Below are 72,089 nucleotides of genomic sequence, written 5' to 3' on the forward strand. Positions count from 1 at the left end.
CTGGCACTATAAAGGAAATCTTTCTGGCATTTTTATGATGCATGTCGATGATTTTTTGTGGGGTGGGACTAGTGATTTTGAAGCTATTGTAATCTCTGGTTTGAGGAAAGAATTCAGGGTTGGAAGTCAGGCTTCCGGTGCATTTAAATATATTGGACTGGAAATTGGACAGACTAAGTTAGGGGCAACTTTACGTCAGCAATCTTATTTGGAAAGCATCAGCCCAATAGCAATTAGTCATGTCCGAGTTTCACAAAAAGACGCAATGGTTTCAAAGATAAAAAAAGAGCAACTGCAAAGTTTAATTGGGCAACTGAGCTGGCTAGGTAGACAGACTAGACCGGACGTGAGTTTTGATGTTTTAGAGTTGAGCACAAATATGAATGATCCCAAAGTGGAAGACATAATAAGAGCAAATAAAGCACTGGCCAAACTAAAAATGCAGGAGTGTGTTTTGACGTTCCCAGTTTTAGGTGACCTTAGGCACTTGAAACTCATAGTTTATTGCGATGCGTCCTACGCAAATTTATGTGATGGGGTTTCAAGCGCAGGAGGTTTTATAATTTTCCTTTTGGGGAACAATGATAAATGTTTCCCGCTTGTGTGGGAAACAAAGAAAATAAGGAGAGTGGAAAAAGCACTTTGGCTGCTGAGACGTTAAGCCTTGTAGAGGCGGTGGATATAGCCTTTTATATAAGTATAATATTGACAGAAATTTGGGGATTTGGGTAATATACCTATTGACTGTCACATTGACAATAAATCCCTGTGGGAAAATGTGCACTCTACAAAAAGTGTCAATGAAAATACGTTACGGGTAGACATCGCAAGTTTGAAGCAGATGTTGGACAGAGGAGAAATAACAAAAATTAAATGGGTCGACAGGAGTTATCAACTGTCAGACTGTTTTACGAAAAGGGGGGCGAGTTCACAGAAACCTTTGGATATTGTTAATGAAGGGCGCTTGTTTCTGTGATTTTGTTTTCTTTCTCGTCCAAACAAAAATAGAAAGGGGGGAAATCATGTGTGTGTTTTTAAGTTTCTTGAAATTTTGTTTTCACCTAATTTTTTTTTTCCGAGAAAGGGGAGACTGTTAAGTAATGGGTTAAGAGACATTGCAATTAGTTGTCTCATTTATGTTAAGTATCCATTAATTAACACTGATATGTAAAGGGGCTTCAGGTGCCCTCTGTCAGGTGATCTATAGCGAGAGTTTTGTGCAAAGGCTGTTGGAATGAAATAAATGGGTGTTTGTGAAAAAGGAACAGAACTTGAGACTCTTCATATCACAGCAACTAAAACGTCTAACACCCGATGACCCCCAGGCCTCTACATGGGTCGGGGATGCGAATGGACCGAGCACCCGACGCCCCCCCCCGACACCTGGTGCTGCCAGTCCTGGAGGCCGACCTGGTATCAACAAAGGTCAGCAAGTTTGCAGCCATGGAGCTCAGGGAGTTGGCCATCCCAGTCTGTGTCTGTGAGAGGCCAGCCATGTCCTGGGCCACGAAAGCCACACAACCTGCACACTGCGACCCATGTCTGCCACCGTTGCACCCATTGCCTCCACCGCGGATGCTACCCGTGCGATGTCAGCCTCGGTGGCACGCATGACCGGCATCACTACATGCTCCTGCACGCGGGTGGACTCCTCCACCTTTGTCTGCAGCTGCCGCAAGTTGGCCGTCACCCCCTTTGGTCGTCCCTTGGTCCGTGCCTGCATCGGGTCTCTGGGTGATTGTGGTAACTCCAGGAAACTGGGACCCACCTGGGCAGCATATGGTTGCCTGCACCGGGCTGCCCTCCGACCGCCTGGCCCCTCAGCTGTTCCTGCCTCCATCTGCTGCACCGGGACGGCTGTGTTGTGCGCACCAGTTAGTGTCCCAGATGCCTCATCGCTAAAGTGCCCAACCGAGGCGAGTGTCGTGTGCGTCAGTGTCCTGTGAGTTAGGGTCCTGTGTGTCGGTGGCCTGTGTGTCGGTGTCCTGTGTGTCAGTGTCCTGTGTGTCAGTGTCCGGGGCATCAGTGTCCTGTGCGTCAGTGTCTGGGGCGTCAGTATCCTGTGCGTCAGTGTCCTGGGTCGGCTGCGATGGAGGCCTGTTGCTGTGGCTGCCCTCCTCCTCGCTGGGTGTGTCCCGCCGGCGTCGCCACACTCACTAGAAGTGTGCGGCCTGCGGCTGGTGCTCCGGGTCTGTCCCTGGCCGCCCTGGAACGTCCTGGGGGCGGCGTCCGCCTGATGTGCCTGGTGTGTCCCCCCATTCCCCCATATCCCCCTCCCCCATATCCCCCTTTCCCCATAACCCCATATCCCCCTTCCCCATATCCCCCTTCCCCTATATCCCCCCTTCTCCCATATACCCCTTCCCCTATATCCCCCATATCCCCCCTTCCCCATATCCCCCCTTCACCTATATCACCCTTCCCCATATCCCCCTTCCCCCATATCCAACCCTTACCCCATATCCCCCCTTCCCACACATACCCCCATATCCCCTTTCCCCATATCCCCCCTTCCCGCATATCCCCATCTCCCCATATCCCCCCTTCACCCATATCCCCACTTCCCCATATCCCCCCATTTCACCCTTCCCCCATATCCCCCCTTCCCCCATATCTCCCTTCCCTCACTTCCCCATTCCCCTATATCCCCATCCCCATTCCCCCATATCCCAGCTTCCCCCTACATCTCCCATATCCCGCTTCCCCATATCCCCTTCACCATTTTCCCCCTTCCCCATATCCCCCCTTCTCCATATCCCCCTTCTCCCATATACCCCCTCCCTCATATCCCCCATTCCCCATATCCCCCCTTCCCCATATCTCCTTCGCCCATAGCCCCCATATCCCCCTTCCCCATATCCTCCTTTCCCCATATCCCCCTTCTCCCATATCTCCCTTCCCCCATATCCCCCCTTCCACTATATCCCCTTCCACATATCCCACCTTCCCCCTATATCCCCCCTTCCCCATATCACCTTTCCCTGATATCGCCCCTTCCTCTATATCCCGCTTCCCCCACAAGACCCCCTTCCTCCTATATCCCCCATATCCCCCTTCCCCCATATCCACCCTTTCCCGTCTCCCCCTTCCCCCATATCCTCGCTCCATATACCGCCTCCCCTATATCCCCTTCCCCATATAACACATATCCCCCTTCCCCCTTATCCCCCCTTCCCCCATATCCCCCTTTCCCCATATTCCCCTTCCCCATATCCCCCTTCCCCCATGTCACGCATATCCCCCTTCCCCATGTCTCCCTTCCCCAATATCCACCCTCCCCATATCCCCTACCCCATATTCCCCATCCCCATATCCCCCATCCCCATATCCCACCATATTCCCCCATCCACCATATTCCCCCTGCCCAATATACCCCTTTCTCTCATATCCCACCTTCTCCCAAATCCCCCTTCCCCCATATCCTCCATATTCCCGCTTCCCCATATCCCCCTTCCCCCATAACCCCCTTCCCCATAATAACCCTTCCCCCATATCCCCCCTTCCCCCATATCCCCTTCCCAATATCCCACCATATCCCCTTCCCTCATATCCCCCCTTCCCCCATATCCCCCATTCCCCAGATTCCCCCTTCCCCATATCCCGCCTTCCCCCATATCCCACGTCCCTTTATCCCCCCTTCCCCCACTTCCCCCATTCCCCATGGCCCCATATCCCCTTCTCCCATATCCCCTTCCCCATATCCCCTTTCCCCATATCCTCCCTTCCCCCATATCTCCCAATATCGCCGATCCCCCATATCACCCTTCCTCCATATCCATCATTCCCCCATATCCCCCTTCCCCATGTCCCCTCTTCCCCATATCCCCTTTCCCAATATCCCACCATATCCCCCCTTCCCCCATATTCCCCTTCCCCCATATCCCCTTCCCCCTATTCCCCTTCCCCTATCCCCTTCCCCATATCCCTGTCCCCATATCCCCCTAGCCCATTATCCCCTTCCCCGATTGACCCCTTCCCCACATTCCCCCTTCCCCATAGTCACAATACCCCACCTTCCCCATATCCCCCTTCCCCCATATCCCCTTCCCCCATATCCCCCTTCCCCATATCCCCTTTCCCTATATCCCCTTCGCCCATTTCCCCCTTCCCCCATATCCTCCCTTCCCCAATATCCACCCATATTCCCCCATATCCCTCATTCCCCCATTTCCCCTTCCCCCATATCCCCTTTCCCAATATCCCACCATATCCCCCCTTCCCCCATATTCCCCTTCCCCCATATCCCCTTCCCCCTATTCCCCTTCCCCTATCCCCTTCCCCATATCCCTGTCCCCATATCCCCCTAGCCCATTATCCCCTTCCCCGATTGACCCCTTCCCCACATTCCCCCTTCCCCATAGTCACAATACCCCACCTTCCCCATATCCCCCTTCCCCCATATCCCCTTCCCCCATATACCCCTTCCCCATATCCCCTTTCCCTATATCCCCTTCGCCCATTTCCCCCTTCCCCCATATCCTCCCTTCCCCAATATCCACCCATATTCCCCCATATCCCTCATTCCCCCATTTCCCCTTCCCCCATATCCCCCATATCCCCTCTTCCCCATATCCCCCTTCCCCATATACCCCATATCCCCACTTCCCCATATCCCCCTCCCCATATCTCCCATATCCCCCTTCCCCGATATCCCCGCAAATCCCCCTTCCCCATTTCTCCTCCCCCATATCCCCCTACCCCCATATCCCCCCTTCCCCCACATCACTCATATCCCCCCTTCCCCCATATCTCCCTTCCCCTATACCCTCTTCCCCATATCCCCCCTTCCCCCATATCCCCCTTCCCCATAACCCCCTTCCCCCATATCCCTTGCCCCATATCCCTCCATAACAACCCTTCCCCATATCCCCTCTTCCCCATATCCCTCCTTCCCCAATATCCCACCATATCCCCTTCCCCCATACCCCTGTTTCCCCCAGATCACCCCTTCCCCCAGATCACCCCTTCCCCCATATTTCCCTTTCCCCATATCTCCCATCCCTCTATCCCTCTTCCCCAATCCTGTTCCCCGTATCCCCCTTCCGCATATCCCCTCTTCCCCAAATCCCACTTCCCCCATATACCCCATATCCCCCTTCCCCCATATACCCCCTCCCCCATATCCCCCTTCCCCCATATCCCCTCTTCCCCCATATCCCCCTTCTCCACTATCCCACCATATCCCCCTTCCCCATATCCTTCCTTCCCCATATCCCCCTTTCCCTCATATCCCCCTTCCCCCATAAACCCTATATCCCCGCGTGCCCTATATTTCCCCTTCCCCATATCCCCCTTCCCCATATCCTCCCTTCCTCAATATCCATCCATATCCCTCATTCCCCCATATCCCCCTTATCTCCCATATCCCCTCTTCCCCCATATCCCCCTTCCCCATAGACCCCATATCCCCCTCCCCATATCCCCCTTCCCCCATTTCCCCTTCTGCATATCCCCTTCCCCTAACCCCCTTACCCCATATGCCCCCTTCCCCCCATATCCCCCCTTCCTGCATATCCCTCATATCACCTCTTCCCCATATCTCCACCTTCCCCAATATCCCCCTTCCCCCATATCCCCCCTTCGCCCATATTCCCACGTACCCCCTTCCCCATATCCCCCTCCCCCCATATCCCCCTTCCCCCATATCCCCCCTTCCCCCTTATCACCCCATATCAGGGATATGGGGGAAGGGGGGTATGGGGGAAGGGGGATATGAGGAAATGGCATTATGGGGGAAGGGGAATGTGGGGGGACATGGGGGAAGGAGATATGGGGGAAGGGGGATATGGGGTGATATGGGGAAGGGGGGATATTGGAGAACAGGGATATGGGGGAAGGGGGATATGGGAGGAAGGGGGAATAGCGAGGAAGAGGGGTATGGGGGAAGGGGGGATATGGTGGAATATGGGGAAGGGGGATATGGCGGATATGTGGGAGGGGGGATATGGGGGAAGGGGGGTATGGGGGAAGGCGGTATGGTGATATGGGGGAAGGGGGATATGGGTGAAGAGGGATATGGGGGATGGGGGGATATGGGGGAATATGGGAGGAAGGGGGATTTGGCGGAAGGGGATATGGGGGAAGTGGGGATATGGGGGAAGGTGGATATAGGGGATATGGGGCAAGTGGAGATAACCGGAAGGGGGATTTGGGGGAAGAGGGGATATGGGGGAAGAGAGGTTGGGGGAATGGGGAATGTGGGGCAGGCAATGGGGGGTCTGGCGCTGCGTGGCAGGCGGCCATTTTGCGAGGTCTCCGGGGGTGGGGGGGCATATTTTATGCAGTGACACCACATGGCGTCACTGACGGCACGCGCTTCCGTGATGGGTGATGCCGTCACAAATGGCGTCACGCCGCTAGTTGCCCATTCCGGGCCACAGAATTCGCGACCTTTCGGGGGGCCCAATGGCGGAGTGATTTGCCCTGTTTTTGGCGCCAGTTTCGGGCCATTGTGCCAATTCACAGAGAATCCTGCCCCATTTCTATAAATTTTAATGGATTACAATATCATTATATGGCTTAATGTTATTATTTGCCGGCATGTGAGATGTTATCCCAGTTGGAAACCAGTTGTGATGACCACGTTACGGGTCCAGCGGTTCCTGGAAGCTCCCTGATACCCCAGCACTGCCCCAAGGTCACAGAGAGGGGGCACTGAGAAGGGGCAAACCTTCCTCCATTAGGGAGGGGCTCCTGCCCTTGTGTGTGGTGGGAGGGGGAGAGGGGTGCATGCCAGAGAATGCGCAGGGCGGGGGGGGGGGAAGAGGGGGAAGAATACTTCCATGGTGGGGGGTCAGCTGAGCCTGTGGGGGGGGGCGGGGCGGGGGGGGGAGATCCTCCATTGCCGTGGGGCAGTCAGGGAAACATATTTTTAGTGCAGATCGGGCATCCTTCAAAGATGGTTCCCCGATCTCTGTGTAGTCTGGCATGTTGCTGCAGCTGTCTGTTGCTGGTCATATTTCTTACCAGCCCAAGGTCCAATCACAGTTAGTCAAATGTGACCCTGATATGATTCAGGAAATCCTCACAATGTCGAAAGTTAGTTCTTCGTAAAAGCACTGTGAACACCACAAGGACTGCAGTAGTTCAAGAAGACAGCTCACAATAAATTAGGGATGGGCAATAAACGCTGTCCTAGGCAGCAATCTTTACACCCCATTAGGGGATTGAAAGGTTAGGAGGGGTTATTGGGTTACGGGGATAGGGTGCAAGTGAGGGCTTAAGTGGATCGGTGCAGACTCGATGGGCCGAATGGCCTCCTTCTGTACTGTATGTTCTAAGTTATATGTTCTATGTTCTAAAACCCTTTCAACTAAGTCTGTAATAGCATTTCTGTGAGGATTGAGTCAATAAGGCAGTACTTTCATCAGTTTTAATCCACCCAGATGTTGGGCGGGATTCTCCATTGCCTGACGGGAAAATCGAGAACGGCAATCGGGCGGAGAATAGCTCCCGATGCCAAAATTACAGCAGGTGCTAGTTCGGCGCCGAATCGCGATGCTCTGCGCCCTCCAAAATCAACATCATTGCAACGCACACCACGGGCAGTTGCGCTCTGTTCACATCTCATTATTGGGCCCTCCCATGATGCTCCACCTCTGATGGGCCAAGTTGCCGACAGCGAGGGACATGTGTGGTCTCAGCAGTCGTGAGCCTGGTGTGGTGGCCGCGGAAAGAGAGAGACAGTGTTGAGCATCGCCATACATCGCCGACAGCCATGCCGCTGGCCGGGGGCTTTCTGCCAGGGCTGGGGGGAGTATTGGGGGGTGGCCGGGATGTGGGCTGTGGAGTCGGGGTGGACGGTTGCGCAATCCAGCACAACCGGCGCCATCTTTTCGGGTGCGTTGGTGCGTGTGTGGGGGTTGTAAGTGTACGTGCGGCTGAAGCTTGTCAGCCCTGCCCGTGTCCAACAAGGATAATTTTCCGCGTGTTCCGCAGCTGTTTCACATGACGCCGGTGCTAGCCCCTCACTGGTAGCAGAATCTGTGCGGGTGTGGCGTTCCGTTGGCGTCAGTACTTAGCCACAGGGGCTGTTCAGCACAGGGCTAAATCGCTGGCTTTGAAAGCAGACCAAGGCAGGCCAGCAGCACGGTTCAATTCCCGTAACAGCCTCCCCGAACAGGTGCCGGAATGTGGCGACTAGGGGCTTTTCACAGTAACTTCATTTGAAGCCTACTTGTGACAATAAGCAATTTTCATTTCACAGGAACGGACAATCCAGCCAATATTTTCACCTTTGTTTTCACTGCTGAGTGAGAGATGCCCAGGAAAGCAAGGACATTACCCCCCGTCGTGACTGGAACTGGGACAGAAATAAGGAGCAGTCCAGGAAGGCAAAGCCGAAATTAAGGGCTGAATTTTAAGCTACTGGCTGGGCGCATTCAGGGGGTCAGTAACTCTCTTGTCCCAGCAGGGTCACCGGGAGTTATGTGTTATGTACCAGGGTTTAGAGAAGCCCAAAGTGTATCATGGAGTTCACCTGACCCACAACTTTTAACAGATTGTGGTATGGGGAGCACACGGCCCACTCTACAGGTGTGGTACAGCAGAAATGGAAAAGTAATTTTTGAAGCAAAACAATGTTTATTCCATGAACTCAAGTTAACCTTTTTAAAACATACAGTGAACATCTTAGCAACCATCAATTGAAATACACCCCCCAAAGAATACAACACTAAGTAAACCTTAATAACTTCCCAAACAACATCGAGAAGACAGAAGAAACACCTTTTAACAGAAACACATTAGGTTTACATTCACTACTGAAAACATTTATAATTCTGAATTCACCAAATGATCAAGAGGTAGTCTTTTATGGCAGCGAGATCAGCAGTACACCTGCTCTGTCTGGCATCAGCTCCAACACTGAAAATGAAACTAAAACACACCCTGCAGTAAACAGCCTAAAACGAAAGTAAAAAGCTGACAGACAGCCCAGCTCCACCCACTCTCTGACATCACTGCAGTAGTAAATACCCATTTCTTAAAGGTACTCTCACATGACACCTCCCCCCAAGAAAATGTAATCTATGTATGTAAAACAAAATAAACCATCAACTTCAAGATGGTTTCATTTTTCATCTTTTCACTATCCTTTAAGAAATGCACACAGTAAATATACTTTTTCCTTTTAAAAAAAACAACACGTGCAAACAGGTATAACAATATTGTCCATTTTTTCCCCGTTCTTCTTCCAACTGAAATCTTTCTCGATTGATAGTCTCTTTGAACAAGAAGGTCTCTGCACGATCCGTCCATTTCTCTATGCCTCGGCATTTCTCTTTAAAGTCAGATACGTTAGTTCATTCTGATCACAGAGTCCCTTGTAAGTCTCCAACACAGGAGCATTGGTTATCACAGCTTTCAGGCAGTCAAATGCCTGTTGAAAGTTCGCTGTCCATTGAAATTTTCGACGTTTCTTCAGCAAGTCCATCAGTGGAGCAATCACGCTACAAAATGTTTGCACTAATGTTCGATCAAATCCACTCATGCCAAGAAATCACATTATTTCCCTTCGTCTTGAGGGTATTGAAAACTCCTCAATAACTGTTGGTTTCACATCCCATGTGACCATTTGACCCTGTCCTATTGTATGGCCAAGAAAAGTGACTTGGGCTTTTCCAAATTCACTTTTGGCTCGATTTATCACCAGGCCCACCTCTTGAAGTTGTTTGAATGACTCCATCAGATGTTTTAAATGTTCTTTCCATGTCAGGCTGAAAATTACCAGATCGTCGATGTATACCGCACAATTGGGTAATCCTGAAACAACTTTGTTAGTTAACCTATAAAATGTGGCTGGTACGTTTTTCATGCCAAATGGCATAACTTTGAATTGGTATATACCATCTGGAGTCACAAAAGCTGAAATCTCCTTCGCTCTTTCGGATAAAGGTACCTGCCAGTAACCTTTAAGTAAATCCAGTTTGGAAATAAAAGCTGATTATCCCACATTCTCAATGCAATCCTCCAAATGTGGGATAGGATAAAAGTCCATTCTTGTAACTGCATTACCATTTCTATAGTCCACACACAACCGTTGGGTACTCTCTGGTTTTGGTACCATCACTATGCGTGAGCTCCATTGACTGCAACCCACTTCAATTATGCCATTTTTAAGCATACTCTCAATCTCTTTGTTAACCTGTGCCAATTTTGAACGGTTAAGTTTGTATGGATGTTGTTCGATTGGAACAGCCTTTCCCATATCTACATCATGAATAGCCATTTTAGTACTTCCCAATTTATCCCTACAAACCTGCCCATGGGATATCAATAACTCTTTCAGGTCAGTCCGTTTTTCCTCTGGAAGGTAACTCAACAAATTATCCCAATTTTTAAAAACATCCTCATTTTCCAATTTAATTTGAGGTATGTCATCTGGATTTGGTTCGTCACTTTGAGTTAGAATCATTAAAACCTCCTCCTTTTTCTCTCCTTCCCTTTCAAAGTACCTTATAAGCATATTCACATGACACACTCGGTGAGTCTTCCTTCTATCTGGTGTTTTTGCCACATAATTCACCTCATTTAATTTCCGTTCAATCTGATAAGGTCCACAAACTCTCGCTTTTAAAGACTCACCTACCATTGGTAATAACACTAAAACTTTATCTCCACTGGCAAAACTACGAAATTTGGATTTCTTGTCCGCGACCCGTTACATCACATTTTGTGCAACTTTTAAATGTTGTCTAGCCAATTCAACTGCTCTATTTAATCGTTCCCAAAAATTTGACATGTAATCCAATATTGCAAGTACCGATTTCCCACTCACCAATTTTTTCTTAATCGATTTAAGTGGTCCTCTTACCTCATGACCAAAAATTAGTTCAAAAGGACTGAATTTGGTTGACTCATTAGGTGCATCCGTAATTGCAAACAGTACGGATAGAATTCCTTTATCCCAATCCTCTGGATAATCTTGACAATAAGTCCTCAACATTGTCTTTAATGTCTGATGCCATCTTTCTAACGCTCCCTGTGATTCTGGATGGTACGCAGTTGATTTAAATTGTTTTATTCCTGAGCTATCCATAACTACTTTGAATAACCTTGAGGTAAAATTTGATCCTTGATCCGATTACATTTCTGTGGGTAGTCCATATATAGTCAGGAATTTAAGTAACTGCTCCACAATCTTTTTAGCTGTAATATTAGCTGTAATACCTGTGCTGTACATTTCTTTTCCACCCTGCTGGATTTCTTTTTTAATCTGAGATACACTCTCCTTATTATCTCCCATCAGATCACCTTTACCCTTACCACTTGAGTATTTCTCATGTCCCCAGTTTCTATCCCTCACAGGCTGAAACTGATGTCGGAAACCAAGCTTTGATTAATGAACTAATTCAGAATCATCTGCCATTTCTGCTGCTAATCTCGCAGTTTTAACCCTCTGCTCTTCCACATGAGTTCTCACTACATCAGGAATTGAATTTTTAAACTCCTCCAAAAGTATAATTTCTCTGAGAGCTTCATACGTTTGGTCTATTTTCAAAGCCCTTATCCACCTATCAAAATTACTTTGTTTGAGCCTTTCAAACTCCATGTATGTTTGACCAAATTCTTTCCTTAAATTTCTAAACCTTTGTCTGTAAGCCTCAGGCACGAGTTCATATGCTCCAAAGATGGATTTTTTTCACCTCTTCAAACGTCCCAGATACCTCCTCTGGTAGTGATGCAAACACTTCACTAGCCCTACCTACCAACTTTGTTTGAATCAGTAATCCCCACATGTCCTGTGGCCATTTCATTTGTTTAGCTACCTTCTCAAATGAAATGAAAAAGGCTTCTACCTCCTTCTCATCAAACCTTGGCAATGCTTGGACATATTTAAATAGATTCCCTCCAAGCCTTCGACTATTACGCTCTTTCTCACTATCCTCATCACTATCATCCAACTGTCCGTTTCCCTTTACGTCTGCCAATTGTAACTGACTGTCATGTTTCATGGCCATTTTCTGAAGTTCAAACTCTCTCTCTTTATCTTTTTCCCTGATCTGTATCTCACTTTCTCTTTCTTTTTGTTCTGCTCGGGCTATTCTTTCTATTCTTCTTTCTTCTCTCTCTCTTTCTTTTTCCTCTCTCTCTCTTTCGTACTCAAGCTGCTTTAATTCTTTCTCATGTTCCGTTTGTTTAAGTTGTCACTGAATTTTTGCAATTTCCAATGAGTCAAACTGTATCTCAGGCAACTTTAAATGCTTAGGCACCACCATAATTACCTCATCTTTGCGCATTTTGTCAGGTAATGTCAACTGCAATGTTTTTGCCTAATCTTAAAGTCTGCTTTTAGTCTCTGTCCATAAGGTACTGCGTGTGACCGTCTCCACCCCCAAAAACCTCAGAGCCTCTGAAAGAGTCATTGTCCACAACACACTCCCCACTTAAACTAGAATACCACACCTGAAAAGCAACCACAATATGCTCACCCCTCACTGTCTTTAAGTTCACTAAGCCAATCCAATAGATCGACTTTTAACCCCCTCGAGCCCACAATTTGTTATGGCCCAGGGTTTAGAGAACCCCAAAGTGTAACCTGGAGTTCACCTGACCCACAACTTTTAATAGATTGTGGTATGGGGAGCACATGGCCCACTCTACAGGTGTGGTACAGCAGAAATGGAAAAGTAATTTTTAAAGCAAAACAATGTTTATTCCATGAACTCAAGTTAACCTTTTTAAAACATACAGTGAACATCTTAGCAACCATCAATTCAAATACAACCCCCAAAGAATACAACACTAAGTGATCCTTAATAACTTCCCAAACAACATCCAGAAGACAGAAGAAACACCTTTTAACAGAAGCATATCGGGCGAAATTCTCCGGAAACGGCGCGATGTTCACCGACTGGCGCACAAAACGGTGCAAATCAGTCGGGCATCGCGCCGCCCCAAAGGTGCGGAATGCTCCGCATCTTTGGGCGCCGAGCCCCAACCTTAAGGGGCTAGGTCGGTGCCGAACCAATTTCCGCCCCGCCAGCTGGCGGAAAAGGCCTTTGGTGCCACGCCAGCTGGCGCGGAAATGACATCTCCGGACGGCGCATGCGCGGGAGCCATAGCGGCCGCTGATGGCATTCCCGCGCATGCGCTGTGGAGGGATTCTCTTCCGCCTCCGCCATGGTGGAGACCGTGGTGGAGGCGGAAGGGAAAGAGTGCCCCCAAGGCACAGGCCCGCCCGCGGATCGGTGGGCCCCAATCGTGGGCCAGGCCACCGTGGGGGCACCCCCCAGGGCCAGATCGCCCCGCGCCTCCCCCAGGACCCCGGAGCCCGTCCATGCCACCTTGTCCCAACGTTCAAAAGGTGGTTTAATCCACGCCGGCGGGACAGGCAATTTATTGGCGGGACTTCGGCCCATCCGGGCCGGAGAATCGCGGGGGTTGGAGAATTTCGCCCCAGGTTTACATTCACTACTGAAAACATTTATTATTCTGAATTCACCAAATGATCAAGATGGTCTTTTATGGCAGAGAGATCAACAGTACACCCGCTCTGTCTGCTTCAGCTCCAACACTGAAAACAAAATTAAAACACACCCTGCAGCAAACAGCCTAAAACGAAAGTAAAAGGCTGACAGGCAGCTCAGCCCCACCCACTCTCTGGCATCACTGCAGTAGTAAACACCCGTTTCTTAAAGGTACTCTCACTACAGATATTTATATACACACCCATTTCTTAAAGGTACTCTCACATGACAATTGTAACTGCAGCCAGTCTTAGCATGAAACCAACTGCGATGGAGCCAGACGTAATGTCCAGGACTTACTGGTGCCAGCTGGATGTCTGGGATTGTCAGGGTACAGAGGGGAGGAAAAGCCCAAGAGGAACAATTACCTTTGTGGAGAGGGACTCCGATGGGCACAGGAGTTTAACAAAGGAGGCAATCCCTCTTGCCTAACTACCTGGCAGACTGCACACCTGACACCGGCCTCCCCATACCTGATACAAATCCATAGATGGAAGGAGGAGGCCCTTAATTGCCTATTAATTGAGGTGTAAGATGCATAAACTTCTGACCTATAAGCAAGGAAGTATGAAAATAAGCTTGTGATGGTTATCAGGATTACTGCAGATGTTTGAGTAAAAGTTAAACCTAGTATGAAGCCTTGAAAAATCCCTCCAAAAGTGGGGAGCACTTTCTACGCTGAGTATAAAAATGAACGCCTTGTCTGGTGTATGTCAGTATGTCACCTTTCTTGTTTGCCACACAAGGTTTGTTCTGTGTTGCCGTATTTGTTTTTTTAGAAATTTAGAGTACCCAGTTTTCTTTTCTTCAAATTGAGTGGCAATTTAGGGCAGCCAATCCACCTACCCTGCACATCTTTTTTAGGTTATGTGGGATGAGACCCGCGCAGACACGGGGCAAATGTGCAAACTCTACACAGACAGTGTCCCGGGGCCGGGATCGACCCCAGGTCCTCGCGCCGTGAGGACTGTGCCACCATGCTGCCCCTGTGTTGCCATGTCTTAAATTCCCATTCATCTTTACAACACAGTCCAAAACATCTGCTTGATCCGTTACATCCTGTTCTCAGGTACCACAGTTGACAAAACGTACAGTAGTGAAGTGGAAACATGAGCTTGACAACTAATGCGACCAGAGAATTCTGAGCCTGAAAACTGAGGTCATCTTATACACCAGGTTGACTTATCACAATGACCTACAGTAGGAAAAGATGTTTTTCCTCGTACATCAGGACAATAGGGGAGTCAAGGGTTAGGCAGGTCCTCAAATAAGAGGGGCGGAATTCTCCGTTGGCTGATGCCGAAATTAGGAAACACGATTGGGCGGAAAATAGGTTCCGATGCCAAAATCGCGGCGGGCGCCAATTTGACACCAAATCACAATTCTCCGTCACCTCGACTGCGGCGTCAATGCGGTACGCAATGCATGTACAGTAAACACCCTTTGCATAACATTGGCAGGTCTGATCCAGTACTCTCTGGGGCCTCCACGATTCTCTGTCTCCGAAGAGCCGAGTTTCCGACGGCATGGTTCACTTGTGCTGTTTAAAATTGTGCAACCGGCACCGTGGCTGCTGACGGAGAGCGAGGGAGTATGGCAATTTAGTGTGGCCAATACACCGACCCTGCACATATTTTTTGGGTTGTGGGGGTGAGACCCACCCAGGCACGGGGACAATGTGCAAACCCCATTGTCCAACATTGCCATAATTTGCTGGCAGTTGTGCCACTGGCTGTTGGTGCTTCTGACAGGTCCGGGGGGAGCAGCGGGGGGTGGACAGGAGATGGGCTGTGGGGTCAGGAAGACGGTCATGGAACACCATTGCCGCAGCCTGCAAGGCAGCCACGTAGCTGCACATGCTGCTGACAGCCCACTGTGATCTTAGGGCCAAGGGTCATGTTAGTGTCACCCACCCGCACTCCCCCCCCCCCCCCCCCCCCAACCACCCCCCCGCCCAGGTGCTCTCTGGCCCCAGCTGACCCAGCAACTGTATTAGTGCACTTCAGCACAACCAGTGCCATCTTGTTGGCTGGGGATGAGTGTGTGTGTGGGGATTGTGATGTGTATATGCGGCTGCAGTTGGTCGGCCTCCCGAGTGTCAATCACGAGCCCGGCGAATCCCGCACCGTTTTTCATTGGAATCGATTGTGTTCCACTTGGTGCCGGTGTTAGCCCCTCCACTGTCGCTGAATCGGTTCCGGGGCCGGTTTTTGGGCAGTCGTGGGGTTCACGCCACGCCGGTTGGGGGCCGTTTTCAGAGGCCCCCCCCGGCTATTCTCTGGGCCACAATGGGCCGAGCGGCCGTCGGTCTTTGGCCAGTCCCGCGGCCGTCGATTAGACATGGTCCCACATGGCGGGACCTAGCAGGTAAGTCAGCTGGGGCGGTCCTCGGGGGGGCGCGGGGGGATCCGCCCCTGCGGGGAGACCCCCACTGTGCCCTGGCCCGCGATCAGGGCCCACCGATCTGCGGACGGGCCTGTGACTTGGGGGCACTGTTTCCTTCCACGCCGGCCCCTGTAGGGCTCCGCCATGGCCGGCACGGAGAAGACACCCCGCTGCGCATGCGCCAGAATACACCGGCAGTTCCGCGCATGCGCGGATCACGCCGGCCCTTTGGCGCATGCCCGAACTCACGCAGTCCCTTCGGCGCCGGCTGGCGCAGCGCCAACCCCTCCAGTGTCCACCTAGCCCATGGAAGTGCGGACGATTCTGCTACTTCCGGTCGGCCCGACGCCGGAGTGGTTTGCGCCGTTTTAGACATCGGCATCGGTCCATCGCTCCGGAGAATCCCGCCTTTAGTCTTCGAAGCAGAGAATCCAGTCCCAGGAATTTAATATGTAAATCAAAATAAGGATGCTGATAAACATGTTGAATAATTACATAGTTGGACTTGACAGAAGAGAAAGAGATAATTGATATTCTGGAGAAATGTATAATGAATCAAAGACCAGAACTCACTACTGCAAACATCAGCAAGAAAACAATATTGCAAAAAGTAATGGCATTGAAGGCTGACAAATCCCCAAGACCTGATGGGTCCCAATCCAGAGTTTTAAAGAAAGCGAGTGAGGAAATTGCAGATGCTTTTTAGCTGTTATCTCCCAAATCTCTTGCAATTCTGGAATTGTCGCTTTAAATTGGAAAATTACAACTGTAATTCTATTAGTTACGAAGGTGAGAGAAAGCAATTAGGAAATGATAGACCTGTTTCTATAGCATCTGCTGTGGGAAGGTATTGAAATCTATAATTAAGGACAAAGTGACTGAGCACTTCGAGAAATTTGAGTTGGTTAAGGGGAGCCAGCATGTATTTGTAAAGCTGATAAAAAATCAACAACCTGAACTATTGGGCGTGATTCAAGCAAAATTAAATTGAAGTCCTGTTTCGGGTGAATTTAGCGGGGTGCTTCTCGGCCACTATGACACTGCGAAACATTTATATTCAATGGCACTTTGCATTTTTTGTTGGTCCCAGGGGGTTTCTCTCCACTGAAGCCACACTCAGAAGGATTTCCTGAAGCCCGCCGGTCGGAAAGGTTTATCAAAGATCGGGCACCATTTTGTCTGGCTGTCCTGATCTCCTCCCCGCCTCCTCCCTTCAGGCCTTCCCCCAATTTTTGACCCCCCCCCCCCTCGCCTCCCCAACATTGGCGAGGCCCCTGGGAACCCGCTCACCCCTGCTGTACCTGGTAAGGCTCCCAGGGCACGATCCCTGGTATTGCCAACCTGGTACCGAGGCACCCTGGCACCTTGTCAGTGCCAACTTGGCAACCTGGCAGTGCTGAGGTAGCACTACCAGAGGGCCAGGCTGGCAGTACACAGGTGTCCTTGTGCCAGAGGGAGAACCAGGGTGCCACCCTGCCCTCTTCCTGACCACTCGCGGGTCTCCAATGGCCTGGGAGATAATCCCAAGTGCCATTACGCCTGTTGCACTTTGTGTGGGTCAGTACTAAACAGTGCCCCGGGGAGGTCTCCCAGGCACATCAGTTGAGTCCCGGGCGCCAGGTGAATATGGTGAACTTATTTTTAATTTAGCCGTACGGCTCATTTAAATATTCTCTACTGGGACACCCCCAGTGAGGGCGAGATCCAGGGGCGGGATTCTCCCCTACCCGGCGGGGCGGGTGGTCCCGGCGCCGAGGACTGGCGGGATTCACGCCGCCCCCCCCCCCGATGATTCTCGGGCCCGGCGGGGGGGAGGTCAGAGAACCCCGCCCCAGATGGCAACACCTTGCGAGGTTCCGTTGGATCTCGCAAGACGTTTCGAGCATTACAAATCATGCGAGAGGCCTCTCGTGAGATTCAACGTCCTTGTCCCGACATTGCGTCGGGCCGATGGGACCGATGAAGTTAGAAGTTCGGATTCTTTGCTCAGTGGGTGATAGAATGTTAGGACTTTCTCTCTCTCATGAAAAGCAGGATTTGCTGCATCAATTAATAATTTTAAATCTTTTTATAAATTCATTTACAGGATGTGGCCGCCGCTGGTGAGACCAACATTTATTGCCCATCCCTAGTTGCCCTTCAGAAGGTGGTGGTGAATTGCCTTCTTGAACCGTTGCAGTCCTTGAGGTGGAGGTGCACCCACTGTGTTGTTAGGGAGAGAGTTCCAGGATGTAGCCCCAGCGACAGTGAAGGAGCAGCAATATTTTTCCACATCAGGGTGGTCAGTGACTTGGAGGGAACCTCCAGGTGGTGGGGTTCCCAGGTATCTGCTGCTCTTGTCCTTCTAGATGGTAGTGGTCATGGGTTTGGAAGGTGCTGTCTAAGGAGCCTTGATGAGTTACTGCAGTACATCTTGTAGATGGTAAACAAGGCTGCCACAGTTCGTCTGTAGTGGAGGGTTTGAATGTTTGTGGAAGGGGCAGCATCAAGCGGACTGCTTTGTCCTGGATAGTGTTGAGCTTCTTGAGTGTTGTTGGAGCTTCACTCATCCATGCAAGTGGAGAGTATTCCTTCACAGTCCTGACTACGATTGGTAGAATTCTGTTCTTCGGGGCAGCACGGTAGCACAGTTGCTCCAGGGTCCCAGGTTCGATTCCCGGCTTGGGTCACTGTCTGTCAGGAGTCTGCACGTTCTCCCCGTGTCTGCGTGGGTTTCCTCCGGGTGCTCCGGTTTCCTCCCACAGTCCAAAGATGTGCAGGTTAGGTGGATTGGCCATGCTAAATTGCCCATAGTGTTTAAAAAGGTGAGGTGGGGTTACTGGGCTGTGGGGATAGGGTGGAGTTGTGGGCTTCGGTGGGTTGGTCTTTCCGGTGCGGATTCGATGGGTCAAATGGCCTCCTTCTGCACTTCTGTCTATGAAAGGATATGGAACTAAGGCAAGTTAGATGCAGTTGGGAGCCAGATAAGCCATAATATCATTGAATCATGAAACAGGTTTATGAAGGAATGGCTAACACTGGTTCTGATGGGCTGAGTTTCCAATCCTCAGGAGGCAAGTTGATGTGGCCATTAAATGGGATTGGTTGGATCAGCTTCTCATCAAGTCCTTCTACCAAGGTATTTCACTGACAGCGGGACTGGAAGTGAATATGCTGTCCACCCCAAGGAGATGATTTATATTCTGATAAATATATAAGACCTACTTAGGGTCCATTTATCAGTGTTGACAGCATCATATCGTCGGTGGGTGGATCTTGGATGTTTGAGGAGGCTGCCAGCTAAACAAAGGCAACTTCTGGCAGAAACCTGGTAGATTTAATGAAACTAAGTGTAAAATTCTTGCTTATTTATCTTGTCCCCATTTATTTTATTTTATTATTTTTGCTCAGACTGTGACTCCGGGTCAAGTGGGGCTGAAATTGATTGCCTACCAGTACAGGGTGTTGTGACAAAGTTTGGGGGTATCATCTTGGAATCTTTGGAATGGTCGACAGTGATGATTTGGGTTCAGCATATAGATTACAGACACACCAGATTTGTAATAACTCTGGAAGCTGCTGAGGTATTTCTTCAGGTGGAGGACCTGTCTCTGGTTTACTTATAAGGACTTTGAAATTACAAGTTAATTAAATTTGCAAAGCAATCAAAAATAGAGGTGCCAGTTAAAGCTAGGAAGGCAGAGATATATGGAGCAGGAATCTCTGCAGCCCCGTGCCGAAATCGCATTTGGCGCGAGGGCAGAGAATCAACGTTCCCGACCGGATCGCGACCGCGCTGCTCCGGCAATTCTCCGGGCCCCGGAGAATCGCTCGTCCGTCAATCACGCCGCGTGGCTGGGGGCACCATTGCCAGAGGCCCTCCTAGTGATATTCCGATCCTAACCGGACGATTTCCCAACGCCGTGGTTCTAACCACATATGGGCAGTCGGGATTCTTGCGCAGCGGCTGCAGACTCAATCCGCGGCCGCCCTGGTGGGGAGCGGGGGCATCCAGCCCTCTGGGCGGCTGGGGCAGCGATCAAGCCGGTCCGATGCAGGGGTGCGGGGCCGATTGGGGGACTTTATTTCTTCATGATGGTCCGCGGTCCGAGTCCGCCATGGCGTTCGGCGTGGCCACTGGAGGCTGCCGCCGTGCGGGGGCCCGTACCCGCAGCTCCCTGGGTTCCTGCTGGTTCCCTGCAGGTAAGTGAATTGCTCTTTTTTTTTTCAGGAAACTGGGGAGTGAAACATCAGGGGTGAGATTCTCCGCAATCGGCGTAATGTCCGCCGACCGGCGCCAAAAACGGTGCGAATCAGTACGGCATCGCGCCGCCCCAAAGGTGCGGAATTCTCCGCATCTTGGGGGGCCGAGCCCTCACCTTGAGGGGCTAGGCCCGCGCCAGACATATTTCCGCCCCGCCAGCTGGCGGGAAAGGCCTTTGGTGCCCCGCCAGCTGGCGCGGAAATGACTTTGCCGTGCGGCGCATGCGCGGGAGCGTCGGTGGCCGCTCACGGCATCCCCACGCATGCGCAGTGGAGGGGGTCTCTTCCGCCTCCGCCATAGTGGAGACCATGGCGAAGGCGGAAGGAAAAAAGTGCCCCCACGGCACAGGCCCGCCCGCAGATCGGTGGGCCCCGATTGCGGGCCAGGCCACCGTGGGGGCACCCCCCCGGGGCCAGATTGCCCCGCGCCCCCCCCAGGACCCCGGAGCCCGCCCGTGCTGCCTTGTCCCGCCGGTAAGAGAGGTGGTTTGATTCTCGCCGGTGGAACAGGCATTCCAGCAGTGGGACTTGAGCCCATCGCGGGCCGGAGAATCGCCGGGGGGGGCGGCCCGCCAACCGGCGTGGCGCGATTCCCACCCCCGCCGAATATCCGGTGCCGGGGGGCCGGAGAATCCCGCCCCAGTGTTTTTACGCCAGCATGGAGTCATTTTTGGAGAATTCAGCCCATGATTTAATAGTTGAGTGCTTGGGTCTGTTAGACCAAGTAGTCCAGGTTGTCTACCATCAGAAACACTTTCTGATGGGGAAACAAATCTGGGGAGAATTTGGTTGCAGTTCTAGCATGAGAGGCAATTTTTGAAAATGGTGATGTAGGAAAAAGAAGAAAAAATTGCTTTTAAAAGGGAAACTGAAATGAGGAAACTTGATGTGGAAATGGAAACATTAACAAGGGAAGAAAGGGAAAAGGAGAGAAAGAGAGATAGAGAGAGAGAATATAAAGTTAAAAGGTTGGAGTTAAAGGCAGAAGTGCAGGAAAGTCAAGAAAGAAAAATAACTCTTCCCAGTCCAAATCCAATTGGGGATATGTTTAAAAATATATCGGCCAACCAAGATTTGAGGAAAAGGATATAGAGGCATTCTTCATGGCATTAGAGAAAATAGCAATCCAAATGGAGTGGCCAAAGGAAAAGTGGACATTAACCATGCAAAGTAATTTGATGAGGCAGGCACAGGAAATTAAGCTTCCCTGACAGAGGGAGTGTCTAAGGATTACAACAAGGTGAAAATGGCTATTCTAGGTGCATTTTAATTACTTCATGAGGCAAAAGTTTCAAAATTTAAGGAAACAGCTGGGACAGACTAATGTTGAATTTGAACAATTTTAATAGGTGGATACGAGCATTGAGAGTTGAAACTACCTATGAGACTCTGAGAGAAATCATTATCTTGGAAGAATTTAAGAATTCACTACCTTTTGTAATAAGAACCCATTTTGAAGACCAATGGGTTATGACCACCAAGCATCAATAATGGCTGATGATGATGCGCTGATCCATAAATTTTAACCTTTGTTCCATTATCCCATAATTTTGAAAATAATAGGAAGTGGGAGAGTGAAAGGAAGATAGGTAGACAAGGTAAGGAATGGGTAGCTTGGAATTTTCTGAGGTCACCTCCTCAGACCAGAAAGGAAGGTACTGTTAATGGAGGTGAGACTCGAAGGCCTAGGTGTTATCATTGCAAAGAAGTGGTCAGCCTCTTAACAGTTGCGAGGAAAGCTTTATTGGGTCTCATAAGGAAGATTTTGAAAATGGACCATAGGTGGGGAATACTACAGGAAAGCTCGATAGAACTAGGAGGCCTGAGGTAAATGCTGCTGTGGGGGCAGGTGAGGCAAATGAGGTAGTTGGGAGATATGCAGGGTTTTTGTATAAAGGGAGGATCATCCCATTTTCATCTCATGGGATAGCCAAACCCACAGCTATTTTAAGGGTCACAGGTGCTGCACAAACACGAGAGGGAATTTGTTTTCCCTCCGGAGAGTTCAATGAAAGCTAAGGGGCGGGATTCTCCATCCCACCAGCACCGTTTTCTGGCACGACGCGCCTCCGCCAGCGGAAGAATTTTCCGTTCATGCAGCCGGCCAATGAGGTTTCCCATTGTAGGCCACCACACATCGTTGGGAAACGTGCAGGCTTGTATGCGCTGCTGGTGAGGCGGAAGATCCCGCCGACTAAGAATCCCACAGAAAGTGTCAGTGAATGGAATAAGTGGAGAATATATTCCAGTTCCATTATATAAGGTACAATTGGAGTATGATTTACCATCATATACATTAGTTGTCGGAGTGGTTAACAAGTTACCAGTGGGTGGAGTAGACTTACTTTTGGGGAATGATTTGGCAGGAGTGAAGGTTGTAGCTTCACCCATGATTACAGAGAGTCTGAGGGAAGATAAGGAGACAGAACAATTACAGGAACAATTTCCATATATTTTTCCATCATGTGTGGTGACCAGGGCAATGGCTAAACAAACTTCACCACCAGAGATTAAAGTCACACCACAATCAGATGGTAAAATATCCCAAACTGTCCTTGAGGATGAGGATAAATTTGAGGAAATGTTTGATAGGACTTCATTAATTGAGGCCCAGGAGGCAGACTTGGAGTTACATAGATGAGTTCTCAAAGACGTTGAGGCTGAGAGCATTCTAGAGTGCTATTACATTAAGAACAGATTACTGATGAGAAAGTGGAGACATCCTCATAGAGGAATGGGCAGTTGCTCATGAGATAGTAGCACCGCCCAATTACCAAAGGGAAATTAAAGTGCATGGGATTGGGGGCAGTGTATTGAGATGGATAGAAAACTGGTTGACAGACAGAGAACAAAGAGTAGGAATTAACGGATCTTTTTGAAATTGGCAGGCAGTGACTAGTGGGGCACCACAGGGATTGATGCTAGGACCCCAGCTATTCACAACATATATTAATGATTTAGATGAGAGAACAGAACGTAATATTTCCACATTTGCAGCTGACACCTTGTGGGGTAGGGTGAGCTGAGAGGAGAGAATTCTGACGAGAGATTTCAGAACTATCTTACTGCAAATAGGATACCAGATGGAATTAAAGTAGCAACTTTCTTGATTGTAATCGGATGGAAAACCTTTACCCTGTTACAAAGTCTTGCCCATCCTGCAAAACCTGGCACAAAAACTTATGAGGAATTTGCAAAGGCCTTTGAAGAACATTTCTCACCCAAGCCATTAATCATAGCAGGGAGATTCAGAGTTCATTGCCACAGTTAAGAAGAGGGTGAAAAGATTCCACAATTTGTAGCTGTACTGCAGAGACTAAGTCAGGAATTGTGATTTGGGGATCGGCTCTTGAGGACACGCTGTGAGACAGACTTGTGTGCGGCTTGAGAAATTAGACAATGCAGAGACAATTCTAGATTCTCCGTCAATGGGATCCTCTGCTTCGCTGGCAGCGCACTCACACTCGCGGATTTCCCGAAGGCGTAGGGGTGCCCACAATGGGAAAACACAATGGAGGATCCCGCTACCGGCAGGGGCGAGCCGTACCATAAAACGGCTGTGGCAGAATGGAGAATCCCCCCCCCCTCCCCCCCCAAGGTCCATAGAATTGGCAGCAAAAGAAGCTTTGCAAATTGTTGGCATCAAAATAAGCAAGATGAATTCTGAGAAGATCTCTCAATATGCAAGCATGCCATTGGTTTGCCCAAGTGGAGCATTCTCCACAGGAATGTCAAGAAAACAAATGTCATAATTGTGGCAAAAAGGTCACAGAGCAAAGGTGTGTTCGGCCAGATGGAACCAAATGGTTCAAAGATGGGTATAAACCAGAACACATCCAACTTCACAAGTCACATCCACAGTATTACTGAAGGCAAAGACATTTCCCAGAAAGACACAATGTCTACAGAGTATGTAGAACTAAAACTCAGGGCATTATCGATGCAAAGCAATACACAGAGATTTTGGGTCTATCTGAAACTAAATGTGAATTAAATTAAAATGGAAGTGTATATGGGAGTCGTTGTATCTTAAATCTGAAAAAGTATATCAACAAAAGTTCAAGAACGTACCATTAAAACCGTCTGATGTAATCTTGAGAACTTACACAGAAGAAGTGGTTCCAGTAAAAGGTTATATCTTGCTGCAAGTTGAAGTAAATGGGCAATCTAAAAAATTGCCATTACATGTGGTAAAAGGAAATGTTACTGCACTTTTCAGAAGAGCATTGTTGAACAAAATCAAATAAAATTGGCAAGCTGTGAACCAATTGGTTGATGGGAAAAGCACATCCCAGAAACTCTTAGAAAGGTTCAAAAAGATAGTTGAAAATACTTTCAGGGAAATAACCAGAGTTGAGTCATGGCTTACGGTAAAACTTGATAGTACCCCTAACTGCTGAAAGGCAAGAACTGTCAATGCTGTCAAACGAAAAGTCAAAGTGGAACTTGGCAAATTGCTTAAAGGTGATCGATAGTGCAATGATAAATAATTGAGCAATTCCAATTGTTGCAATTATCAAGCCAAATGTCTCAGTAAGAGTCTATGGTGACTTTAAAATGATGATAAACTCAGTGTTGTGTGCCGACCAGTATCCCTTACCATTAATAGAGGACCTATTTTCTGGATTGTCGGGTGGACTGTCGGGTTCAGTAAGATAGATTTGTCCCAGGCTGAAGGTAGCTGCTGAGTCGCAATCTCTTCTAACTAGTGTAACACACAAAGGACTGTTCAAGTACAAGCGGCAACCTTTCAAAGTAATGTTTGCACCAGCCGTGTTCCAAAGGTCCATCGACCAAATTCTTCATGCCTCAATGGTGTTCAATATTATTTGGATAATATTTTAATTACTGGCAGGACTGAAAGTAAAGAATTTAGAAGACACACTGGAGCGTCTTGAAAGACAGATCTTCAGGTCAAGAGAGAGAAGTGCTAATTTTTCCAATCATCAATAAGCTATCGTGCCCATGTAATTGATAAGGACTGGCTCCACAAGGAATCGAAGAAGATCTAAGTGACGTTAGATACGCCAAGACTGCAGAACATATCACTGGCCAGCACGGTATCATAGTGGTTAGCAGTGTTGCTTCACAGCGCCAGGGTCCCAGATACGATTACCGGTTTACGTCACTGTCTGTATAGAGTCTGCACATTCTCCCTCTGTCTGCGTGGGTTTCCTCGGGGTGCTCCGGTTTCCTCCCAAAAATTCCAAAAGACATGGGGCGGGATTCTCCTTTCGTGGGACTAAGTCCCCACGCCGGCGGGAAAACCGGCACGAACAACACCGACATCAACAGCCGCCGAAAGTGTGGAATTCTCTGCACATCCAGGGGCTAGGTGGACGGCGGAGGGGTTGGCGCCGCACCAGCTGCCGCTGAAGGGACTGCGTGAGTTCACGCAAGCGCCGAAGGGCCGGCGTGGTCTCGCGCATGTGCGGAAGCGCCAGTGTGGTTCTGCGCATGCGCAGACCGGCTGGCATATTGTGGCGCGTGCGCAGGGTGTTGTCTTCACCGCGCCAGCCATCGCGGAGCCCGACAGGGGCCGACGCGGAAGGAGTGCCCCCACGTTACAGGCCCGCCCGCAGATCCGTGGGCCCCGATCATGGGCCAGGTCACCGTGGGGGCCCCTCGGGGTCAGAAACCCCCACGCCCCCCCCGAGGACCGCCCAGCCGAGGACTGCCAGGTCCCGCCATGTGGGACCCTGTCGAACCCACACCGGCGGGACAGGCCAAAAATGGACAGTCGCTCAGCTCATCGGGGCCCGGAGAATTGCCGGGGGGGGGCCGCTGCCACCGGCCCCCGACCAGCATGGCGTGAACCCTGCCCCCGCCTGAAAACCGGCACCGGTGAATACGGCAACCGACGTTGGGGTGGCGGGGTGGGGTTTGTGCCACCTTCCAGGGATTCTATGACCCAGCAGGGGGTCGGACAATCCCGCTGGTGCTGTTCGGTAATTTGGATATTCTGAATTCTCCCTCAGTGTACCCGAACAAGTGCCGGAATGTGGCGACTCGGGGATTTTCACGGTCACTTCATTGCAGTGTTAATGTAAGCCTACTTGAGACAATAAAGATTATTATTATAACTGTGACTCGTCAATTACTGTGGAAACTTTACTCCAAATCTCAATACCAATTCATACATTATTATGTATGAACCAAAAATGGACTTGGACAAAAGACTGCAAAGAGGCATATACTAAAGTTAAAAAAGTGCTGAGGAAATCAGAAGTCTTCGTTCATGTGGTCCCTAAGTTGAAAATACAACTGGCATGTGATGCATCACCTTGTGGGGTGGGTGTGTTTGTCTCTCATTTAATGTCAAGTGGAGATGAAAGACAAATAGCTTTCGCTTTGAGAATGTTGACAAGCGCTGAACAGAATTATGCTCAATTGGAAGAAAGAAGCCTTGAGTATAATATTTGGAGTCAAACGATTTCTTCACTACTTGCATGGAAGACATTTTATCTTGTTAACAGGCCCAAGGCGTTTGACAACAATTTTTGGGCCATACAAAGGAATACCATCTCTATGTGATCTCTATTTGATATGATTGCCTGACATTTCAACCACAGTAGAGCAAAAATGACAAAACAGACATCGAGTATAATAATAACACTCAGTTAATTAATGACTGTTCACCTTCAGTAAATGTTTAAATTAATGTTTGTCAATATTCATTGTAGTACAACAGGAATAAAGGGTGAGAGGTGCTGCGTAATACATGGTGACATCACCAGAGGCACTTGAAATGAATGAAAATCGCTTATTGTCACGAGTAGGCTTCAATGAAGTTACTGTGAAATGCCCCTAGTCGCCACATTCCGGCGCCTGTTCGGGGAGATTTCCCTCTCTTTCACCTAGGACTGTGAGAAAGCAAAACTTCTGAAGTAAAGTATGACAACTGGTTAAGTGTGACAACCTCTACTGTGAAGTAAAAGGAAAAATACGGAGCATCATGTACTCAAAAACTTCTCTTCATGGATCACACATCCATTAGTGGGGGGCACATGTTCACTCATGGACCCTTTCACATCACCACTATACCATCTGTCATGTTGCTCACCCTCCACCGTCTGGTCCTCCAGAGGAGGGCTCACCACTTTTACATTGCCATATTGTGAAGGGCACAGCCACCTGAGTAAGCCACCTGAGCCATCCATCTGAATCAAATCTTCAGCGGTCCTTTGCTCTGCTCCATGAGGGAGCATATGGTTCAGTGGGCAGCGTGGTAATTCTCCTCCACACATTTCTGAGGCTGACACATTGGGGTCATCAACCACTCTTTAAGTGGATAACCCTTATCCTCCAGCAGCCATCCCTGCAGACCTTCTGGATGCATTCAATGTTGTGGTGGACATTTCCACCCTCCCCCCAGGGTCAACACCTGTGAGGCGCAAGCCCCATGTGGAACTCTGTCCACCCCACCTGGAGTCTGCACGTCTGCGAGTCCAGGAGCACACAAGGTCATGCGAAACCCATCAACAGCACCTTGCATCCTTCCAGTAAACAATGGGATATCCCTTTGATCCCCTCATCTGTGAGCATTTCATGCATCATGGTCGGGTCCATCTTGCCATTCATTGTTGGTGGGTTGGGTTAAAGGGATATGGGAACAGGTGCGGAGGTGGATTTGAGACCAGGAAGGGATCAGCGAGGGTCTGATTGAATGGCGTGTGGAGCTCGCATGGAGTGTTGAATTGCCTACTTCTGCCCCTAATTCCTATGTTCCCTGTGTTCTTATGTCATCCTCATCTGTCACCTTGCGCCTCTGTCTGTGATCTTGCATCCTCGCCTTCTCTTCCCTTGTCTTTGTCAGCGCCCCTTACACCCCACCTCCATTCAACCCTCCGTCCATAGGAGTGGAGAGTCCATGGGTGGGATTCTCCAATAATGGGACTATGTTCCCACGCCAGCGTGAAAGGCGGCGCCAACCATTCTGGCATCAACGGTCCTTGAAAGTGAAGAATTCTCCCCTTCCTAGGGGGCTAGGTTGGCACCGGAGTGGTCCCCGCAGCTCCAGCCGGTGCGGAACGGCCCGCGCGAGTTCGTACGTGCGCAGAACGGCCGGCGCATTTCCATGCATGCGCGGAATGGCCGGCGTGATTTGGCGCATGCGCGGGGGTTCCCTGCTCCGCGCCAGCCCCTGGGCAATATGGCGAAGCCCTACAGGGGCCTGGTGTGGAGAACATAGGCCCCTATGGAACCAGCCCGCCCGCCAATCGGTAGACCCCCATCGCGAGCCAGGCCACCGTGGGGGCACCCCCGGTGTGTGATCCCCCAGCCACCCCCCTCCAGGCCAGCCCCCGCAGACTCACCTTCCAGGTCCCGCCGTGTGGCACCTGCGTAATCCACACCGGCAGGACTCGGCCAAACCTGTCGGTCACTCGGCCCATCGGGGCACCGAGAATCGCCGGGGGGGGGGGGGGCCGCGCTCAACGGCCCCTGAGCGGCATGGCGGGAATCCCGAGAATCAGTGGGGGAGAATCGGGAAGCTGGCGGCGGGGCGTGATTCTCGCGTCCCCCCGGGGATTCTCCGATCCGGCGCAGTGTCGGAGAATCCCGGCCCATGAATCCAGCATGGCGCTGCGGGACACAAAATGACTGCCCCAACAGAGTGGCATTCAGTGCAACAGACGCAGTGTGGCACAATGGCAGGTGGGCTATGTATATTGCCCTCACCTCAAAGTCTCGGGAAACTGAGGTCAACCTTGTGCATGTCACATTTTCAAACAGGTTTGAAGCCGATGGGATTTCCTGCTGACTGACACAAGGGGTGGGATTCTGCAACTCCCCGCCTGGTCAGAGAATTGCCGGGGGGCGGCGTGAATCCCGCCCCCGCCCGCCACCGAATTCTCCAGCACCGAAAATTCGGCGGGGGTGGGAATTGCACCGTGCCAGTCGGCGGGCACCCCTGGCGATTCTCCGGCCCGCGATGGGCCGAAGTCCCGCTGCTGTCATGCCAGTCCCGCCGACGTGACTCAAACCACCTACCTTACTGGCGGGACTGGCAGCGCGGGCGGGCTCCGGGGTCCTGGGGGGGGCGCGGGGCAATCCGCGGGCGGGCCTGTGCCGTGGGGGCACTCTTTTCCTTCCACCTCGGTCACAGTCTTCACCATGTTTTCCTTCCACCTCGGCCACAGTCTTCACCATGGCCGATGCGGAAGTGACCCCCCCCCCCCCCGAGCATGCAGGGGATGACGGCGGCAGCCGCTGACGCTCCGGCGCATGCGCGGACTTCCGCCGATTGGCGAAGTCCTTTGAGCCCCTGCTGGCGTGGCGCCAAAGGCCTTTTCCGCCGGCTGGCAGCGCGTCAACCACTCCGGCGTGGGGCTAACCGCTCAAGGTGAGGGCTTGGCCCCTAAAGGTGCGGAGAAATCCGCAACTTTGGGGCGGCCCGACGCCGGAGTGGTTCACGTCACTCCATCCCGCCGGGACTCCCGCCCCGCGGGGTAGGGGAGAATCCTGCCCAAGATTGGAAGGCCTGACAGCATTTTGGCGAACAGCTGCTTTAATGAGCATTCATGAGATGCACATAAATACAAATGGTGTTCATGCCAGCGGGAGAACCCATCGTCATTAAGGCACTGTTGGGAGAATATGAAACTCAATTTTACACTGGCAGGTTTCTAATTTTTTGGCTCTTGCTGCATTCTCCAGTCCCACCCACAAGCAAAACTGCCATGGGCAGGATGGCAGGATGACGCCCATTCTGCTTGTTTCCACAGCTGAAGTCTCAATGCAATATTTTGTCTTAATGAGCATTTCTGACTTCCTTGATGCCATTCAGCTAATGTGTTACACCCTAATAAATGTGAATTCAAAAATTAAATGACAGGATTGAGGTGGTCGGCATTAAAGTTGCAGCTATGCCTTTATTGTTGGAATGACTGGCTGGTGTCCACTCACAGTTAGAACCCCAAAGGCCAAGGGCCTAGAAATTTGACAGTGCCTGACTTTTGGCATGCAGGATCAGACTGAGCAAGTCCAGGAGCATACAAGGGAATGTGGAGCCTGTTGATAGCACCTTGCCCCTTTGCGAATCCAGGTATTGCAAATTCTACTGCTTTCTTGTTCTGCGTTAATGTGTCCATGGGGAAAGGGAACTCAATATTTCTACTGGCATCAGGAGCCACAGTGACCTACCTGATTGGCGAGATGATGCTGTTGTCACCTTCTGGAGTTTGAAGGAGCCTGCATATGGTGACTATGCCCTTCAAATAATATTTAATGAATGGTCCTTCTTCACTGTCTGCAGTATAAGTCACTACATGTGTTTATCAGAGTGTGAGTCAGATAATGCTGGAGAACAAATCAGGCCTCCAATATAAGTAGAATCCTTAATTGAATATTTTAATCAGTAATTTAAATAGTTCTGGCATTGGGGCAGCATGTGGCAGAGTGGTTAGCATTGCTGCCTACAGTGTTGAGGACCCGAGTTTGAATCCTGGCCCTGGGTCACTGTCCGTGTGGAGTTTGCACATTCTCCCCGTGTCTGCGTGGGTTTCACCCCCACAAACAAAAGATGTGCAGGTTAGATGGATTGGCCACGCTAAATTGCCCCTTAATTGGAAAAAAAAATTAGGTATTCTAAATTTACATTAAAAAAATAGTTCTGGCATATGCCGTATATGTTTATGGAGCAACCAACAGGTTGTGCACTTCCAGCAGACAGTGTACATGTTTTCCCACCACATTGGATAATTGGCACTCTTTTTTCAGCCACAGCACCATTGAAATGATGGCTAAAATCGCCACCCAAGCCGCCATCATACACACAAAGAGAGCATTTAAAAGGACAGCACACACTTTATAGGTAAATGTTAGGCCTTATATATTTATTCATAAATTATTCATAATTTCTGAAAATTATAGTTTGCTTTGTGATAAGCAAAATATTTATGAAAATAAGGGGCGAAATTCTCTGGTATCGGCGCGATGTCCGCCGTCCGGCACCCAAAAGGGCACAAATCAGTCGGGCATCACGCCACCCCAAAGGTGCGGAATCCTCCGCATCTTGGGGGGCTGAGCCCCAACCATAAGGGGCTAGGCCCTCCCTGGACTAATTTCCGCCCTGCTAGCTGTCAGTACCTTCCACTGTCGCCTCCACTGTCAGTACCTTCCTTTCTGGGGCGTCATTCTCCGACCCCCCAGCGGGTCGGAGAATGGCCGTTGGCTGCCGTGAATCCCGCCCCCGCCGGTTGCCGAAGTCTCCGAAGGGAGAAAAGTTGGCGGGGCGTTAATGTCGCCGCTGCCGTCGGAGAATGTCACGGGTCTGCGCAAGGCAGCCGATTTTCGGCCTGCCGATATTCTCCCTTCCGGATGGGCCGAAGTCCCGTCGACGTGACGACCGTTCACGTCGACGTAAATTAAACCTCCTTTTCATCGGCGTGACCCTGTGCTCCAGGTTTACGCCGACCAGCGTGGAGGTGAGTGACGGGTTGGCTCTGGGCAGGCGATGGCGTGGCAGCAGTCTGAATGCGTGAGGAGAGGTGTGTCTCGGGTTGTGTGTGTGTGTGTATGTGCGGCGGGGGGGGGGGGTTAGAGTGGGCTGGGCTCCGGGGGAGTGCCGGGAGGGGGTCCGTGCCGGGGAGGGGGATGGGGGGTCCATGCCGGGGTGGAGGTTGGGGTCCGTGCCGGGGTGGAGGTTGGGGGGGGTCCGTGCCGGGGTGGAGGTTGGGGGGGGGGTCCGTGCCGGGGTGGAGGTTGGGGGGGGTCCGTGCCGGGGTGGAGGTTGGGGGGGGTCCGTGCCGGGGTGGAGGTTGGGGGGTGGTCCATGCCGGGGTGGAGGTTGGGGGGGGTCCGTGCCGGGGAGGGGGAATGGGGGGTCCGTGCCAGGGAGGGGGATGGGGGGGGTCCGTGCCGGGGTGGAGGTTGGGGGTGTCCGTGCCGGGGTGGAGGTTGGGGGGGGTCCGTGCCGCGGAGGGGGTTGGGGGGGTCTGTGCCGGGGTGGAGGTTGGGGGGGGGGGTCCGTGCCGGGGACGGGGATGGGGGGTCTGTGCCGGGGCGGAGGTTGGGGGGGGTCCGTGCTGGGGAGGGGGCTGGGGGGTCCGTGCCGGGGAGGAGGATGGGGGGGTCCGTGCCGGGGAGGGGGATGGGGGGGGGGTTCGTGCCGGGGAGGGGGGTGGGGGGTCCGTGCCGGGGAGGGGGATGGTGGGGGTCCGTGCCGGGGTGGAGGTTGGGGGGGGGTCCGTGCCGGGGACGGGGATGGGGGTTCTGTGCCGGGGTGGAGGTTGGGGGGGTCTGTGCCGGGGAGGGGGATGGGGGGTCTGTGCCGGGGAGGGGGATGGGGGGGTCCGTGCCGGGGAGGGGAATGGGGGGGGGGTCAGTGCCGGGGAGGGGGATGGGGGGTCCGTGCCGGGGAGGTGGATGGTGGGGGTCCGTGCCGGGGTGGAGGTTGGGGGGGGGGTCCGTGCCGGGGAGGGGGATGGGGGGTCCGTGCCGGGTAGGGGGATGGGGGGGGTCCGTGCCGTGGTGGAGGCTGGGGGGGGTCCGTGCCGGGGAGGGGGATGGGGGGTCCGTGCCGGGGAGGGGGATGCGAGGGCAAGTGAGTTGGTCCACCTGGCCAGGTGCCAGCCTCCAACAGTTGGGCCCATGCGGTCCATGCCACCTGGCTGGGGGGAGGAGGGGATATGGGCAATGATGACATGTCGTCGTTCCCCTCCCCCCACCAGGCCGTCATGTTTTCCGATCATCCAGCGATGTTGGCCGCCGTGGCGGAAGCCGCTCATGTCTATGTTGCCCTGGATGAGGAGGAGGAAGAGGAGGAGGAGGAGGAGCGTGCCAGAGAGGCGGCGCAGGCTGCCGCAGAGGGACAGGCGGCAGCCGCCCAGGCTGGAGGGACACCTGACCGACAGGACGAGGAGGGGGAGGAGGACGTCGCGGCCCCACGGCAACGGAGGCACCCGAAGGCGCCCCGTGTGTCCTGGCCCCGGCAGTCATACCAGGACCTCACGGACCGGGAATGCAGGAGGAGACTCCGGATGAGGCTGGAAACCGTGGCACACATCTGCCACCTGCTGGCACACCTGTCATCGCATGGCACTGGGCGGGGGACACCTTCTCCCCGTGTCCGTCAAGGCTACGGTGGCCCTGAACTTTTATGCAACGGGGTCATTCCAGACACCGAGTGGGGACCTGTCCGGCATATCGCAGACATCGGTGCATCGGTGCATCCGGGCAGTGACAGATGCCCTATATGCCATGGCGCACCGCTACATCCGCTTCCCCGTGGACCGGGCCAGCCAAGATGCCCGGGCCGTGGGCGTCTCTGCCGTGGCCGGTTTCCCCATGGTCCAGGGCGCGATCGATGGGATGCACGGCGCCGTGCGGCCACCTGCAGATAACAGGGCCGTGTTCACCAATAGGAAGGGGACCTATTCGATTAACATACAGGTGGTCTGCGACCACCGCATGATGATCCTGCACGTCTGCGCCCGTTACCCAGGCAGTGTACACGACTCATACATGTTGTCGCGGTCATCCATCCCCGGCATGTACGAGGGACGCCATCCCCGGCTGAGGGGCTGGTTGCTGGGCGACAGGGGCTACCCATTGCGATCGTGGCTGATGATGCCTATACGGAGGCCACGCAATGAGGCGGAGAACCGCTACAATGATGCCCATGTAGCGACAAGGGGAGTGACAGAGAGGTGCTTTGGCGTGCTGAAGATGCGTTTCAGGTGCCTGGACCTCTCTGGGGGCGCCCTCCAGTATCGGTCAGATAGGGTCGGCCGCATCATTGTGGTGTGCTGCGTCCTGCACAACATAGCCCAGCAGAGGGGCGATGTGCCGCAGGCAGAGGAGGGCGGAGTGGAGGAGCAGCAGGAAGAGGCACAGTCCTCCCCAGATGAGGGGGATGGGGGCAATGGTCAGGGCAGACGGGGTAGACACAGGTGGGTGGCTGTCCACCGTTACCGGCTGGTCCAGCGGGCACGGGGCAGACTGATAGACGCCCGCTTCACTGACTAGATGGGCGTGGGAATCGGGTAGTATGGCCACAGCCCGCACACCATGGCAACAGCCGACCACCCACACCCCACACCCATCCACCCACCCAGCACCCTCACCCCCCTCCCCAACCCCACCCACCCCACCCGCATGCACACCACCCCCCCCCCATTGCCGATCCACCTGCGGCACAACGGGCCGGGCTCACAGTTGCGGGTGGACGCGTGTCTATTGCAGGCCATGGAGGATGATGACAACCCGCCCTGCGGTGAGCTCCTGGCTCTACATCGTTGGACTATGTCTGACTCATGGCCACAGTACCACCATCCACCCGGACCATACCTCCATGCGGCTGTGACACTGCAGCGCACGGTCCCGTCCTCTGCCCGGGGGATGTTGATGGCGGCCCAGGGGGAAGGGGGCAGACTCAACTGGGGCTGAGGTAAGACCACCCCTCACACACACACTTGCGCTCAACGTACATGACACCCCCGCACGCTTTGGACAGAGCAAAAAGGCAGCTTCTGTAGGTGTAACATTGACTTTAATAACCAAAGGAGTTCATGTACGTTCCCTAGCCCCTAAAACTCATCTGTGCCCTGCACCCGTGCCAACTTACTCAGTGTCTAATTGTTTGGCCTTACGGGCCCTTTGACTACGTCTTCGTGGTTCCCCAGACGGTACAGCAGAACTGGAGGTGGACTCCTGTGATTCCTGCGCTCTGACACTGGATCCATTTGGCGGCCGTTTCCTGGGGCGTCCTGGCCTAGATGGGCCAGGCTGCGGCCCGGGCGACTGGGATGGCGAGCTGCCAGCCTGTCCTGCCCGTTGCCCACCCGATGCACCTGGGACGGAAGGGGGGAGTCCGAGGTGTCGCGGTGTACCGGGACCTCCCCTACAGGGGGAGCCGGGACGGACCACACCACCTCCTCCTCCCTCTGGGTGCCCGATGGCCCCCAGGCCTCTACATGGGCGGGGGATGCGAACGGACTGGCCATCCGACGCACCCCCGACATCTGGCGCTGCCAGTCCTGGAGGCCCGTGCTGGTATCGACAGGGGTCTGCAGGTTTGCAGCCATGGAGCCCAGGGGGTTGGCAAACCCTGTCTGTGACAGTGCGACGCCGGCTCGCACATGGCCACTGGCGCCGATGCCCTCAGCGATGGCCTGCAGAGACTGGGCCATGGCCTGCAGAGACTGGGCTATGGCGTTGAGCGCCTCTGCCATCTGGCGCTGGCACTGGCTCATGGCCTCCTGTGAGAGGGCAGCCATTTCCTGGGGCACAGACGCCGCCTGCACGGAAAGCCCCAGGCCTCGCAAACCGTTCCCCATGTCTGACACCGTCGCACCCATTGCCTCCACTGCGGACGCCACCCGTGCGGTGTCGGCCTGGGTGGCACGCATGACCGGGACCACTCCCAGCTCCTGGACGCGGGTGGACTCCTCCACCTGCAACTGCAGCCGCCGCAAGCCGCCTGTCACGCTCTTCGCTCGTCTCCGGGTCGGTGGTTGCATCGGATCTATGTGTGGGTGTGGTAACTCCAACTGGGCGGCAGATGTTCGCTTGGGCTGGGCTGCCCTCCGACCGCCCGGCCCCTCTGCTGCTCCTACCTCCACCTGCTGTACTGGGATGGCTGTGTTGTGCGCACCAGTGAGTGTACCAGACGCCTCATCACTAAAGTGCCCAACCGAGGTAAGTGTTTCTGCGATGGTGGAGGGTGTTGGTGACAGCAGTGGCGTTGTGTCGTGCTCTTCGTCCCACTCTGAGTCCATGGCACTTTGGGGTGGGTGTTCGTCTCCACCCATCCACTCGGAGTCACTGTCCGGTGTTTCGTCTTCCTGGGTAGTGCTGTCCCGGGTAGAGGTGTCCCGGGTAGTGGTGTCCTGGGTAGTGGTGCCCTGGTAGTTGTGTCCCGGGTAGTGGTGTCCTGGGTAGTGGTGTCCCGGGTAGTGGTGTCCTGGGTAGTGGTGTCCTGGGTAGTGGTGTCCTGGGTAGTGGTGTCCTGGGTAGTGGTGTCTTGGCTCGGATGTGACGCGGGCCTGTGGCTGCCCCCCTCGTCGCTGGGTGGTCGCTCCCGCACGTGACGGGGGTGTCGTCTCCCTGTTGCTCCAGGTCTCTCCGTCTCCCGTGGTGTGCGAGGGGCATCCTGCGAGCGTCGCATGCTGGAGGGTGCGGGTCTCTCCGTCTCCCGTGGCCTCCGAGGGGCATCCTGCGGGCGTCGCATGCTGGAGGGTCCGTGTCTCTCCGTCTCCCGTGGCCTCCGAGGGGCATCCTGTAGGCGTTCTGCATCTCTGGGGATGGGTGCCTGGACGTTTGGTCCTGCGATACACAATGAAGCATGCATGGTTAGACATCAGGCAGTGATCAAGTGATATGGGGGAGGGGGATATAGGGGAGGGGGGGATATGGGGACGGGCTGTCGGTGGCTCACTTGCTACTACGCCCCCGACCTCTGCATCAGCAACCTCCAGGTCCTCAGATCCGCCAGCCAGTTCCAGGGCCTTTTCCTTGTGTTCGGTCAGTGGCCTCTCATCAGCGGGCCCTCCTCCAGTCCTCACATGCTCCCTATTGTTGTGTGCGCGCTTAGCCTGTGGGAGGGGGGGGTGGCAGGGGTAAAAGGCAACACTGTTAGGCAGGTATATGAATGCACGCCATTGGATGCGCGTGCATTGCAGAGGTTAAGGTTAGGGCTGGATTCACTTGGGGATATGGGGGATATGGGGGAGGGGGGATATGGGGAAGGGGGGATATGGGGGAGGGGGGATATGGGGGAGGGGGGGATATGGGGGAGGAGGGATATGGGGAGGCTCACCCTGCCTGCTCTGACGAGGTCGTTCACCTTCTTGTGGCACTGGGTGCCTGTCCGTGGTGTCAGGGCCGCAGCGGTGACGGCCTCTGCCACTTCCCTCCACAGACGCCGGCTGTGGTGTGGGGCAACTCTGCGGCCGTGCCCGGGATACAGGGCCTCCCTCCTCTGCTCCACCGCGTCCAGGAGCGCCTCCACATCCCATGGCTCGAACCTTGGGGCTGAGCGGCGGCCAGCCATCCAGTCGGGTGGTCCGGTCGGGTGTTTCGGTCGGGTGGGGGGGAGCAACGCGGCCTTATGAGCCGTCACGCCGTGCGGCGTGTATGACGCTGCACGGCGTGAACCACTGCGCAAGCGCGGATCCCGTTACGTCGCTGCTAGCCCATTTCGGGCCAGAGACTTTCTAACCATTTTTCCAATGTGACGCAAGCCGGATTTGCACCGTTTTTTACGCCGATCGGCGGACTTTCCGCCGATAACGGAGAATTTCGCCCCCTATTTCTCATCAAACTGGGTCTTCAGCTTAAGGTTCGCATTCAGGTCTCTGTCTTTCAGGAGAGAGAGTTGGTCGGTTCTGTACATAGTTTCATCCAGGCTCTCTGCCAGTTCGGAAACACCTCCTTGCAGGAGTAAAATGGAGAGGAGAGGAAAATAGGTTCTTTCCTTGAGCTGCCAAGATCAAAACTGAAATCAATCTCAACCGTTGGGGCTCTGAAAGATATATCAGTGGAATCAGATGCAATCACCACCTCTTACCGGGCAGAGCATAGCCTTTTGAGCCAGTTCATTGGCCACCAGCTAATTAAACCGAGTCCTCACTGATAATAATCTTTATTAGTGTCACAAGTAGGCTTACATTAACACTGTAATGAAGTTACAGTGAAAATCCCCTCGTCGCCACGCTACGGCGCCTGTTGGGTGCACTGAGGGAGAATTCTGAATGTCCAAGTCACATAACAGCGTGTCCTTCGGGACTTTTGGGAGGAAAACGGAGCACCCAGAAGAAACCCATGCAGATTTGGGGAGAATGTGCAGATTCTGAAGAGACAGTGACCCAAGCTGCGAATCAAACCCAGATCCCTGGCGCTGTGAATCAACAGTGCTAACCACTGTGCTACCATGCTGCCCATGCTGTCAGTGTGCAATCACCAGTTTAAACCAGCAAACCTGTTTGAATTAAAGGTACAGGCTTCTTACGGGCTGCTTGCCTTAAAGTGGCAAGTCCTTTAATCATCCATAGATCAAAAGTGCGACAGCAAAATAAAAGATTGGGGAAATTAGGGAATAAACAAGGAATAAACGCTTACAATGGCATCAAGAAGCCCTCACAAAACTGAAGTCAATGCTGGTTGGAGTCATACCTGGCACAAAGGAAGACTGTTGTGGTGATTAGAGGTCAATCATCTCAGCTCCAGGACATCACTGCAGGAGTTCTTCAGGGTAGTGTCATTGGCCCAACCATCTTCAGCTGCTTCGACAATGACCTCCCTTCCATCATAAGGTCAGAAGTGGGGATGTTTGTTGATGACTGCACAAGTTCAGTGTCATTTGTGACTCCTCAGATAATGAAGCAGTCCATGTCCAAATGCAGCAAGACCTAGACAATATCCAGGCGTGGGCTGACAAGTGGCAAGTTACATTCTCACCACGCAAATGCTAGGCAAAGACTGTCTCCAACAAGAGAGGATCTAACCATTGCCCCTTGATATTCAGTGGCATTACCATCACAGAATTCTCCACTATCAATATCCTGGGGGTAATCATTGACCAGAAACTGAACTGGACAACCATATAATTTAAAAATAAATAAATTTAGAGTACCCAATTCTTTTTTTCTAATTAAGCGGCAATTTATCATGGCCAATCCACCAACCCTTCACATCTTTGGGTTGTGGAGGTGAAACCCACGCAAACACGGGAGAATGTGCAAACTCTACATGGACATGTGACCCAGAATCAGGATCAAACCTGGTACTTCGGCGCTGTGAGGCAACAATGCTAACCACTGCGCCACCGTGCTGCCCCTGCACAACCATATAAATCATGTGGCTACCAGATCAAATCAATGGCTAGGAATCCAGCAGCGAGTACCTCATCCTGACTCCCCAAAGCCTGTCCACCATCTACATACAGGAGTACAATGGAATACTCTACCCTTGCCTGGATGAGCGCAGCTCCAACAATATTCAAGAAGCTTGACACCATCCAGGCCAAAGCAGTCCATTTGATTGCTATTCCTTACACAAACATTCAATCCCTCCACCACCTACAAACAATGGCAGCCGTGTACATAATCTACAAGATGCACTGCAGGAACTCACCAATATTCCTTCGGTAGCACCTTCAAAACCGACGACCACTACTTTCTAGAAGGAAAAGAGCAGCAGATACCTGGGAACCCCACCACCTAGAGGTTATCCTCTGTGGTATCGTGCCCCTTTAAGGAGGGGGGTGAGTGTCCCTGGAGAGTCATGTGACCCATTCGGCTAATGGAGCCAGAGCGCGCAAACCCTGGACGTCGAGTACGGTATCCCAGTCAGTTAGGAGTCTGGAGTCTAGGAACAAGGCAGCCTTTACATCACTCTCTGTACATAGTTTCTTAATTGAATAAATCATTCATTTATTAATCCATCTAGAAGTTGCCTGTTTGTCAGGATACTGCACCCACCAAGCCATTCACCCCCCAGATTTGCAAATATATCGCCGTTCCTTGACTGTTGCTGATCAAAATCCTGGAATTCCCTCCCCAACGGCACTGTGGGTGTATCTACACCAGAAGGATCACAGCAGTTCAAGAAAGTAGCTCATCACCACCTTCTGAAGGGCAACTAAGGATGGGCAATAAATGCTGGTTCGGCGGTAACGCCCACATCCCATAAATTAAAAAAAATAAAGAATGTATCTTTCATATACTACCTTCAATGATTAATAATTGTCTTACCTGTTTACATCAATAAGTTCACATCAATGACTGTTTATCTTTTTTTCTAGTGCACAAGCACAATTTACTGTTCCGGTGCCAAAATAAAATGCGCCTTTTTGTGGTTTTTAAACATTCACTGGAGGTATTCACTTCGACTGAAACAATTTTGAGGTAGGCTAACTATGCATTGAGTGGATCTCACAAATATTTGACTATAACTTGAAACAAGTTACTCTTTCCTTTTATAGGTTGTTGGGGAGGCAATCGGTACAATGGGATTGGCCAAGGTTCAGTCAAGTAAATCCAAGCTGACTTTGGAGCATATGTTATAAACCCAACAGCACAAAGGTGAACTTAGGTTAATCGGAGAAGAGATTGGTATTCTTGGGAACGTCTTCCAGTGGAATATGATTAGATTCTCACTATGCAGAATTGACCCAGTTTCTCCAGCTGAGACTCGTGACAAAAGCTCTCACCGTCAACCTTTGATGAAGGAACCCATTGGCGAAGGGCCCAGTTTTTGCTCACTGTTTATTTCCATCGTTTTCCGCTTTTATTTCTGGCATTCTAACATTTTTTTCTTATCCTGCTGAAGTAACTGGTTGGCATATTTCTGAACTGGAAACCCTGGAAATGTGCATAAGGATAACATGAGCAAAATAACACCATTTAGCTGTTCTTTCAGAACCTGAAATTCCGGTGAACTTGTTTATTCAGACACACTGAGTTAAATCACAATATACAACAGCATATTTTATTTCCCCAGGCATTCAAAACAATCTAATTCATGCCTGTTTTTTTTTTCATCTTAATTTCAAAGTTACAATTTAAAGCACCTCAGAGACCCACTTTCCACAGTGACATAAACATAATCAGTTACTCCTTCTGCATGTGCATTGTTACATGAAGTCGAACCGAGTCGCAAAACATTTAATCTGCAATTTAACCTGTGAATCTGCCAGTGTGATTGTGTAAAATCTTGGGTGATTAATATCCAACTGTGAGAGCAATTACTAATTGGTGCATCGTAATTAGTTTGGGATTTTGGAAAAGTACCACTCTAGGTAATGGCCCACGAGGCATGGGAGTAAGTTAGTAAGATATCAGACATTGAAATAGGAGCAATTATGCACAGACCACACAATATGGTCTCAGCACCCTGTGTGGTAAATAATCCATTCACAGGGGAAAAAATTCTGAAGAAAATGAAATACTCTTTATCATTCTTCCCTACCCACAAAATCTTTGCAATAAAGGCTAGTGAATGCAAAATCTAAGTTCAATCTTTGTGACCTGATATTAGGCTTTCAGTTGTTGCTAACTTTTGGTTGGTTCAATTGGCTGCTCTAATCTGACTCAATGTACCGTCCTTAAATCGCCCGTCCAGTAAAAGTTGGGTAGGGGTGTGTTCCGTGAGGATTGTGATTGGTTTCAGTCCGGTTATGTACGAAAAATACTGTACTGCCCAAAAAACTGCGAGCAGGTGCCTTTCACAGGCTGAAAATCCCTGCTCCACAGCATCTAAAACTCTGGAAGCAGAAGCCACGGGCCTTAACTGTTTGTGCCGTTCCTGAAGGAGCACGGCCGAAAGGGTGCGGTCTGTGCTTGCTACCTCTATCGCATAGGGGGAAAGCGGGCCTGGAACTTGTAGTGCGGGGGCTGCTATGAGTGCTCTTTTCAACGAGTCCACAGCACCCGTATGCGGCGGAAGCCATTCCCAGGGGGCTCCTTTCTTTAGGAGGTCTGAGAGGGGTGCTGCCTTGCTGGTGAAACCGTCAATGTGGTTTCGGCAGTAGCCAACCAGTCCTAAAAATGACCGGAGGGCTGAAACGTTCTGGGGAAGGGGCAATTTGGCAATCGAGTCAATTCTTTTGTGCTCGATCTCACGTTTACCGTGCGTGATAATTGTACCCAAACATATCACCTTGTTTTCCAAAATCTGGGTCTTTTTGGGGTTAACTTTACATCCAATTGCTTGTAGGAGTTCCAGGAGTTCGGACAGAAGCTCAATGTGCTCTGCCTTGGTGTCTGTCTGCAGGAGTAGGTTGTCTACGTACTGGACCAGACATTCGGGGCGAGAAAACTTTGACAAACCATTTGCCAGCTGTCGGTGGAAAATGGAGGGGGAGTTGTGGAATCCTTGAGGAAGGCATGTCCACGTGTACTGCTGATTTTTAAAGGGGAAGGCAAATTTGTACTGGCACGCCTTTGCCAATGGAATGGACCAGAATCCATGACTGATATCCAAAACCGTAAAGTATCGGGAATTGAGTCCCTGCTTGAGCATGGTCTCGGGACTTGTGGCTACTGTGGGGGCTGCTAAGGGGGTGGCATGGGAGATAATGGTGCGGGTCCATTTGGCCATGTTGTCTGGGGACAAATGGGCACGGTCTAAGTTCCGAAATCTGCTGCAAAATGGATCCACAGGCGTCCAGCGAATGCTGTGGGGTGCTCGGTTTTCTTTTGCCTGCACTTATTGAGGTCATCTACGGGGTCACCCCGGTTATACCCGATCGCGTCTAGGATCGCGATATGCATTTCTGCAAGGGTGCCTCCTCCTACATTCTGTGGGTCGGGAAGGCATGCTACGACCGAACGGTCTAAACTCAAAATTGTGAACTTTACGTGCTCACGCTCGTCCAGGCCGTACATGGTCGCCTGCTGCTTTACTCTGGCAAAGAAGTGGTGGGGGTCTGAGGTGGGGAGGAACGGTGTGATTTTCTCGCACGCGTCCCGTAATTGGGTCACTGTTAAGGGGGTGGTGTACAGAAATTCCGTGTCGTCCGATGTGGCTGTGCGGTGGGTATTGACTGGGTTCATTGGAGCCTGAACTATCTGCTCTGTGGGTGGTTGGGGCGCTTTTCTCCTCTGGGGCTTTCCCCGCGCAAATGTTCCCTGAACATTTCTCTGCGTTGTCTCACTCAATTCTTCCCAATCAGGGCTGTCTTCCTCATCTAACTTTGATCCAAAGGTTTCCTGGTATCCTTTTTGAACTGAAAGCAGAGATTGCAGTTCTGCAATCTGCTTCTGGCACTTTGCGTGGTCTAATGAGCTTTGTCTTTGCTCCATGGTGGCAGCATGGAGTGCTCTTAATGCTGCCTTCAGGTCACTACACTGCCTCTGCAATGCCTCTACCTGCTTCTCGGTTTCCTCTCATACCAGGACTACACATTACGTGTCCTGATAGGCCTTTTCGTACTGGGATTGGAAGCTGCTTATGTGCGCCAGACAAGACTGGTGTGCCCACTTGGCATCATCCACCTCTCCGTCCTTTGCTGCCAACTTCCTCCTTAACTCTACGTTCTCTCTCTCTACCTCACTGACATCGACCTTGTTCATTCGATGTACGCCTTCTATCTCTTTCCGGAGTGTCCTAACGACCTCCTCTGTGCCTCGCAATTGTGCCAAACAGGACATGATTGCCATCGGCTTGCGAGCTTTTCCTAAGCTCTTCTTGTGAATCTCGCTCAGGTTCTCCCACCAAGTGTGGCCTATACTCCCGGGACCTGTTTCCTCATTGCTACAGAATTCACTCCAAAGGGGCCATCCTTTCCCTTTGAGATACTTCCTGATTTCCTCTTCCCAAACGGGACACTGTCCTACTCTACTGCTGCTGGTCGCTGCGACCACAAATTCTTCTGGGTTCATGAGGCGTTGCATTGCCTGCATTGCCATCTTTCCTCTCTAAATACTCTTTTAAAATTTGGAACGAGGGGGACTAAGGCGGTGCTGTAATTACGGGTACGGCTTTCGCTATTTTCCGGAATACAAACTCCCGACAGTTTTGTTGCAACAGAAAATCTATCAGTTTACCTTATCGCCCTGTTAGTTACGCATGCATTTAACACACTTCCGAATTATGAGGATTGATCAGAACTGCTTTAACACTTGTGGGTTTCTGTTCCCAATTGGATTTCTAATTCAAATTTTTGGGTTCTCCCGGAGCGGTTAAGCCACATCTAGATCGGGTCCCGTCAGGATGTCGCCAGTAATATGTTGCTAACTTTTGGTTGGTTCAATTGGCTCTGTTTTATAACCTTTGTTCTCGAGTCGCCAGGTATCTACGCCACGAGGTTCAAGTTCAAGTAATGATCAATAACTCAATACACCAATTAGTAAGATTCAAATCAAAGCACATTTATTATACACAGTAAATCGCTACTCATCCATAAATTCTATTTCTAAGCTCTTTCTACAACTAACAGACCTATACTTAGCTTCGGACTGGCCCACCAGGTCAGGGGAACAAATGGCTTTTCGTTCAGGTCCTGAGTCTGCGGGATTCAAAAGTTGGTACGGACTGGTAGCAAGGAGCGCCTATCTCGTAGCGAGCGTTGACTTTAGACTTACGGTCTTTTGGTGGCAGCTGAACAGGTCACGGTCAAAGGTTGGTTTGCGTTGCTGAGTGACCCTGTCAAGAAGGATGATTTGAACATGGGGGCTTAACTTTATAGTCCCCAGGGGCTTCCTGCCTTTCGGGGCGGACCCTGTACCTGGTTCCAAGTGATTGGACTTCGTTCCAATCGCTTGGTTAGATTTCTCCAATACTGGAGCGGTTCCCTGATCGATGGACGATCTTGAGGTGTCCGTTAACCTCTTTTGCGTTGGCTCCTGCTGGCGCCGAGGAGTCTGGCTTGGCCTTGTTTATCCCAAATGTTTTGATTGTTCCCGGGGATCGCTCATTAGTATGTAGATGGCTGCTACATTATTATGCAGATGGCTGCTTGTATCGATGCTGTCTGGGCTTTTGCAGAGTTTAATACACAGTAAACTTGCACCTGCTAGTTTCTTCCTCTGTTGGCTGAATTTCCCTTCAGCCTTTGCTGTTCTCCATTTTACGTCGGGAGTTGGCCAACCCAGGTGGCTACACAGTGTGTAACAAAATTATTCCTTTTGCATGATAGTGTGAATTGTTAGGTGACTGCATGTGTGAAATGTATAAATTGAGCGATAAAATACTGATGGATTTCAATTATACCAAAATATTTAATTCTCATTATTGCCACCTTTCAGGATTCCTCACTCTGCCACCTCCAGAGGGACCATGGTGCATGAAATGTTTAAAATACAAATGTTGACTTAACTTTAGGTAACTTCGGGCAGCAGGGTGGAAAAATGTGTTTTAAGTTCTGATGGTGTTTCTGAAGCTACATGCTCCAGGTAATGAAAAATAATTGACATTCCAGTTAGTATGTGCATTCATTGTTGTTGCAGCAACTCCATTCAGTTGACCTCAGAAGCAGTCATGGGGGAGGGACGGGTTGGGGGTGACATTTCACTCGAGGATAGGCGATGATCAGCTTGACTTAAACCTTGTAGTGGGATTGGGCTCATGAAAAGGAAACAACAAGTCTATTGGGGTACAGATTTCTATTCAGGGGCTGAAAGCTAAATGCAGTCCTTTGTGGCCATATAGCTCCCAAACTCTGACGCCTTCTGCAGCTTTACAATCCTGTTAGATATTTCTGGATCTCCAACTCTGGTCATCTGTGCATCGCCGATTTTAATTGCTCCAGCACTGTGGTTTCAACTGCTCAGGGCCAAAATCTCTGGAATTTCCCAGCTAATCATCTCTGCTTCTGTCTCTCTCGTCCAGTGTGACCCTGATCCTGATATGTCCTGAAGAGACTCTGGACTGGATTTTACATGACCAGCCATGGGGAATGGGGGTATTGGGGTGGGGGTTGGGGGGGGGGGGGGTGGGAGTGGGTTTGAAGGTGACCATGCCTATTAAATCCAGCATGTGGAATTTCCAACATTTAGCTTCCCGCCTCGAGCCTGCCTGAAAGTTTAAAGAGGGCAGGGGAAGCTTTGGGTCACATTCCAACCCAGTTGGTATTTTACCCATTGCTGGCGAGAGGGAGGAGGAGGGTGGCCCATGCCACGTGAGCTGATGTCAAGCAAAGGGGGCGGGGCATCCTATTGGGGCCTGCTACGCCCATCAACCTTGTTGTGTCGAGTGCTCTGCTACACAGACGAACCAACACGGTTGCAGATGATACAACTCTGTTTTATTACTATCAATAACAACATCTGTAAACTTGTTACTGTGGTTCGTTCATTACCCTTTAACCTGTGGACCCAGCCCTTACACTATCTTGGAGAGGCACTCAGCACATGGTGAATGTCTGAGTGGCTTGCTGTGAGCTCTGTGCCCTGAGCTGTCTCCTGCTGGAATGAGCGGGAACTGTGGTGTTCCCCGTTTTATAATACGTGTGCCCTTGCTTGTGATTGGCTGTGATGTTGCGTGTGTGTTGATTGGTCCGTTGATCTGTCCATCAGTGTGTATGTGTGTTTGCACCATGATGTTTATCTGAATATCATGACATCCCCCTTTTTTTACAAAAATGTGTGCCTATGTGTTAATAAATATAGATGTGTACTGAGCGCAGCTGAATGTGTGTGGGCAATATCTACAACATGTACATGAGGCTAAACTATATACATAGGAAGGTGTCAGGTGCAACATAGCAACGAGGTTGTACCATAAACAAAACAAGTGTAAACATCAAGCATCAAAACAAACTCCTGTAACGACAAAAAGAGAAACATATTAACGGTTCCTGTCAATGACCGCAACACGGAAGGCTTCCCGGTCGTCTGTATCACCGGTCTGTATATCGTCAGGGTATGACTCGGTGTATGGAGGCTGAATGGTCCGCACGTCCCTGCGAGGCTGGCGGAATTGGGGAGCGTTGGCAGGTTGAGCTGCTCAACAGCAGGCAGCGTAGTGGCCCATCTTGCCACAGCGGAGGAATTGTCGGTTCTTTGCTGGACATTGCCGCTTTAAATGTGCGGATCCACAGTTGCCACACATCGTGACGTCATGGCGTTCGTTGCGCCATCGCGCATGCACAGTTCGGTCCTGCGTAGAGCGTGCCTGCGCATCATGTCCCTCTGCGTCAACGTCTCTATTGGCGCGTAGAAGCTTGGGAGGCCACGGAAAGCGCGCAAAATGGGCGCCCTCGTCCGGGCCGCGGGCCGGGAGGAATTCGATCGCCTGGACCCGCTCTGCCTCGTAGGACCCCTACCTTGCCGATTTGGCCATGTAGGACCCCTGCCATGCCGATTCTGCCGCCTAGAATTGGGAATAGCGGCTGGTCGCGTTTTCATGGAGGACGCAGGCTTCGATGGTGGTGGCTAGGGTGAGGCTTTTAATTTTGAGGAGCTGTTGGCGTAGGGTGCCCAAGGTGACCCCAAAAACTATCTGGTCCTGAATCATGGAATCGGAGGTGGCTTCGTAACCGCAGGACTGCGCGAGGATACGGAGGTGTGTTAGGAATGATTGAAAAGGCTCATCCTTACCCTGCAGGCGCTGCTGGAAGAGGAACCTCTCAAAGCTCTCATTTACCTCGACGCTGAAGTGTTGCTCGAGTTTAAGGAGGACCGTCTTGTACTTCATCTTGTCCTCACCTTCCGCGAACACCAGGGAGTTGTAAATATGGATGGTGTGTTGCCATGCCGTGGAGAGGAGGAGGGCGATTTTCCTGGTGTCTGAAGCATTCTCCCTTTCTGTGGCTTCTAGGAAGAGCTGGAAGCGCTGTTTAAGCAGCTTCCAGTTGACGCCGAGGTTTCCAGCGATTTGGAACGGCTGCGGCGGGCTGATGATGTCCATGGCGCAGGGTGGCGGATTCCTTAAGATGTGTAGGTAGGTCTCACAATTGCTGGGTTCCAATTCTGGTACTATGTCGTGTTGGGTGCTCTGCTACACAGACGAACCAACACGGTTGCAGATGGTACAACTCTGTTTTATTACTATCAATAACAACATCTGTAAACTTGTTACTGTGGTTCGTTCATTACCCTTTAACCTGTGGACCCAGCCCTTACACTATCTTGGAGAGGCACTCAGCACATGGTGAATGTCTGAGTGGCTTGCTGTGAGCTCTGTGCCCTGAGCTGTCTCTTGCTGAAATGAGCGGGAACTGTGGTGTTCCCCGTTTTATAGTACGTGTGCCCTTGCTTGTGATTGGCTGTGATGTTGCATGTGTGTTGATTGGTCCGTTGATCTGTCCATCAGTGTGTATGTGTGTTGCACCATGATGTTTATCTGAATATCATGACAAACCTCACTTCCAAAAGGTTGCCCTCCCCCTTTAACCCTCTCCACCCCACCTCTTGGTTTCTTAACCGGTCCACCTCACCCTTTCACTGAGACTCCCTGTCCGCAAGCTTACTGCGATTCTTGGCGTGATGGGACTGAACGTAGTCCGATGCAGTGGCCTCCACTCTCAGCTGGCACTGCTGGATCAATAGAACTGCCGACAAATTGGATTAGCTGGCAGCTTTCTGAAGCGAGACTTCCTCCTGAGGTAAGGGTTGAAGTCTTAATTTAAAGCAATTAATACTGCTCCCAGCATTAAATTGCTGTAGGGTGCCCATCTAAATCATGTGCAGCTTCCCCATAAGACCTTTTTAACCAGGGGAGGGGGTTATGCCCAAGATACCCAGTAAAATACAGCCCTTTTTGTTCAAAATGGTCTTATGATGTACCTCACGAAACTTTATGATACTCGGGACGTTTGCCGAAACTAAGCGGGGGTCTCACTTCCTCACCCACTGCCGAACTCCACCCCGGCAACCTCCCTTTCCTCTGGCCGCTGTCCATGCCTGGGGTCCTCTGCTCTGCCATGGTGCGGGGCCACAGGACTTGTGGTCCGCCTCCAGTTTCCTCCTGCTCCCCGCGTTTATTGGTGGCCTTCTCCTGGGGGGCAAGCAGAATGCAACAGTGTTGGACAGTTCGACGCATGCAGCCCAGGGGGTGGGTAGCTGGTGGCCTCAGTGGCCAGGGCACCCGGCCATGGCAGCCGGTATGGGTACCGGCATGTGGTGCAGGGTGGGGGTTCAACCACCCTCCGGGTGGCAGGGGTGGGGTCATGGGTGTGTGGGACAGGGATAGGTGCCAGGGACACAGTACTGCCTACTCACCCTGGCCGCCCTGAAGGGGTTGTTCAGTTTCTTCCTGCACTGCTGGCCAGTCCCAGACGGTGTTGCTGGTGGATCTGTCCTCCTCTGCTACCTGTGCCCAGGCATGGTGGATGGCGGCAGCTGGCAGCCTCCTTCTTAGGCCATGATACAGGGTCATCCGCCTCTCCTAGGTGGGTCTCGAACTCAGCATCAGTGAATCTTGGCGCCGCTCTCCTCACTGCCATCTTTTGGATGGGGAGTGAAGTGTATATGTGCAGCTGCAACTTGTCAGCCTCTTCAGTGCCACTCGCGAAACCAGCGAATCCTGTGCCGTTTCTCATTGGACTCGATTGTGTTACACGTGGCGCCTGGGCTAGCCCCTCAACAGTAGCTGAATTGGTCCAGGCCGCAGCACCAGTTTTGCTGACGTGTGTCAATTCCACCCCCCCCCTCAACATCACCTCCAGACCACTCTCACCCCAATGTCACCCTCAGCCACCCCCCCCCCCCCCGCCCCCCCCCCCCCCCCCCCGCCCCAGCTGCAGCAACCTCCTCCTCGAGCAACGTCAGCTCATACAGCCACAGTGCATCCCCCACGGCTGCGACGACTAGGAGGAAGGCCACTATTGCTGGTTGTATTCCAATATCCATTGCCTGCACGGGGTGAAAATCCAACATGTTAGCATGGTGCGTACACCCCTGCCCAACTCAACGGGCTACATGGTGGCCCCAGTTGGGACTGCAGGCACTGCCCCTGCATTCCCCCCCATGTCTGCACCTCTGGCTTTGTCTGTGCCCGGCCCCATGGGGACTTTGGCCCTGGCGTCCGTCCTTGCTGCTAGGGGTACCGTCACCTGGCACAGCCCTTGCCAGGGAGATCCGCGGCCCCCATAAGGTGCCCCCATAGGGGTTATAGTGGCCATTGTCCTGTGTGGGCCACCTGATTCTCTGCCGCCGGGGCCAGTCAGTTGTGTGGTGGTGGGTATGGCGGAGGGTCGGGTGCAGGTACGGTGGGGTGGAGAGTGGGTTGGTGTGCGGGAGTGGTGGGTTGGGGGCACCCATACGGCCAGTGTCACTCTGCAGAACCAGAGGCCAAGGTGGGTGGTCAGCGGGGTGCACGCAAGATGGCTGCCTTGCACCCGTGATAATGGCAATAGCATGGTGGAAGTACTGAATGAGTATTTTGAAGGACTCCAGGCATCACACTTTAGGATTGGAGTACACAATTTTGTTGTAGGATCGGAGGATTTATGGGAAAGTTTCCAAGGGGGAGGAGTTTCAGTTATGTGGATTGATTGAAGATCCATGTTTATTATTCTTCATGTAGGGCTGAAGGTTGAGAGGAAATTTTAAAAATGGGTTCAAAATCCTGAGAGGTCTAGTCAGAGCAGATAGAGAGACAATGGCCCCATTGGTCAGAGTCAAGAAATAAAGGGCACCCATTCAAGGTGGTTGGCAAATAATCTAAGGTGACAGCATGGTAGCACAGTGGTTAGCACTGTGGCTTCACAGCGGCAGGGTCCTAGGTTGGATTCCTGGTTGGGTCACTGTCTGTGCGGGGCTGCACGTTCTCCCCGAGTCTGCGTGGGTTTCCTCCGGGTGCTCCGGTTTCCTCCCACTAGTCCCGAAAGAAATGCTATTAGGTAATTTGGACATTCTGAATTCTCCCTCTGTGTACCCGAACAGGCGCCGGACTCTAGCGACTAGGGGCTTTTCACAGTAACTTCATTGCAGTGGAATGTAAGCCTTCTTGTGACAATAAAGATTATTATTGTTATTATTATTATTTATGAGGATTCTTTTTTGCACAGTGAGTGGCTGCAGTCTGGAATGCATTGCCTGAAGTGGTACTTAAGGCAAATTTAATCGTTCTTTTCAAAATGAAAGTGAATAAACACCTGAGGGGAATAGAATATTGTCGGGGTACAGGAAAAGAGTGAGTGGGACTAGGTAAATTGCTCTTCCAGAGAACAGGCTCGATGCACAGAATAGCATTCTTCTGCACTGTAACCATTCGATGGTTCTTTTATTCTCATAGGTCATGTTGGGGAAGAGAGTGTAACTAATGGAGTGCCGTGAAGATCTGTGCTTGAGTTTTAGTGAGGGTACTCATCTTAAACTGCTTGGTTTGTTGTCAATACAAAGGAAGGCTGGAAAATAAGATGTGAGGAGATTGAAAGGAAGCTGCAAAGAGATATCGATCACTCAAGCGATAGGTCAAGAAGGTGGACAGTTGAGTTTCTGTGAAGAAGTGTCATTTAAAATGAAAAACCAAAATGCTATTAAAAGTTGGGATACAAGCAGATGTTAATTTTCAAGGAAATTGGGTTGTCTCGCACATAAATCACAGAAAATGATCTTGGAGGTGCAATAGGCAATCAAGGATGCAAAGTGCAGGTTTGCCTTTATTGTGGGAGGGTTGGAGTATAAGAATGAGGACACGTTGCTCCAATTGTATCAGGATAAGATGAGAACACAGATGGAGCCCTGTACACAGCTTTGGTCTCCTAACCTTGTGATGACTTTTGAGAGAAGATCCGGCATAGTAAAGAAAGTTTGTAATCCCCCTAAAATGACTCTGGAATCTGTAATTGTTTTTAAGAATGTTTGAAAGGGATTTTTAAGAGCTTGCATCAATTACAAAGAGATCAATTGTAATTTGCATGGATAATAAGAAATACTGATCCATGTGACCTGACACTTGATCTGAAAGCAGTGACAACGGAAAGGAAATTAAGAAATAAGATGGCAGGCACAAAGGAGAGCTGCGAGCAGTAGAGCTGGAGGGTGAAAACAATCACAGATACAGACACAAAGAGGGAGGAGACAGAGACAGAAAGAGGAAAACAGAGTTCTTGTGAGGAGAAGCAGCAAATCGCTCTCGGGGAGAGGTCAGCTTTTCCTGTTTGGCAGACAATGCACCATCTGGCTAAAAAACTATGCAGAACCTAGAAAGTTATGTGAACAGGTTGGAGATGCTAAAGACCTGTGTTTTTCTACTAGTAGTGGCCAAAGCATAACCCAGGATGTTTTGTTGGTCAGTTAAAATGGAACCCTGGAACACTGCACCATCAGGTTTGTGAAGGGAGACAGGCTTCATAGAATTGTGCCTTGCTGGTAATAATCCAACCCGTGAACCTTAAAGGTGAAAGCTGCTGTTGGATAGGACTCCTGACCTACATTGAATGAATAAAGAACAGCCTATTGCAGAACTGTGCAACCAGCTAGTGCCACATTTGTGTGGGGAGTGATCTCAATACTTGTGGTATTCGACGTATCTTTGTTATATTGACAATTTAAGGTGAAATATACCCTTTTATTATTGCCTGTTAACTAATGTAACATTTGTGTTGCTTCTAATTCATGTTAGAGCTAAAAAAAAAACGTGGAATCTTGTTGGCAATTTATTCATTTAGGTTCATTCAGTAAATTTGGTTATGTTGGTTCATGTTTTCCACATGGGAATCACAACAACCTAAGGAAGACTATGCTTGCCTGACAGAGAATGCAACAAAGATTCATAAAACGGATTCCTGGATTGAGGAAGTGTTAAAAGGAGAGATTGAGTAGTAAGTCCTTAATTCTTGAGAATTTCGAAGAATGAGAGAAGGTCCAATTGAAACTTGTACCATTCTGAGGGGGCCGGATCTTGCTGGAAATATGTTGAGAGGCTTTGCCCCTGGATGAAGAGACTAGAAATAAAGATCATAGAATCAGGTTGTTTAGAACTTAGATGAGGAGAAATTTCTTCACTCAGAGGGTTGTAAATCTTTATAATTTTCTAATCAAGAAGGTGACGCATGTTCAGCTGATGAGTATATTCAAGACTGAGATTGGTAGATTTTGGACAGGAAGGGAATCCAGGCATACGAGGATTGGATGGGGAAGTGCAGTTGCTGTAAACTTCCAGCCAAGGATTTATTGAAAGACGCAGCAGGATCTAGAGGTGGAATCTTCTGGTCCCACCAGCAGTGGAAAGCTTTCCCAAAGGTGGGATGAACTGCAGCAAGTTTGATCTTGTCACTTTACAGACACGTTGAAATTCCCAATGAACAATGTTGCAAAGTCCTTAAGGCAAGCTCACCCCAATTAACTTTCCCCTCCAAATTAATATCCTGACTCGTAAGAAATTAAAACGTTCACTTTTAGGACGGTACATAAGTAGTGTTCACCTGGTGAGATTGACCTTATTGGTTGCCATTGCATTGTCCTCTTTGAGATTATTTGCAAATTTCAGCTTGTGCTTGAGATGGGGTGGTGGCAGTGTAAGTTTGATGGAGAGTGATGGAGGAAGTGTTAGCAGAGAAGAATGGAGAAGTGGCCTGGTGAAGGGGGAAGGGATGGTGCAGGCTGTCTGGATGCCCTTTAAATATGGCACCCAGACCTGCAACCCCATGAGGTAATGGTGGTAACGGCGGCTTCCGCCCTGCCCCACTGCAGGAATCGGCGTGCTGCTCATGGACGCATATCTAATGAGCAGAACAGCAAGATTGTGCATGGTCAGTCTTCCTGTACCCCGCCTCCAGCAGAAATTGCTCCCACTTCTGCCCCCGCCACTGAACCTAGGCTCAAGAATGGAGCATTCTGGTCAAAGGCTTGTTGGCCTACACATGTTTCTATTTCTTATGTTCTTATACTTATGTACAATTAATGACAGATTGCACAATGTGCATATTATATGGAAATTATACAACTGAACAGTATTATTTGAATAATCCTGTGGGGGTGATGCAGTTTATCAACATCAGAACTAATCTTTTTTAATGATATCTTCAAAATCTGATAGTTCCTTGTTTATGCTCAAAGTTGTCGATGGAACTCTTGCTTAAATATTCCAAGGTACCAGATGCAGTTCAATAAAGTCTGCTCCTTATGCAAGTGGAAGAATTGTCAGCAGCGTTGAAGAAAAGAATAGTGATCTGTCCCCATTGGTCAGAATTGGTTGTGTGGCATTAAAGGGAAAGACAAATGCTACGTGACCTTCAACACAAGGGGATCTGTGTCCAGGAGTAAAGCATAGAACTTAGCAAGAATGCACTTGGAGTATTGTGTACAGTTTTTCTTATTTAATTAAGCATGTACATTCAATTGAGGGATTGCAGCAGAGATTCACCAGACTAATCCCTGGGATTGCATGATTGTCTTATGAGGAGAAACTCAGAAAGTGGGCCTGTATTTTCTAGAGTTTCAAAGGTTAAGAGGTGATCTCATTGAAACTTCCAAAATTCTTACAGGGCAGCATGGCGGCACATTGGTTAGCACTGCTGCCTCACAGTGCCAGGGACCTGGATTCAATTCCGACCTTGGCTGACTGTCTGTGTGGAGTTTGCACTTACTCCCCGTGTCTGTGTGGGATTCCTCCGGGTGCTCCGGGTGCTTGAACGATGTGCGGTTTAGGTGGATTGGCCATGATGAAAATTTCCCCTTCGTGTCCAGGGATGTACAGGTTAGGTGGAGTTACGGGGATAGAGCAGGGGAATTGGCCTAGGTAGGGTGCTCTTTCAGAGGGCTGTGCAGACCCGATGGGCCAAATGTCCTCCTTATGCACTGGAGGGATTTTATGGTTCTATGACAGGGAAGATGTGGAGAGGATGTTTCCCCTGGCTGCTGAGCACAGAACCAATGGACACGGTCTCATAATAAGAGGCAGGCCATTTAAGACCGAGATGAGGAGGAATTCCTTTACCCAGAGAATGGTCAATCTTTGGAATTTTCTACCTCAGAGCCTTATGGAAGCGCAATCATTGAGCATGTTCAAAATAAAATTTAATATATTTCTGGATACGAATGACATCAAGTGATATGAGGATAGTGGGGGGAAATGGTGTAGTGGTAGATGATCAGCAATGATCTGTTTTAAAGGCCGCTCAGGCTTGATGGGAAAATGGCCTACTCTTGCTTCTATTTCCTATATTTCTTTGTTCCCAAAATTTAAGGAGATACATTACTTGCTTACTCGCTTACTTACAGCTAGCGGCTTTGCTGTCCACAGCCCATCTATATTAAAAATGTCACCCAGTGGCTCCCGACAGCTTAACTATCTCCAATTTTCCTTATACCTGGGTTTAATTTGACTTTTTATGATTGTGAAATGGAGGGAGAAGACAGCGGCAAGTCATTTTAAAAATACAAATTACCTGAGCATGCTATTGAATGTCTGAACAATTTTTGCTTTACTACCTCGGTTTAATGATGTTAAGTGAATGTCATAGGGTATGAACCTGCTGTTGTACTTAAGTGATGTAAATACAATTGCGGGGCTTAGCACTGTTTGCAATGCCAAAAGGGTAAGACATGATAAATTAAACTGTCCACGTAAATTTTGGTAATCTTAAATGGCTCCACATGAATGGCAATTTTTAAAAATTACAATGAGAGCCTAAATTCCATATTTTAAAAATCTTTTAGCTTCTTTTTGCAACCAGAAATGAAAGTGAGCCCCAAACTGTGAGAATTACAGACCTATTCTGTTCACAGCAATAACAAGGAAAATCGCGTTTACCTGGGTAATCATCTGACATGTGCAGAGACCAAAAAAGAACAATCATTGTGGATTGGGAAGGAATAGAATGTTGCTACTGAAGTCGATCAGAATTCTTTGAAAGTTGACTCAATGGTTTACGAGGGCTCAGGGAAAGTTCCGTGTGCTGAAAGCTTTGGGTATTTGTTGAAGTTCAACATATTAGATGTGCAAAGAGAAAAGCTGATGGAACGAATAGCAGATTTGCTGTGTGGGACTGAAAACTGGTTTAACAATGCCAGGAGGTGCTGATAACAGAAAAAAACTTGCCTGGGTGGCAAAATATCATGTAGATTACCTGCTGCTCATACGATCCACAAATGAAATAGATCAACCTGTTTTTGGCTAATTCAGCAATAGCCTATGCCAAAAGATGCCTAATGAACCAGTGACAGTTCTCAGAAATGCCACACAGTTAGAGAGTATTTACTGTCCAAATGCAGAGGCTTTTGTTCTTCATGAAGGACAGTTTGTTTTGGCTGTGTAATCAGATGATCAATGTAGTTATTTTTCTGGGTCTTCCTCCAACCATGAAAATACAGTGCTTTATATATGTTATATTTGACACGACATTGCTGAGGTTTCTGCCCTATACATTGCAAGCATTTTGTTTGATTACTTCTACAAGAAAATGAGGCTGTACCAGTCTGGACTGTATTGGCTGAATGGTTGCCAACAATAGTTTCAATAATAAGATTAAAAAGGAATTTGACATATACTTGAAAAATAAAAAAAATATTGAGCATTGGGGAAAGCGCAGGCAAACGCATATCGACTGAATGGCATCTGGCTGTGCAATATGGCCGTATAGTTTATTGTTGTTTGCTGATCCAATCATTTTAAGATCAGGCATGCCCCAGTAAAGCTAGATGAACATTTTTCTTTTACAAAATTAAGCAGTGAAAGAAGAAATAATTCAACTAGAGAGGATAGCAGAAGCATAGAATGTATTCTGGATGGACGACTTCAATGTCCTTCATCAACAGCAGCTCAGAAGCATCATTAGTAACCCAGTTGACCACATCCTGAAGGACCTATTTGCCAGACTGGGCCTACAGCAGGTGGTGAGAGAACCAACAAGATGGGAGACCCAATAGATCTCATTCACAGCAATCTGACACAGGCCCATCTGCCCATGGTAGTGTCATTAGGAGTGAACACTGCATAGTCCCTGTGGAGATGAAGTCCTGTCTTCTCACTGAGAACATTCCCATTGTGTTGTGTGACACTGCCACTGACAAAAAAGGACACAAATGTCATATGAAATGGGAGCAGAAGTGGGCCATTCAACCTCCCAAGCTGATTTGTTTGTGTTTGAAATTCCACATTCGTATCTGCCCCTGATAACCTTTGATTCCCTTGCCTAACAAGAATCTATCTACCTCTGCCTTAAAAATATTCAGCGACTCCGCCTCCACTACCTTCTGAGGCAGAGTTCCAAAGCCGCATAACCTCCTGAGAGAAAATAATTCTCCTTATCTCTGTCCTCACCTCCAATGCCTCAGCTCAGCCTTTAGATGACTGAGGAAAGAGTATGTGAAGGCCAGGAAAACAACTCTGAGACTAAGGTCATGCCTTATCGGGCAGCAATAATCTAAATTCCTGTATGTTTCAGGGACTTGAACACCCTACAGCAGCTACCTCAGAGCACTGGAGAAGCACCACCAGCTGTGCATTTGCAACATCCTCCAAATCCAGTGGAAGGAAAGGTGACATGAACAGTTTAATCTCTCCCAAGACAACATGGCCAGCAAAGAAGTGCTAATCACTCAAACTTGCTCTGTTGGATGGGACATTGTTCTGACGCATGCTACCAGACTCCAAGCAACTGCTCTATTTGGAACCTGGGCGTGGCAGGAGTCCTCCAGGAGGACAGCAGAAATGCTTTAAGAATGTCCTTCAAGAATCCCTGAAGGGATCAAACATCCCTGCTGATTCATGGGAATCCCTGGTTCTGGGGTCGACCAAAATAGAGAATATTCATTCAGAAGGCACCAATAACATTGAGAGACTTCATCGAGAACACACAAGAGATGAAGTCAAAGCATCAGAGTGAGCGTAAAAATCTTTTTTAAAAAAACATCTATCTGACCCTCAACCACCACCTTGTGGAAGAGTTGGCAGGTCAGCCATCTCAGAACCCATCAAACCAAAGTGGAATGAAGTTATCCTTGATCCAAAGGGACTGGCTAAGAAGAAGGCGGCTATCATCGTACTAAACGGGATAGATTAATAGCAACCCAAAATTGGGAATGCGTGAGATGCTGTGGGCCATCAGCAGCAGCAAAATTGCATTCAACCATAATCTGTAGCATCATGGTGTACCCCTCATTCCACTATTACTACCAAACCAAGGGATCAACACTAATTCGATGAGGAGCATCAAAGGTGATCAGGACAGGCATACCTACAAATGCGGTGTCAACCTCATAAAGCTATAACACAGGACTATTTGCAGGCCAAGTGCAGAAGCAGCATATGATAGACAGTGTTCAGCAATCCCACAACCCATGGATCTGATCAAAGATCTGCAGCTGTGCCACATCCAGTCATGAATGGCGTTGGGAAATCAAACAATTGACCAGAGGAGGAAATTCTACAAACACCCCCACCCTCAAAGGTGATGGAGCCAGCAGGTGCGTGCAAAAGACAAAGCGTAAGCACTTGCAAGAACCTTCAGTCAGAAGTGCCAAGTTAAAAAATTATCCCGGCCTCCTCCTGAGGTCTCCGGTAACAAAGGTGTCAGTCTTCAATCACTTCAATTCATTCCACATGATATCAAGAAACAGCTGAAGGCACAGGATACTGCAAAGGCTATGGGTCCTGACAACAACCCAGTTGTGCTACTGAAGACTGAGCTCCAGAATTAGCTGCATCCCCAGTCTAGGTGTTTCAGTACAGTCACACCATTAGCTAACTGACAATATGGAAAGTTGCCCAGGTAAATACTGTCCAATAAAGACATATTCAATCCAGCCAATTACCGTCTGCTCTCAAGTATCATCAAAGTTCTGAAAGGATCATTGCAGTGCTATCAATCAGTACTTACTCAGCAATAACTTGCTTACTGCTCAGATTGGGTTCCACATCTGGAACCCAATATGAGCATAGCTCAAAGGAAAAAGATGGGCAGAACTTTATGTTCCTCGACCAGTAGGGATGTGGGAAGGTGGTGGATGTAATTTTTTTCAGATGGTCTTCCCACCGAGCTCCCATCTGCCCTGACCCATCTGCAATTTTGCACTGGGATGGTCAAGGCCTCAGCCACCCACCCACCCTTTCCCATTGTGGCCATTAAGTGACCAATTATCGACCACTTAAAGGGTGTCTCCTACCCAGCCTCAATTTCCAGGCTCCCCCTCCCATCTGTGGGTGCGCGCTCCCATCTGGCCTCTCCATCAACATCCCAATTGCGCTTTGCCACCCCTGATCCTCACGTTTTCTCCCCGCCCTGTGACCAACCCCCCCTTCTCCTCTCCCCCCCCCCGCCCTCCCCCCCTCCACATACACACACACACACACACACACACTTACCTGGCCCTGGGCTGCCAGGATGAAGACTGTGGGGGTTGTTTGCAGTACCAGCTCTGTCCACTTTAGTTTCTGGTGCTGCAGGGACTCATGAGCTGAGGAAGGATCTCTTCCCAAGTGAGGGGCAGAAGTTGTGCCGGCTGCCAATTATTACTCATTGGAGGATTAACTGACTGCAGGATAAGCAGAATTGGTTGGGATGTGGTGAACCCCACCATCCTAGACATTCTGGTCAATGTGTTTGCCGGAGATCAATGAGCTGAGCCCAAGGACATTGCTGCATCGGTTTCACAGCGTACCGTCCTCAGTCCAATCTTCCTCAGCTGCTTCATCAATGATGTTCCCTCCATCACAAGGTCAGAAATGAAGACGTTCACTGATGATTGCACAATGTTCAGCACCGTTCATGACTATTTAGATACTGAAGCAAACCATGTCCACATTCAGATGGACCTAGACCTTATTTCGTCTTGGACTCATAAGTGACAAGCAGCATTACCATCACACAATTCCCAGTCAAAGACCATCTCCAACAGTAAAGAATCCAACTGTCTCCCTTTGGCATTCAATGGCGAGCGCATCGCTAAATCACCCAATGCCAACATCTTGGAGGTTGCTATTTATCTGAAACCTATACTGGACAAGATATATAAATACTGCAGCTATGAAAGTAGGTCTAAAGTTGGTAATGCTTTGAAGAGTAATTCACCTCCTGACTCCCTAATGACTGTCCACAATCTACAAGGCATAATTCAGAAGTGTGATGGAATACTCATGTGCAGCTCCAATAACCCGCAAGAAGCTCAACACTATCCAGGGCAAAGCAGATTGTTTGATCGGTGCCAGGTCCGATATTTAATCTCTAACATTCACTCCAGACAACACTGAACGGCAATGGCAGCAATATGTATCTTTCTTTTTCATTCTTTCATGGGCCAGCATTTATTGCTCATTCCGAATTTACCTTGCACTGAGTGACTTGCTCAGCCATTTCAGAGCATTTAAGAGTTAACCACATTGCTGATAGGACAGATCAGATAAGAACAGCAGATTTCCTTCCCAAAAGGACATTAGTGAAACAAATGGATGGATTTGAGCTCATGTCTCCAGAGCATGACTATCTGGATTACTAGTCCACTGACATTACCACTACACCATGGTCTCCCACCACCTCAAGATGCACTTAGCAACTCGCCAAAGCTCCTCCAAAACCCCGCAAACTTACAGTAGAAGGACAAGGGCAGCAGGCACATGGGAATACCACCATTTGCACTGCATGGAGAGTTTCAGTTCAAGAAGGCAATTCACCACCACCTTCACAATGGCAATTCAGGACAGGCAACAAGTTCTGGCTGCACCAGCGACATCCAAATCCAATGAAAGAATAAAAACAAAATCTGCAACGCATAGCGGCAGCAGTGTGTATTATCTACAAGGAGGAACAAACCAAGACTTCCTCAAAAGCAACTTTGAAAATCCTTGACCTCCAGCACCGAGACAGACAAGGGCAGTAGATGCATGGGAACACCAGCACCGTCAAGTTCCCCTCTAAATCACGTACCATTCTGACTTGGAACTGTATCACCATCCCTTCATTGGGTCAAAATCCTGGAACCCCCTTCCTTACAGCACTGTGGGTGCATCTACACCAGATGCAATGGTTCAAGAAGGTGGCTCAACATCATCTTATCAAAGAAAACTAGGGATGAGTAATAAATGTTGGGCTAGCCAGCAAAACCCACATTCTGTGAATGAGTAAAATAAAACATATAACTTCCAAGAAACATTTCTAATGTCTAATGGCCAATACATTCTGCCCTCATTGCTTATAAATAACAAAAACAATGTCTGAAAATGATTTATTGTTGCATTAGTAATATTAACAAAGACCTTGGGCGGGATTCTCCAACCCCCCCCGCCGGGTCGGAGAATCGCCGGAGGTCGGCGTGAATCCCGCCCGCGCCGGACGCTGAATTCTCTGGCCCCACAAAAATCCCCCCGACGTGAATTGCACCAACCACCTCGGAGAATAGCGAGGACCTACGCGACACAATGGGTCCCAGGGCCGCCCGAATTCTCCGGCCCGCGATTGGCCGAGCGGCCGCCCATGTCAGGCGTAAATTAAGGTAGGCACTTACTGCCGGGACCCGGCTCCGCGGGCAGCCTCCGGGGTCCTCGGGGGGGGGGGCGCGGGAGGATCTGGCCCCGGGGGATGCCCCCATAGTGGCCTGGCCCGCGATTGGAGCCCACCGATCCATGGGCGGGCCTGTGCCGTGGGGCCACTCTATTCCTCTACGTCGGCTGCTGTGGACCTCCGCGATGGCCGACGCGGAGATGAAACCCCTGCGCATGCGCTGGGATTACGCCGGCACGCGCTGGCGCTCCCGCGCATGTGCCAACTTGCGCCGGCCGGCAGAGGCCATTCAGTGCCGGTTGGCGTGGCGCCAAGCCCCTTCCGCGCCGGCCGGCGCAAACCACTCCGGTGCCGGCCTAGCCCCTGAAGGTGCGGAGGATTCCCACCAGTTCACGGAGAAACCCGCCCCTTTTTTGATCCTTTAGTCTAATTACTAGTATTTTTCATAGGTACGTCTGAGCCTTTGATATAGTCATAAAGCACATATATAATTCCATATGGAGTTAAAAGCAGCTGTGGGCTTCAATCAAAGCAACAATGGACTGTCAATCGATCTAATGGAGATGTAAGCATGAAACCTTGACTCAGAAGTGCTGATTTTAAATGAGACACTAAACATGTGCAAAAATGTTAAAAAGGCAAGGTTAAAGGCATTGATTCTGAATGAATTAACAATGCAAATTGGTATACATGGCTCTGATACGATTGGGATTACGGAGACATGACTGCAGGGTGACCAAAACTGGGAACTTAACATCGAAGGGTACACGATATTTAGGAAGGACAGGCTAAAAAATGGAAAGAAGGTTGGGTGACATTGTTAGTTCTGGATGAAATCAGTGGAATAGTGAGAGAGGGTTTTGGCTCCGAAAATCTAAATGTAGAATTAGTCTGGGTTGAGCTAAGAAGCAACAAGGAGAGGAAAATATTATTAGGAGTTGTCTATAAGCCTCCAAATGGTGGTGGTTATGTAGGGAATGGCATTGAACAAGAAATTCAAGATGCTGCAGTTATCATGGGTTACCTTAATCTACACATAGATTTGGCAAATCAAATTAGCAATAAAACTGTGACAGATGAATTTCTGATGTGTGTACAAGGTGGATTTTTAGACCATTGTCCTGAGGAACCAATGAGGGAACATGTTATTTGGTATTATGCAATGAGGAGGGGTTCATTAATAATGTTGTTGTGTGGGATCCTTTAGGGAACAATGAACATAACATCATTGAATTCTTCATTAGGATAGAAAGTGAAGAAGTCAGATCTGAAATAAGAGTCCTAAATCAAAACAAGGTAAATTGCAACCGTGTGAGGTGCGAATTGGTGAACGTTGATCATGGAATTTAATTGAAAGTCATGATGATGGGTAGGCAATGGCTAATATTTAAGTAACAAATGTATGCAGTGTTGCAATAATACATTCCTTTCTGGGAAAAAAAGAAAACTGGTCCAAACAGGGCTTACAAAAGAAATCAGTATGAGATCCATAGAGGAGTCATATAAAAGTGCTAGAAAAAAAAGCACGCCTGAGTTCAGTACTCAGCAAAGGAGAACAAAGAGACTGATTAAGTGGAGAAAGATAGAGTATGAGAATAAACTCCTGTAAGTATATAAAAATAAATAAATTAGTGAAAACGAATGTAGGATCCTTACATTCCGAAAAAGGAGAATTTATAATAGAAAAAAGGAAATCAAAGAGCAATTATTGTTATTTCTTTAATTTAAAGTGCCCAATTCGATTTCTTTTCCAATTAAGAGGCAATTCAGCATGGCCAATCCACCTACCCTACACATCTTTGGATTGTGCGGGTGAGACTCACATAGACAGGGGGCGAATGTGCAAACTCCACACGGACAGTGACTAGGGGCCGGGATTGAACCCGAGTCCTCGGTGCCGTGAGCAGCAGTGTTAACCACTGCGCCACCATGCTGCCCCTACCGAAGAGCAATTAAGCAGCTATTTTAGTTCTGTCTTCACAGAGTAAGCCAAAAATAACTTCTTAGAAATGCTATGTGCGAAGGAGGAATTGGAGGAAATTGTACTGCTAGAAAAATAGTGCTGTAGAAATGAATGGGATTGAAAGCTGATAGATCCCCAAAGCCAGATAATCTACATCCCAGGGTATTGAAGGAGGTGGCCATGGAAATAGTGGTTGCGATAGTAGCATGGCTGCGAGCTGTGTGTGGTTTGCTTTGCAGGATCAGTTTAAGTGCTGCTCTCCCTTGTCGGTGGGGAGCTGGCAGGCGTGGCCTGGCGTATCAGCCGGCATGACCATCATTTGCGGCATTAATTATTTTCATCACTGGGGAGCTGAATCCACTGGCCAGACAAGCTCCTCAGCGATCGGACCACCGTTTTGAAAAGGTGCCCGGATCTCTAAGTGAGCTTGAGGGTCCCCCAAATGTCTTCACCTCCTACCCACGGGCAATGTCACCCACCGCACACATGTGCATTACCCCACCCCCAAGTGAAGACACCTGCTATGGCATCTCTGAGGGCCTCCCCTTTTTAGGCCTTTCCATGCCCCCTTTTGCCCCCCCCCATTCAAGGCCCCCATCATTCACCCACTGCAACCTTCCAGACAGCACCTCATACCTGCCCTTCACCCCCCCCCTCCCCCCCACTCATCACACACCCCTCGTCCCCTCTTTCATAGGCATGGCCCCCCTTAGACCACAGCCCTTGGCAGTGCCACCCTGACATCTGGGCACTATGGCACTGCCACCTGGCACCCAGGCAGTGTCCCTGCCAGTCTGACAGTGCCACACGGGCACCGCGCCCGGTGCAGTTCCCGATATGGGCCTCTCTAACCGGCCAACATAATGGAGGCGGGTTAACAGCCACCAGGCGCAATGTAGATGTTAACCCACCTCCATTATTTGGAGACATAGACTAATACAAGTAATGAAGTCAACTTGAAAAAGTCTGGCAGGACAGGAGTGCATTATACATTTCCAATAAGTATTGGGCTAAAAATTGTATTGCACTGTTATTCTGAGATCAGGGTGTGTGTTTGTGGGGGGTGGGGGGGGTGGGGGGGGGGGGGGGGGTGGGGGGGCGGTGGAGGGGGGGGGGGGGGTGGGGGCGTCACAACTTGTAAGCTGCCCATGTGTTTTTAATAAAGGTAGAGAAGATGAAAGTTTAGTGCTTCCATCATGATTGTAGCGTTACACCAAGCATTTGCTACAGATTTAGATGCCTCTGTGCTCATCAGGGAGATGAAAGGCAATTCCTGTTTGCATGAGGCCTCAAAGAACACCCTTGGAGGGTTGGGAGCGAGAAGTCTAATGATGTTGCATGGATGGTCAAGGTCAGTGAAGATCACTCTCTTCCCATACGCTTGTTGTGCTACAGACCTGCAGCCTGTGCGTGGGCAGGCTACCTATTTCTCTGCTCTCCCTGTGAGGATGCATATCCAACAAACTCCAGGAACTCACCAGCTCCACGATTACTTTCAGACAATTTGCTTTCGCAGAACCTATTCCCAATTGCCTGACTTGCAAATTGCCTGCTTGCCCCTTTCAGTAATACAGTTCTAGATTCTTCTCACAGTTGGGTTTTGGTTTCAGCCACTGAGACGGGTAGCTTGGGTTGGAGAATTTTCTGACTCATCACATCTGCCTCAGTAAAAAATAAAAAGTATCCCAATTTTCTCTGGGGTTGGAGGGTGTGGGGGAGTGGGGGGTGGTGTTGGGGGTTGTGGAGTGAGAGAAGTGTGCAAGATGGAATTGGTCCTGCCAGCATCAGAAACAGGGCATAGTTAGCCAATGGGGTTAAGTTGGTTAAAAGGCCCACCTTGGTTTTCTGGGATTGAGTTGAAAGTTATTGGGCCCTCTATCTCATACCCGACTCATACTCCATCCACATCAATGGTCCCTCATATCCTCCATGTCAATTCACTGCTACCTTATGCCCCATTCACCCCATATGCCTCCTCCAACCCTCCATGCCAACTCCACAGCCACTCCCCCCGCATCCATCATAGTAATCCTCAAGAGCCATGTGTAGATGAAAAAATGAACTTCAAACACTCTAAATTATCTCTTATTCCTCCATATTTGATCGTGGAAAATAGCTCACATGAATGAAAACCATTTAAATCTTTTAAATCACGTCAGTGGTAAATCTCTTGTGAAAACAAACAACTTTTTCATTGACCACATCAAAGACAGATAGTCCTTTCATAGCCTTTTTAAGCTGTCGAACAAACTGGGAACTCAGAATCATTCAGTGAGATAATTCTAACTTTTGAAACTCAGAACAATGAACAAAGAACAAAGAAAAGTACAGCACAGGGACAGGCCCTATGGCCCTCCAAGCCTGTGGCGACCATGCTGCCTGTCTAAACTAAAACCTTCTACACTTCCGGGGTCTATATCCCTCTATTCCCATCCTATTCATGTATTTGTCAAGATGCCCCTTAAACGTCATGATTGTCCCTGCTTCCACCACCTCCTCCAGAGCGAGTTCCAGGCACCCACTATCCTCTATAAAAAAACTTATCTCGTACATCTCCTCTGTAGCCATCTCGGATGGCCACATCCCGATTCCAAAATGGACACTTTGTAAAGATTGCACGGAAAATGGACAATGCAGGTTCAGAGCTTGTGTGTATATTGGAGCCCCAGCTCCCAGACAAGACCAAAACTGTAGGCCCATTAACATACTAATAGCCCATCTTCGGGAACAAAAGGGTAGCATTTGAGTAACCGATACTAAGGCAGACACCCCGGCGCCAGAGGAGACCGAAACAAAGCAGGCCAACGGCCACCTAGGACATGCCCAGCCATCAGGGCACCCACACCTTTATTGGATGAAATCAATAGGACTGATCAAGAAACGGCCCAATTGATTGGGGCCAAGTTCAAGGCCCACCCAAAAGAGCGCGAAGCCCCTTTGGGTATAAGAAGGAGCCCCCAAGAGAGAATCGTTCTCTTGGACTTGGCTCTCACAGTGCAAAGACCCGTCCACCAGCTGCACTAGAAGCAAGTAAGGTCAAGGTCAACGCACGCTACCAGACGGACAACCTTAGTTGTTTCCCTCTACCACTTCGACCCCAGCAGCCTCAGAACTGAACAACGTCCATTGTACCTCTGACTGAGTGGGCGCCCAAAGCTAAGTATAGGCTTTAGCAGTAGTGATAGTTTAGTCTAGATTTTTCATGCATGATTAGATTTAACTGTGTGTGTAAATGAATAAGCATTGACTTTGAACTAACAACTGGTGTACCGAGTCTTTGATCAGTATTCGGTTTTGAACCTTGTGGCGGTATCGAAAGATACCTGGCGACTCTAGAGCAAACGTAATTAGAATTAAGGAAGGTGACCATATTGACTGCCATATTCAGAGCCAACTAAAGAGAGCAACATTTACTGGCGACCTCTGACGGGACTCGACCTTGAAGTGGCCTAGTCACTCCAAATGAACCCAAATTTGAATTGGAATCCAATTGGAAACAGAAAAACCACAAGTGTGAGAACGTTACTAATCAAATCTCCGAGATTCGGAAGTGTGTAAATGCATGCGTACTAACAGGGATATAAGGCAAACCTAAGAGATTTTGTTGCGTAAAACTGTTGGGAGTTTTGTACGCCAGAAAATAGCGTCAGCCGTACCCGTGTTTGCATCACCATTTTTTTCACCCCCTGTTCTAAATTCAATAGAGAACCCAGAGGTGAAGAGAAAATGGCAATGAAGGCCCAAGAATTCGAGGTTGCAGCGACCAGTAGAGTAGGACAGTGTCCCATATGGGAAGAAGAGATCAGAAAATATCTCAAAGGGAAAGGATGGCCCCTTTGGAGTGAATTCTGCGCCAATGACGAAACAGGTCCCGGGAGTATAGGACATATTTGGTGGGAGAACCTGTCAGAGATTCATAAGAAGAGGTTGGGGAAAGCTCGCAAGACGATGGCAATCATGTCCTGCTTGGCACAATTGCGAGGCACAGATGAGGTCGTTAGCACGCTCCGTAGAGAGATTGAGGAGGGAGACAGAAATAATGAGGGAGATGTGAGCAAATTTGAGAAGGAGAATACGGAGTTAAGAGAATAGTTAGCAGCGAGGGACAGAGAGGTGGATGATGCCAAGTGGGCACACCAGTCTTGTCTCACCCATTTGAGTAGTTTTCAGACCCAGTATGATAAGGCCTACCAGGACACGCAACGTGCGGTCTTTGTAAGACAAGAAACTGAGCAACAGGTAGAGCAATTGCAGAAACAGTGCAATGATTTAAAAGCAGCCCTACGAGCACCCCACACTTCCACGACGGAACAAAGGCAGAGCTCCGTAGATCACGCAAAGTGCCGGAAGCAAATTGCAGAATTGCAATCTCTGCTTTCTGTCCAGAATGGGTTTCAAAGTACGTTTAGACCCCTGTTAGACCAGGAAAACGGCCCCGATTGGCAGGAGTTAAATGAAACTGCCCACAGATATGTACATGGGACATGTACGCAAGAAAAACCCCAGAAAAGGAAAGCACCCCAACCCCCGACTGAACAGGCAGAACACCCCCCCCTGAACCCTGTAACCACACACCGCAGGGCCGCAGCAGAAGGAAACGCAGATTTCCTATATACAACTCCGTTAACTGTGACCCAATTACGGGACGCGTGTGGGAAGATGACACCGTTCCTTCCCACATCAGACCCCCACCAGTTTTCCGATAGAGTTAAACAGCAGGCTACCATGTACTGCCTGGACGAAAAGGAGCAAGTGAAGCTCACAGTTTTAAGCCTCGACCCTTCAGTCGTGGCAGCCCTTCCCGACCCACAGAATATAGGAGGAGGCACACTCCAAGAAATGCACACAGCGATCTTGGATGCGATCGGCTATAACAGAGGAGACTCCGTAGAAGGCCTAAACAGGTGTAGGCAAAAGAAAACAGAGAACCCCGCAGCGTTTGCTGGACACTTGTGGATACATTTCACAGCAGTATTTGGAGAGTTAGCCCGCGCCCATTTGTCCGCGGATAATATGGCCAAATGGACTCGAATCCTAGTCTCTCATGCGACAGAGGCAGGACAGAGAGCTTGCGCAAATTACGACCCTTCAGACGAGGCCCACAACGAGAAATGGCTTTTGAAAAGATTGTCCTACACTTGGGAACAATCCGTCCAAGGCAAAACCACATTTGCAAAACCAGAGGAAGAACAGGCAGACATGCATCCAGTTCGGACGCACCAGAACCCCGCATGGGTAAATGAGGGCAGGAAAAGCACACCGCAGCCTAAATCCCAGGAATGCTACAATTGTGGACAATTAGGACACCATGCGCGAGAGTGCAACGTGCCCCAAAAGCAGCAGAGAAACCAACAGACAGGCACCCTGAATAAGAATAGGACAAAGCCAATCCATAGTGTTAGCACCCGTTCAGAGAACGCAGACATGAACGGCACTGACTGACGGTGTTCGGGCTCTCCAACTTGGGTCTGCGACACCCTTTGGGACAAGTCCGGTAGACCGGTAGTAGCAGCCAAAGTCCGGGGACACCCCGTAGAATTTCTTTGGGACACAGGAGGGTCCCGCACCACGCTCAATTCCTCCACAATGTTTCAACGAGACACGTGGCCCACAACAGACACCATCACACTCAGCGGCTTCACAGGTCATTTACAACAAGGACACATCACAGCTTCTGTAGCGATACAAATAGGGAACATTACGACTAAACACCCCGTAGTTTTTGTCGATCAACCCCAGACAGCTGAACACATCCTAGGAATTGATTTTATGAGCTCCTACAACCTCTCATTTGATCAGGTAAATAAATGTGTATGGAGAATGGCAAAGGCACCACGGGCGCCCGCCACGCTCACAGTTGGAGACTATGAAAACAGAATCAGCGCAGTAGGAGGCTTCTGGTTCGACCCTCGAGCCATTAGTCAGGACAAACAGATTAGGAAACTCCTGCAGCAACACAAAGCAGCATTTGCACAGCACAAACACGACTGTGGCAAGATAGCTGGCTTGGTAAATATTACAGGTCCCGACCCCAGACCCCAAAAGCAGTACGGTTTTCCCCAAGAAGCAGAGGGAGAAATCTCAACGGTAATACAGAGTTTGCTTGATCAAGGCATACTCCGATCAGTAGCCTCCACGAATAACGCACCAATTTGGCCCGTCAGGAAACCCGATGGATCATGGCGACTGACCATTGATTACCGGGAACTGAACAAAGTAACCCCAGTAGCAGCCTGAGACCATGCTCAAACAGGGATTCCAGTCAAAACATTTTTCGGTTTTGGACATTAGCAACGACTTTTGGTCCATTCCATTAGATAAAGCGTGCCAATACAAATTCGCCTTTACATTCCAGGGACAACAATACACGTGGACATGCCTTCCACAAGGGTTCCACAACTCCCCCTCCATTTACCACCGACAGCTGGCAAATGGACTTGCAAACTTTTCCCGACCCGATTGTCTGGTCCAGTATGTAGATGACTTGCTACCACAGACAGACACAAAGAGCACATTTTGCTTCTCGCCGAACTCCTAGGACTCCTAAAACAGATTGGATGTAAAGTCAACCCCAAGAAGGCCCAGATTTTGCAGAAAAAAGTGATTTACTTGGGTACAGTAATCACTCATGGTAAACGCGAGATGAAGCAAAAGAGAATTGACTCTATCATCAAATTGTCCCTTCCCCATAAGGTAACAGCCCTCCGGTCGTTTCTAGGACTGGTTAGCTACTGCCGAAACCATATTGACGGTTTCGCCACAGAAGCAGCGCCCCTATCCGACCTGCTCAAGAAGCAGGCACCTTGGGAATGGCTTCCACAGCACACGGATGCCGTGGATGCTTTAAAGAGAGCCCTCAGCACAGCCCCCGCATTACAGGTCCCAGATCCACTTTCCCCGTACGCAATCGAAGTAGCAAGCACCAACCGAACCCTTTCGGCCGTGCTCTTCCAGGAATGCCATGACCGATTAGACCCCGTGGCATATGCCTCACGCGTGCTAGATCCTGTCGAGCAAGGATTTTCTGCCTGAGAAAGGCACCTGCTCGCAGTTTTTGGGGTAGTACAGTACTTCGCCTACATTACAGGACTCAACCCCATCACCATTCTCACTGAACACACCCCAACACAGCTATTATTAGACGTTTGATGTAAAGATGGCACAGTCAGCCAAATCCGTGCAGCCCGTTGGACCCTTCTTTTACATGGACGGGACATTACAGTTAAAAGAACCAAGACCCACACTTTCCTAGCCGACAATTTGCAATATGCAGGTACCCCACATGAGTGTGAGATCATCACCAGTAAACATAACACAGGCCCATTTGTACCTAAGTTGGCTCCCAGGAAAGCAAGTAATACACCCCAGAGACCCCAGCCCACAGACACGTGCCCACTCCTGAAAATTTATGTGGATGGCTCCTCCACAGTTTTGAATGGCAAGAGAATCACCGGTTGTGGCATTTATGTAGAGAACGCGCAAGGATGTGCCCATGAAGAGAGTTCATTAATGTTGCCAGGACATCAGGCTCGCAGGCAGCAAAACTGGCAGCCATAGCCTACATTGTTGAACACCCTGACTTGTTTCCGACCCCGGCAGACATATATTCGGACAGTTTATACGTCTGCAATAGTTTAACAGAATTCCTCCCCCCGTGGGAAACTAGAGGATTTGTTTCCGCAGACGGAAAGCCCCTACCCTCAGCTCCATTACTCCGGCATATCCGAGAGACAGCTAAAAATAGGAAATATGGTATCATTAAGGTTCGCAGTCATCACCGTTCTTCCCCACCCCCTGGTAACATTAGAGCAGACGTCCTAGCGAAGGCAGGTTCCAGACATGGTTACTTTTGGAACCCCCCCGAGAGCACCCCAATACACACGGTTCAGGTCTCACAGACTAACATTCAGGATCTAGCGAAAGCCCAAAAGGAAGATGAAAAGCTCAGGGAAGTTTTAAAAGGAATCTTCCCAGCCCCGTACGATAAGTTTAAGAACGCAATAACCACACATGACGGTGTGATTTTGAAAGACGGCATTTATGTAGTTCCCAGCCAGGACAGGAACCAGATTATTTGTCAGTTCCATGACAATCATGGACACCAAGGCATTGAACCCCGCCTAACCCACCTCAGACCTCTCTGCTGGTGGCCTGATTTAAAAGCCGATGTTGCCCATTACATTGAAAATTGCTTGATCTGGGCCCAGAACAATCCGGACACATATGAAAGAAAGGCTCAGCTTAGTCACGCCTGCCCCGTTAATGGCCCCTGGGTGAATTTGCAGATAGATTATATAGGACGCCTACCCTCCTGCAGAAATAGTTTTAAGTATGTGTTGGTGGTCATCAACACCTTCACAAAATGGGTGGAAGCTTCCAGAACGAATATGGCCAAAACAACAGCTGACATCCTAACACAGAGCTTTTTCACAAGATGGGGCCTCCCACGCAGGATATAGTCCGATTAAGGCTCCCATTTTACAGGACGAGTAATGAAGAAAGTCCTCACAATTTTCGGAATTAGGCAGAAGTTTCACATAGCCTACCACCCCCAGTTGTAGAGAGGATGAACAGAACTCTAAAAGCCACTCTCAGAAAATTGTGCAACAGAACAACAGCACCTGGGATTCAGTTCTCCCATTTGCTTTAATGTTCCTTCAAAACACAGTATCCACGTCCACAGGATACACCCGCCACACCCTCATGGCCGGACGCCCCATGAAAGGGACAGAGTATTTATTAGGACTGGATTTGGCCAGCCCCGCAGTCACCGCCCTCACGCATGAAAATGCTGTACAGCAGCCTATTGACAATATAAAGGCAGCCCAGCTCGCAGCAGCTGTGAGACTTGGGACCAGGAGGAAACAAAGCAAAGCTTGTTTCGATAAAACGGTACACACCATCGAATTTGTAGTAGGGCAGCAAGTGATGCTTTCCCTATACAACCCCAGTTCAATCCTTTCCCCAAAATTTTCTGGACCGTACTCCATTTCAGACAAAGTCAGCCCCTCGGTATACAAGATCACATATCCCAATGGCAAGTCTGTGTGGTTTCACATCTACCAGCTTAAGGCTTATGGCTCGCAGAACAACCATGCACACCACATCTCGCTCGCAGCAGCAGATGAGCACGCCCCACCCACAGATGACGCATTCCCACCCTCCCCTAGCCAGTCCAGCCCGTCGTCAGACACATCTTCAACTTCGACCTCAGAGGCACGAAGTAAGCTTTGCGCAGGTCAAAGAGATACAGCCTGAGTGA

This window comes from Scyliorhinus torazame, chromosome 15 (assembly GCF_047496885.1).
Source record: "Scyliorhinus torazame isolate Kashiwa2021f chromosome 15, sScyTor2.1, whole genome shotgun sequence".
In the NCBI taxonomy this organism is placed as follows: domain Eukaryota; kingdom Metazoa; phylum Chordata; class Chondrichthyes; order Carcharhiniformes; family Scyliorhinidae; genus Scyliorhinus; species Scyliorhinus torazame.